Here is a 72,089-nt window from a genome sequence, read left to right as displayed (position 1 = left end):
CGATGGTACACCGTCCTTTCCTCCTTGCTTTGCGCAGCGCCGTCCCTTGCAGCCACCCCTCTCACACCCCCTCATTTGCCTCTTTTCAGATAAGGCTATTTTCCTCTATCTCCCTCTTGCTAGAAGGCAGTGTCCTTAACTCTTCTCCCCCCCGTGTGAATAGACTTACAACAGCCCTCAGTCCTTCTCCCCTTTAGAAAAACGTTTTTGTCTTAAGAACATCTCACAATTCCCCCCCCATTCGCATAGACTTTAATAAGAGGTTTTTGCCTTAAGAAAGGGTTCATGCGCTATAGTCTTTTGCTCATACAGTGAGCAAACGATCTCATAATTGAGATCCGACTGAAGCGTTTCGACCGTATAGCAGCGAGCCCTACAAATCAACGTCCAAGATGGCCCCATCCCGGAAACATCAGAATATTGCCCCGAGAGGAGCGTGCAACAATGAGATTAGGGAAGATGCTCCCGATGCGGCTCCAACCCTCCCTTTTCAAGCTCCTCAAGGAAATGGTGGCCAGGTTAGCTTGGTTATATTTTAAATAAGAGTTTTTTTTTCTACATTAGTGCTAATAAATGTGTATCTTTTCCTTTTAAAAATAATGACATAAAATTGTATGAAGTTACGAATTGTGTGATGCTGTATTCAGTAAATTGCATTGAAATTGTTATCTTTAAAGAGTGCAAGTTTTTCCTGGCTTCAACGCTAACTCCATTCCGTGCTTGTGTAGCCGGGCGCGGTATCATTAGCAAAGCCCGGGAATGGCCCAAGGCATCCCTCATACCATTGGGAGAATAAGGTTCGCCGATTGAGGCGAGACGTTATGATGCTGCCTAATTCTAAGGGCCCAGGCTAGTGCGGTAAATAAGCCCACCCTAGTGTGCAGACATCCCTCTGAGGGGCAGGAGGTTCGAGCGATGGAGCCTGAGAGGGTGACCCAGCTTGAGTCCTCGCCACGCGGCCGATGAGATGAGGTGTATGGTCGCGTAGGGTTTTGCCCAGCATGTAGAGGCTGGAAGGCCAAGTTCTAGATCATCGGCGGGATAAAGGAAAAGAATAAGAGAGTCGGTTTGGCTTGTATGGAATTGATTCATGTATCAACTTTTTATATATATATCTTGTCTTTGGCATGATTGTATTGTGTAAAAAGGTTGTTTTAACAAACCTTGTAAAAAGGGCCGTAATTAAGGAACATGTTTATTTATGTCAAACATTGTGGTAGGATTAATTAGAAAACAAATTGACGCGTGATTAGGGTGGAAAGTGGGAGGATGGAATGCCCCGATGGCACCATCCTACGGACAGGTGGACCCGATTAGTCGGGTAGCTTTCTAACAGATTAAGTGAAAGCCCTATGCTAGATAATTAGGTTCTTGGGCAACTCTATTCTAGAAGACTAGGTCAGCGGTGGCTGTGCCGTGCATGGATGAGGAAAAAAACGTTGCCTCTAGAAATCAAGTCTAGTAGTTGCCCAATTTATGATAAATTACCCTATGGGTGATTTGACTTTTAGAAGATCACGCTTCCCCTGTGGGATAGGACTAGGTCTTACCTATGAATCGTATCCTTGAATCTCTACATGGTCAAGGTGTCGATAAATAGCTAGCCATTTTAATGAGTAGATTCTTCACCCTCTATGTGTGGTGTGCCATGTGCAATCCCATTGTAAGACTTAGCTATCTTTAATAAGGAGATTCATCACCTTCATGTGAGATGTGCCATTTGCATTAGTAACATAACATTCACATCACAACAACTACCTAGCTCTTTTAATAAATAGAGTCTCCACCCTTTATGTGTGAGTGCCATGTGGATTCTCATTGTGACAAGGTACATAATACATTCTAGAATCTAGATTCTTGTAATTTGTGATAATTGTCAAATACAAATGTACTTTATATGTATTAGAACTTAAAAATAATCTATACTTATAGGCATTTAGACCCAAGTTATATAATATATTAACGTATATATGCATGTATATTTCCAGATTCCCATAGAAGAGTAAATTTACTAATGATCCTTCTTTTGATACTTTAAAAAAATGCTTGCCCTTCCATGTTAAAGGCTATTCTTCACTTTAGAGATTCTTTTGAAGGTCATTTGTCAAGTGTTCCTTCTTTTGAAGGGTTAAAAACCCCTTGGAAGGGTACTATGATGCCCAAATTATAGCACTAAGGGGGAGGAGGGCAAAGGGAAAGAAATAAAGGAGATGTCTCACATATAAATTTTAAGGAAGAAGTGATAGAATCTCGGGGGGTTCACCTCTAAGAAATTTTACGTATCACATGCATTCAAGGGGTATTTAAAAAACCCCTTACACTTAACATACTTTTATGACTAAAATGACCCCTTTTTCTTCATAAACTTACGGATTTGTTTTCAAAATTGGTTTTAAAAACCCCTCTTGTAAATGTAATTCTGTAACTTTTTTTAATTGATATACCCCTCCTCATGAACTCATGTGCTACACATATATTTTTAGCTGAACCCCTCGAGGTTAGAAGACAAAAAATTATGAATACCTATGTTCCTTTAAAAATTTCCAAAGGGCTTCAAGAAAATTATTAGCAATAAAGAAGGTGCAAGGGATGACATTGATGGATCACCATTTTTACTTAATTTCTTAGCTCTAACTTCTTATGATCCATTATAGATGTTTTTTAGACTAGCCACTTTCTATTTTCTTCTACTAGTACTGGGGATTCTCGTGACCATCATTACTCAAGAATGGAGGAAAGCACATATTATGCCTTTTATGTAATAGAGGATATTATACATTTGGTAATAAACGTATCATTGTCTGGATAATTTGTTTGCAACATGTTTATATTTAGTGGGGAGTCTTTTATGTGATTATGAATAAATGAGAGCTAATATTTTATAAATTTCAAATGGTTTCTTGGACCTTTGGGTGTCTATTCATGTAGGGAAGTAATTTTATGGCCATGTACGCATATATTTATTTACCCCTTGACATCAACAATAATATTATAATTCACAAACAGGTGGAAGAGGCCACTCTCAAGGCATGGGGAGGTAGAGAGGTCGAGGTGGATGGCAAAGAAGTCATAATGATCTCTCTCTTCATATCTTTGCTTAATGTTAGATATGTTGCCTATGCCCTATCTACCTTCCCTAAAAAAATGAAGTTCTATTATTTGTGTGTGTAACCTTTAGAGCTCACTAGAGCTCTCTCTCTCTCTCTCCATAACTCCTAACTTGTTAATGTTTGTTGACTTATTTCTATAATGATAGGATGGATGCATCACATCACCAATCATAGCATCAAGGTGGTTTTTCTTAATAAAAACGACAACAAAAGTTAGCAATAGTGGCGCTTATTTGCGGTGTTATGCTATTATAAGTGCCACTATAAGTGACACTGGGCATCGTTTATATATAAGCGCTACTATAAGCAACACCCAGCAATGCTTATAGTAGTGGCGCTAGATAAATAACTTTTCAAACTCGCGTGGTGTCACCGACACATTTCTTTTCCTCCCCAAAATATTTCCTCCACTCCTTTCTTGGAAGGACTGCACTGGCTTTATCTACTCCATCAATCTACCTGTATCCCATGCATTTGTACTTCCTTCTCCTTCCTCTTCCTCTTCCACTTTCTCTTTTCCTTTCTCCTTATTCATCACTACATGGCTATGGTGTGACTTAATGAAGGTATTCTTCTTTTATGCTTAACCCTAATGATTAATAGAGTACATAATGAGATTAGGATTAAATTTTAAAGTACTAACCTTATTTTAGCTTCTTCTCCTTCTCCCCTTTATGAGCATGCTTAATATGTGTTGGTCTTTTCTATATGTCTCTTAGTTTTTGTAGGTAGAGTTCATTAGATGTGTTACTAATCAATATTTTTAATTTGATATTTTGTAGGTCTTGCACTAATCCTCTCCTTCGGCTTGACAATAAAGAGGTAAGCCCTCTTTTTTTGTATTTATTAATGCAATCTCTATGTTTATTTCACCCTTGGGTAGTGGGTTTAGGTTTATCTTAGTGCATAAAGCTTAATGCATAGAGCTTAAAGCATTAATAGAGCTATATGCATAAGGCTTAATGCATACTTTCAGCTTATGCCTAATCTAGGATTTGAGACTTACCAATTGTTTCTCTTGTATGCTTGCTTCTCTTGTATGCTCTTTTGAATGCTTAACTAGTTATATTAATAGTTTTTTTATAAATAGAAACTTTGCTTATCTTAATGCTTTTTTGTGACTAGGTTTAGGGTTTCTTCTCCAAATAAGATCAATCACGTACAAGCCCTTCTCACAAGCATAAGAGATAAGCCTCTTCACCTTGCTCTCTTGTATGCTTGTTTGCTTTCTTGAATGCTTAACTAGTTGTATTAATAGTTTTTTATAGATAAAAAATTTTTCTTATCTTAATGCTTTTTGTGGCTAAGTTTAGGGTTTTGTCTCCCAAAGACAATCAAGCGCGTACAAGCCCTTATCTCACAAGCATAAGAGGTAAGCCTCTTGACCTTGATCTTTGTTATTTTTGTACCTTTTGGTGTCGGGGATTAATTTTCTTGCATATGTTTTGCCTCTTGGCCTTATGCATTCATGAGACCTTATGCATGAAGTCTATGCATGAGGCTTATGCCTGAGCCTTATGTATGATGCTCTATACATAAAGACTCTATGCATGAGGCTTATGTATGAGCCTTATGTATTAAGCTCTATGCATACAGGCTCTATGCAGCATGAGGCTTATGCATGAGCTCTATGCATGAGGCTTCATGCATGAGACTCCATACATGAGCTCTATGCATAAAGCTTAATATATAAGTCTCTATGCATGAGACTCTATGCATGATACTTATGCATTAAGCTCTATGCATGAGCTCTATGCATGAGGCTTCATGGATAAGACTCTATGCATGAGCTCTATACACGAAGCTTAATTCATACAGCTCTATGCATAAGGCTTCAACATTTGAGATGCTATGCATGAGCCTTATATATTAATCTCTATGCATGAGCTCTATGCATTAGAGTCTATGCATAAAGCTTAGTGCATAAGTATTTATGAATAAGGCTCTATGTATAAAGCTTTATGCATACAGCTTATGCATAAAACTTCATACATAAGCTTTATGCATGACCTTATGCATTGCTAAAAACTTTGCCTTTTGTGGCTAGTTTTAGGGTTTCTTCTCCAAGAAGATTAACCACGTACAAGCCTTTTCACAAGCATAAGAGGTAAGCCTCTTGACCTTGATCTTTGTTATTTTTGCACCTTTGGGTTTCAGGGATTATTTTTCTTGCATATGTTTTGCCTCTAGGCCTTATGCATGCATGAGGCTTATGCATGTATAAGCCTTATGCATGCATGAGCTACTGCTTCAAAGTGTTCAAACATTGATTTGAAGCGCTGTCACAAACCTTAGAAGTAGTTACAACCTACTTTAAAGTGTCTTTCGTAGTACAACACCCTTGATGCACAATAAAAGTCTAAGAAAGCTATGAAGCATTGCTTTTAGCAACTTAAGGCTAGTTTCAAGCATTTCTAGAGAGCTTTCATACATTTCTCTTTCCACTCTAAGCACTCTCCGAATGCTTAGAGTGGAAAGAGAGTGCTTAGAGTGGAAAGAGAAATGTATGAAAGCTCTCTAGAATGCTTTAAGCACTCTCCGAATGCTTTAAAGCAATGTTGTATGTTTTACAAAACTTTAAATCAATGTCACAAAGCTTTTAAGGCTATTACAGGGCTTTATAGCATTATTTATGTGCTTGCAAAGGCTTTAAAGCATTGAGACATGTGTTGATGAAATTTTGGAGGCTTTAAAGCTATATGTTTCTCCTCTGAATGGATATGGAAATAGATTTAAATCATAGAGACATAGATTTAAAGCTTTATGTAAAATTTTGGGAAGACACCTTGAAAGCCCTTTACATAGCTTTAGTCCTTTGACATAGATGTCTAAGGTTGTAGGGAATAACTTTAAAACATTCTGACACCGCTCATTAGCAATGAATTGGTTACACCAAACTTTAACACTAGTTCTGTAATTGGACACTAAAGTGTCCTGAGGACACTAAAGTGTCCTGAAAGTTAGCATTTCTCTTGAATTTTTGTGCGCAATCTATTAAGAGTTTTGAAATGCTTAACGTCCACAGATGTTCCTCAAGACCCAAAAAAAAATTAAGATTTTTTAAATTGCACTTTTCTTAGCTTTTACAAGGCAATATTTTAATTTTCTTAGACACATGCTGATAAAACGCATGATTTTTGCTGTTTTCAAAATAGTAGTAATTTGTACATAACTTTTAGAAGGGACATAGTTTGATCATGAAACTTGGCTTGATGGAAAGCCCATGATGTAAACTAAATCTTGAAATCATCAAACGATAATTATTGGATAAATTTTTGACTCGCTAATATTGAAATGATGTTTTTTATACAGGTGGAGCATGAATTTTTCTCCTTCCATATGCAAGCTAATAATGTAAAACTTGAGATGCACCCATGTTATATAGGGTAAATACTTCTTTGTTTTGAATTTTCCAAAACTTTAGAGCCACTTTTTGGGCCTCTTCTTATACATGGCCTTTTGCGCAACCTGTTTTTAATACGTAAAATGTCTAATTATGAGCCTAATTTTGATTTTCATCAAAGGGAAAAGTTGTGTAAGTGCATTATTTGTTGTAACTATAGGTGTAGACTACTTGTGCAAGCATAGTTATGATTAGTTTTTGAAAAAAGATGATCAAATTTTGTATTTTTGTTTTTTACAGTTTTTTTAGAACTAGGCGATAAGAACCTACTTAAGTGGAGGCTAAGTTAGTGTATTACACATCAAATTATGGCTTATTTATCTCATCTCAAGCATGAAAACCAATAATCCACATTCTCATTGATAGGGCTACAAATTTTTTTAGTGGCGTGATTGAGTTTTGATAATACGCGTTACTTTTGCTGATTTTATACAACTTTTTTGGAAAAAATTCTAGGAAAGGAAAATGATTTTTTTGGTGAACTTCTACCTCCTTGGACTGATGTATGCTATCAAAATATCTTGGGAAAAATGCTATTGATATCATTGGATTTTTTTTGAGAGAGAATGATGCTTGCATATTTGGAAAAATCCTGAAAAATCCTGAAAAATGTTCATTTTCAAGACATATGCTACTTTGTTGCTTATGTACTTCCAAATAAAAAGGCATTTTATATGTTTAGCATTTTTTACATAAGCATAGGGTTATGTTCTACATGCCCAATGAAGCATTTTGGTTTTTAAAGCCTACATTAGGATCTCTAGTCAAACTTAGATGTACATGTTTTTAAAACATACAAGTGTCTGGAATCATTAGGAAGTGAATGGGGTCTTCTTGGGCCCTTTAATTTGCCCAAGCCTAATCAAGGTGATTAAGGAATAGCCAAATGGGGGGTGGCCATGTGGACTGAAATGTTGGGTTTATAAGAGAGGTGTAAGAGTGGTCAAAGGGTGCACTTTTTCTCCCAAAAAGGGGGGGAAGCAATTTTACAATTTTCGGACCTCCATAACTTCTACATACAAGCTCCGATTTGAGCGGAGATTATAGATCCGTGATCTACGCATCAAGAGCTCTCCATAGATATGTTACATGATATGGTTTTGTCCGCTAGATTTTAAATTCCATTTTCCCTCCAAAATTCAAATTCGAATAAAGTAGCCGTTTTGAAGCTTCTAATTAGAAAACGTTTCTTCTTAAGAGAAAAGGTTTGACTCCTTAAACTGCCAAATAAAAGGGCCCAAGAAGCCTTCCATTGAGGTCCTAATGCTTACACAAATTACTTTGAAGCACTTATTATCAGCATGCTTTCAAGCACTCTATGAGCACATCATCAACAATCAAATAGGTCTAATATGCACTTTTTAAAGTTAGTGACTTAGCTAGACTTGCATCTATCTCACGGAGTTCACCTAAAAAAACTTTAGTGTATCACATGCGATCAAAGGAGGGGTATTTTAATTCAAATTTTGGAAAAAAAAATTAACAGGATTACAATAACAGGAGGGGCATTTTATTTTAACTTCAAAAAAAAATCGCTAGTTCATAAGTAAAGAGGGGTGGTTTTATTGGGGGAAAATTTTTAGTTAAGGGGTTTTTTAATTGCCCCTTGAACGCACGTGATACATATGATTTTTTAGAAGTGCACCCCCCGAGCATCTATTTAGATTCCTCCCTACACTGCCTTGGATCAGTTAAATAATAATTTAAAGAAGCACTTTAAAGTACTGTAGTAGAGATACAAAGCATTGTATCATACCTTTTAAGCACTATACTAGAGCATTTAGGCACTGTGTCAAAGATTTTAAGCACTGTACCAAAACTGTAAAGCATTACACATCATAGCTTTAAAGAGTATTGAAATTTAAAAACTTTCCATTGATCTTATGTATAGAAAAAACAAAGATACAAAAAAATATTAACTGTTAAAAGTTCCATCTCTTCAATATTAAAAGCATAAGTGTCAGCAACCCATTGGAATATATACATAAGCATCAACATAAGTATCAACATGGTTGAATGTATATTTACCTAAGTATAAGGATGTTGGATCTTATATAATTTACTCGAATCTATACATAAGTATCCGAATAATTATCGATGTGTAGTAATCTATACCTAAGTATCAGCATGTTTAGACCTATACATGAGTATCAACTATAGTAATAGCATGTTTTGACACAAAGCATCAATGCCTTCCATATTATTCCCTTGGCCTACTACCCCCTCTCACCCATGCACTCCTCCCCCTTCTTTATGCCATCAAATGCTCCTACTATCTATCTCTGCATCATTTCCTCATAGGAGCATACAATGTGCCCTTGGTCAAACTTATCCATTATGAATCTCAACTTTGCTTGTGATTCTTCATCCTCCTCTATAGTAAGCACGTCCCTACTAGCATAATACAACCAATCATCATTTAGAAACTAATCCCAAAGACACTCGCTTACTCACCTCACCAAGGAACTTTTCTAACCAGCTTTTACACATTGATCTAAATTTTGACAGCATTCTATAAGTCCCACTCTTGTTGAGCCAAAACTTGTATGGACTGTCATCCAACAATATGGTTGTTGCCTCATTGCATATTGGGAAAACTCTTCATAAGTCCTTTAAAGTCTTAAAGAACACTAGCTTATTTCCGTCAAAATCAAAGTCCGTACTCCTGCACATCTCTTGGCCACAAAAACCTAAAATCAGCAACTCCTCTTATTATGAGATATAACCGGCATGAGAACACCACTGTATATTTTCAAGCATTGTACAGCTCCATATATATACATCAAGGAAAGCTGTAGCCCATGTCAAAAACGTTTTTGCATCCTTTTGCACAAAGTGTGTGCATGACATCTAGTATTTCCCTACGATGTTTTGTCTAGCTAGGAAGTTCTTTGTTGCTTCTGCAATTATGGGTGTATATGAGTATACCATCAATATTTAGAGTCAAGGCTCTACGCTCAACATGCTTTGGGAGTAGAATAGAGTCAGTCATGTACCAAGGGAGTGATAATCCCATTCTAAACCAACGCAACCCTGAAAATGTGTATGCTGCATCCAAATGGATAGTAGGACCAGATGCCAACACTCTATTAAGCCTAGCTCTACACTCCTATACAAGTTTCACTATAAGAGAAGTTGTAACTTGATTTCTCCTTTTTCAACTACCTACTCATTGGTTTCATGCAAATGCCCTTGACATAAGGGACTAGACTTGTGCATTTCACATTAAACCAATGTACTGCTACACAAGAAATAGAGAATCACAGTTAATCATCACTGAGAAGAAAGAATGTGACAAACTACTCAAGCCTACAAGGTTAAACAAAAGTGCATGAAAGATAATTGTGGACAATGCAAAACTGAAGATTGCACTGGCAAAACATCTCATTAGATAGGATTGTAGTTACAACACATAGAAGTAGCATAATACAAAAAGAACAAAAGAGTAACATGGAAAACAGGCTTTTAGGCTTTGGCATACTAGGTTCACAAATATAGAATTATAGTTTCTTTCAAGCACGAGGCCTCTTGTCCTTGAGATGCACTGAAGCACTATGAGAGCCAGACTTACTCTCCTTTGGTTTGGGACTTGTTTTCTGCACCCTGTTTTTTGGCCTTCCACTTATTTCCCACCTCCATGAGGCCTTTTCTCTTCCCTACACCAACAAATAAAAAATGAGTTTTAGACTAGATTATTAGCCAAGCTATAACTAAACACACAAACACCAAAGTGAACATCAAGAAAAATAGGAACCTATGTCCAAGAGCTAAGGTACAACTTCATAGCTACACTCCAAAACAAACTATCAAAGCCTAGTATGAAACTTCTATATATTGATTCTGAGCAGCTTATCAGAGCTTTAGAGTAGCATAAAAGAGCTTGAAAGTAGTATTATAGAGGTTTAAAGTAGTACACCAAAGCTTTAGACAACCACTTCTAAGTAACATGTCACAACTTTAAAGCTATACAATAAGGCTTTATAGCACTACTCTAAAATTTAAAGTAGTGCAATAGAGCTCCAAAGGACATACATGTAGAGTTATACCAAAACCAAGATGATCCAAGTTAAATAGATTAAAAAAATCATACCTTTAGAGATTCCAATAGACCTATGCAATTCACAAAAAGTGATCTCTGAGGACTTTGTAGTTGCGTTCACACAACAGGAAGCGTAGTCTCCATTGCGTGCTTGCAAACTTTATATCAACTTTGTTTGCAAGGTTGTCCAAGGACTTGCCAAACGTGGTGTCCTCATTGTTACTTTTGAGAACATAAAAACCAGATCCATTCTCAATCAGAAATAAGGTCATCCAAGATTGTCATACCCTTTTGCTACTATAGCCACATCTTAGTGGCGGCTACAGTTTCATCAACAACATCTAGAGTAACTACTTCTATGTCATTTTCAACGTGCAAAGAATAATATGTGCCCTTCATACTCTCTTCTTACACCTCTATCTTCTCTGTTGCCACTAAGGGATCCCCCTCACATTGTTTTCACTTCCTTTGCCACTCCAAGTCTAAGTCCTTCAAGACATAAGGCAATGGTTCTTGGTTTGCAATAGTACTAGACGACGCTAAGAAAAATTCAAGGAAAATTTGAGAGAAGAGTAGCACAAAAGCTAAACCTCAACAAATGTAGAAATGCAAAATGCCTTTGACAAGAATGAAAGGAGTCATGTGCCTTCTTTCCATAGATTCAAAAAAGTATCAAGTTGGACAGTGGCATCTTGCAAATCAATGCATTTGCCTTCAGTTCTTGAGACTTGTAAAGAAAGTATTTAAATACCTATATAGCTATTTTTTTTAATAAAGATACAATTCTTAGCAAAACAAGATACGTACTAGCTTACAAGTCAATGGTTGATGGGGTCTCTTCCAACTGTGTTAGTTTATTCCCGTGCCTCCCTACTACAAATGATCACACATTAGTACAACATCTAATTTGGCACATGATTAAATGCTTACAAGTTTAGCAAGTTGATAGTTCTTTAAAATCTATAGCTCATATCCTACTTGCAGCTTTGAAGCTTAAAGTCTTCTTTAAGCCCATTGTAATTTTAAATTGCTTTAACGCTTTGATAACAACTTTTTGGTTTTCATCTATATATACACTGCAAGCATAAATTTTGATGGCAATGCATAAATTTTGATGGCAATGCTTTAAAGCAATATGATCTGCTTTGAAGTAGTGGCTCATGCTATAGAGCACAACCAACTACTTGTAGGCAGTGATCCGTTACTTGCCTTTGATTCTATTTACAAGTGTTGTACCAAGGTGCTAGATGTCCTTACATAAGTAAATGTTGTATCATTGAATAAAGAGAAAGGGCCAAGAAGAAAAGCACACCTTTTTCAGCAGTTAAGGGCCAAATCCCTCACAGACACCATTTGCTTTGCAGTATCAGGAATAACTTGATTGTATCCCATGAAGGACACACTTATCATTATCAACTAACAGCTTACAGAAATAAAGGGCATGGTACATGTGTCTACAAGGACGCATGAAGATTTAAACTCATGTGGTATACTTACATATTTTTAGGTGAACCCCCCAAGCATCTATGTCCTTATGTATGTGCCCAACCATTAAAAATACCAATTGGACAACCTTGAAAACACCCTTTGCAAAAAGAAGAGACAAATATGCAAACAAGTACCGATTTTTATTTTCACCTGCACAGTTATCTAGATGTAGGAAGTTCTTTGGCAACTTATGGAATGATGAAGCCCCACTAGAACTCTCATTTGCAGATGGTTTATATACTAGAATGGGTATTGGTGTGGTTGGTGCTCTTGATACTATGGGACCTGCATTGGAAGTAGAACAACTTGCTTGAGCTGCTTCAAAAGGTGGTGTGGGATACCTAGTTGTGGAAGTGGCATGCACATTATCACACTTGACACTTGTTTAATAATAGGCACTTTACCATTGCTAATATTATGGTAGTCTAAAGCATTCCCTTGAGTTTAAAGTAAAGAAAATGCAATGGAGACAATTGTGAGATTGAGGTCAGACGGCCATAAACCATTTAATGTAAAGTGCTCAAAATTACCCTCCCCATGCCCATGAGTGATCATACCAATCAATGCCACCTAGAGTTGCCATGTCAAATTTATATCCTTTGGTACCGTTTGTAATGTAGGAGTGGTTGTCTTCTTTTGATCCATCTTGTCGTGGATGATGCACAAATATTTGTTTGGTTGTGTTTCTGAAAATCCATGCCATCCGTAGTACAAGCTTCTACAACTTTGTTGTTGATGCATGTGAATGTTCCTTTTCTCCCTAATCCTTGCTCTTTCTTGTAGACTTGGCTTGGCTCCCATTCTAGCCTTGAGTGAACTACACAAGCTGCACTTAGAGAACTCACTTGTCTTTTTCAAGGCCATGTGTGGGAACTCTTTATTCCAAATTCTCCCAAACGAAGACTTTGATAGCTTTTTGTCATATCCCAGTTGATCAATCTCATCTAATATGTCCACTTACTTATATGTTTTTGGCCCATCTTCAACTGAGTCTCCCTTGAACCACCAGCATAGTTCTACTCTTATTAGGCATCTGCTCTGAGTTCATGTCCACAAAGTCAAACTAGTTCTCTAGCCATACTACTATGCTCTAGGCTTCTTCTCATTAATCCTATGTTTCCATGGACATTTTTACGCACACTAGCCTCAAAATGTTCTCTATAATGATAGAGGGATGTCTTTGGGATGCCATGCACTTCATACCATGCTCGACAATAGACAATCATCCCATTTAGCTTAAATTCATATTTAATCTTCTGAGTTTTTGAGTCTTGATGCCAAGATATAGAGAGCACATTATATACAAAGTTTGTATGGGTTTCTTGAGACTTCCCCCAAAAACTCATGGCGTATGCTTAGTACCATGTCATGGTCCTCCTCAAGTTGTCAACATTTGCTCTAACAACAATCAATAGTGGAAATCCTTTGCAGTGATTCAACTAACACATAAAAACTACACGTTGGTGGTGCTCTCTCCTTTGGAACTATATTTATGAAAGTGTTTAGTGGTATATTGTCCATCAACCTGTATGGCCTCAATGGCTACATAGCATTGTAATGGGATATTGTCTAGCATTCTATTCCATTTAATGTGCCACTTAACTAAGCTGATGCTATCCACATCATGTATAGTTCTACTTGATGTACTCTCATGTCCCCTTTCAATAGCCACACCCACACAATCCTCACCAAGTTGCTCAAAGCTGACACAATTTTTTCGAAACACATACAAGATCAACCCCTTATACATCATCCGAGTCTTTCTCTCATCGCTTAAAAGGACCTTTGTGTTTTTCCAAGATTCTCAAATTTTTATGAAAGATGTTATTGGTATTGCATCTACAATTGGATGTTTCGTAAGATCCATTTTTTATCTTCACTTTCAAACAGGCCCTCCAAAACTCACAAAGTCACGAAAAGTACTTAACAACATCTTAGGCCATAGGATAGTACTCTAGATTGCACCTTAGCTCACTTGTATCCATTGTAGGATAGTGAAGATGTTCACACATTTCTCCACAAACACAGACACGTTTCCCTGTCCAATCTCTGTACCACTACAAAAACAAGTTGGATCTACTCTAGAAATGCAACAAATACCAACACATTAATTTTCTAGCATTATATAGACCTTGACTCCAGGTTGAACATCCATCCCTACCATTTTAATTTAATATTTTCATAAACATAATCATAAAACATTCTCTATATGTCCATGCGTAATATATCAAGATTATGCATGGTATAATAGCCCTATGGACAACCTTGCAAGCACAATGTGTTTTAGAATAACCACACAGTCATTCTACCATGCACAATATGATTGAAACAATGTGGTTGGCCTTAGGGCCCCAACCTAAAGCACATTATGGATGTTAGAATGGTCCTAGGGCCATTCTAAAGCACATCATGGATGTTAGAATGGCCCTAGGGCCATTCTCTACCCTCTCGTGCTAGTCTACATGTGCATGTATAAAATATCAAGATTGAATGGACACAGGGTTATTCCTACAAGCACAATATAGCAACAATGGCCCTAGGGACATTCTATAGCACATTGTGCTTACAATAATGGCCCTGATACCATTCTACCATTCACAATGTTGATGTTTTATGCATGCACATATAGAGATTAGTCCTAAGACTATTCTAAAATTCACCATCAGTTGACACAAGAGACTAGAGAATGGTCCTTGAGCCAAACCTTGCAAGCATAATGTGTTTTAGAATGGCCACACAATCATTCTACCATGCACAATGTGATTGAAACAGTGGCCTTAGGGCTAATATGAAGCACATTATAGATGGTAAAATGGTCCTAGGGCCATTCTAAAGCACATCATGGATGGTAGAATGGCCGTATGTCTATTCTCTAACCTCTCTACCAACTTGTGTATATTAGAATGGATTTAGGGCCGTTCTCTACATGTGCATGTAAAAAATATCAAGATTTAATGGACACAGGGTTATTCTTGCAAGCACAATATGGTAAGAATGGACCTAGGGCCATTCTATAGTACATTGTGCTTACAAGAATGGCCCTAACACCATTCTACCATTCACAATGCTGATGTTTTATGCATGCGCATGTAGAGATTGGCCCTAAGATCGTTTTAAAATTCACCATCAGTTGACACAAGAGACTAGAGAATGCCCTTAGGACATTATTGGAAGCACAATGTGCTTTAGAATGACCCTAAGGCCACTGTACCATGCACAATGTGCTTGAAATAATGGACCTAGGGCCATTCTAAAGAACATGGATGGTAGAATGACCTTAGGGCCAATCTCTTAAGTACATTGTGTATGGTAGAATGGCCCTTGAGCCATCTTAAAGCACATTGTTCTTGCAAGAATGGCCCTAAGACCATTCTAAAATCACCACTTGTTTGGTACAAGAGGGTAGAGAACATTCACTTTTAATAAGTTATATAAAAAGAGTTCTAGCCTCTCATAATTTATCAGATCAAGAATTTGGGCTTCCTCTCGTGTCTCTTTTATCATTCATATCAAAGCAAGGTGCATCGATGAAGAGTGTCTAGCAAAGAGTCATCTCATCAACGGGAAGGTTTTTGATAAAATTTTGGTGGTTTGGGCACTCAAATGGCCTGTAGGAAGGCGAGGCACATGAGGAGATAGTGTGTAAGAAGATCCAGATGGCTAATCTACACTAGCAACAAATACCAAATGTAGGTTAACTATAGGCAAGGCCGCACAACAATTGTGTTACGCATGCAACACAAACTTATCCGTAGATTAGATGCAGTCAATCAGCATGCAGAATAAATTATAAATTCTTATTTCATGAAGGGCCTCAACAAGAAAATCAAATGCTTTGTAGCCAGAGTGGACCTATCTACCATTACCATGGAACAGCCTGGTAGACTCAGCTCTCTCAGAGCAGAGCGGGTATTAGTAGGTTCGATCAAAAGTAAGAAGAAATCTAAAAATACAAAGAAGTTCAAACAGTCCTCATCCGAATCTTCGAACGAGCAGAATGATTCCGATGATTGCTACCTCAAGTTATGCCATGAAGTGACTTGGGGTAGCACCACATTCTGCTACACCCCCTAGCCATGTGAGTCCATTGTTTTGCTTAATTTCCCTTACTCAAGTATGTTTTCTTGTATTTTTCTTAAAACTGATCACTTTCCTTTTTCAAGATTCCAAGATAGATGAGCTTTGTGTGATAGGTTACTCAAGTTTCTTTGGAGTTACAGGAGCATGACCACAAGAATTGGAAAAGCAAAGATAGTTGGTCCATGAGATGGATATGGAGAGAGAGATCACATACTATCACATAAAGCACTATATGAGATAATGGGAAAGGCTTGGCAAAGATGCAATGTGCCACCGTGTTATGCCTAGCATCGCGATATATCCCCTATAGCCACACGTAGTGCTTGGGATAAAGAAAATACGAGAAAGAGGGAGAGTTTGAGTTCCTTACAATAGAAAACATACGTGCACAAGAGAGAAATGGATGGTTGAATTTTCTTCTATCTTCTTCTCTTCTCTATGTATAACAACTAAAAGATAAGAGTACATATTGTAAGGGAAAGTAATCTCCTTAATAACATACAATGGTCGGTCCATAGTGTAAACTCGACTATATGAGCTAGTACTATAACTATGCCACAACTCTAGTACTCCAAAGTGGCTGTCACACACCACTAGTGTCATATCGACCATAACATAATCTCACCAACCATGCGAGTGGCATAATTACAAAAGCTATCACCCAGGAAGGTCATCAATGTCCATAGCACTAGTTAGTCATCAACTCCACACACTGTACTCCAAGTGTACTCCAAGTAAGTTCCTAAACCTATGGAGATTCAATGTGCCCAATACCTTCGTTAAGATGTCAGCCACCTGATCCTCTATGCTAATATATACCAAATATACATCACCTACTAGAACCTTCTCCCTCACAAAATGATAATGTACCTCAATGTGCTTCGTTCTAGTATGGTATACTATGTTACTGGCTATGCATGTTGTCACGCAATAAATGACAACTACCCTATACACACGCTCACCCATATCACTAAGTAGCTTTTGAAATCAAGCTACCTCACAAGGTGCCATAGCAGCACCCCTGAACTTTGTCTTTGTGCTGCTCGACAAAGCAATTGTTGGCAATTTTTACTACTCCAACTCATAGCAACACTCCCAAACGAATTGGTAGACCTTCTTTCTGTGACACTACTAGCCCAATCAACATCTTTGTACCTATGTAGCTATATCTATGTACCAACCTCATAGAAAATTCCATATTAAACTGTGGGCTTTATGTACCTAAGAATCTGTCTAGCTATATCCAAGTGTGTCTTCCTAGGGGCCTACATAAGCTGACTCATTAGCCCAACAATACATCTCAAGTCTGGCCTAGTAATGGTCATGTAGATCAAGCTACCCACTATGCATCTATACATAGTGGGGTTCTCTAAAAGCTCACTTGTATCTGCAGAAAGCTTTGAGTTCTGCTTCAATGGCACTGAAATAGGCTTACGGCCTATTATACCATACTTGGACAACATATCCAAGCCATATTGCCTCTGTAATAATAAAATGCCATGAGGTGATCTCACCACCTCTATGCCCAAGAAATACAATAACTAACCCAAATCCTTCATCTCAAAAATCTATTTCAAAAGCCTCTTGGCATCATGTATGTCAGGATCACTATCACTAGTGATAATCAAGTCATCCACATGAATGACTAATAGTCTAATCCCTCTATCTGTTTTTTTTTGCATAGTAAAAAATCTGCATTGGATATCTAAAATCTAATAGTAACAAGATACTCCTCGATCTTGTCATACAGGGCTTTGCGTAACCTACATACAAAATTTAGGTGTACATAACTCTCATAACCTAGTGGCTGCATCATGTATACTTCTACAAATCACCATGCAAGAAGACATTCTTTACATCCATCTTATAAAGACCAACCCTTTGCTTAGAACCATAGCAATGACATCTCATGGTTGCCATTCATGCAACCGGGTTGAATGTCTCCTCATAGTCAATGCCATAGGTCTAGGCATAGCCCTTATAGTCAATGCCATAGGTCTAGGCATAGCCCTTCGTAACCAACGTTACCTTATACCTACCCACTTAAACATCTACATTATGCTTGAACTTATATATCCACTTACATCCAATTGCCAATCTAAAATCTAATAGTAACAAGATACTCCTCGATCTTGTCATACAGGGCTTTGCGTAACCTGCATACAAAATTTGGGTGTAGATAACTCTCATAACCTAGTGGCTCTATCATGTATACTTCTTCTACAAATCACCATGCAAGAAGACATTCTTTACATCCATATGACCAACCCTTTGCTTAGAATCATAGCAATGACATCTCTCACGGTTGCCATTCATGCAACCGGGTTGAATGTCTCCTCATAGTCAATGCCATAGGTCTAGACATATCCCTTAGTAACCAATGTTATCTTATACCTACCCACTTAAACATCTACATTATGCTTGACCTTATATATCCACTTACATCCAATTGCCTTCTTTTCCTTAGGCAAAGGCACTAAGTCCCATGTTGCATTTCTATCCAATGCTGCCATCTCGTCATTCATGGCATCTTTCCATTTTTTATTTCCAAGTGCCTACTCAAAACAAGTTGGTTCCAAGTCCTGTATTTCTTTAACCATGTAAGCATAATGATGGGCTATATATCCATCATATCTCAACCTATCAACAAGGTACCTAACCCTTGTAGACTTGCGTACACCTTGATCACTACCAGTTGTTCTCAAAACAACCTTGTTTCTTCTTACACTAGGAATAACCACAGATGAAATATCAAGCTCCTCATCAAGGCATTACTCAGAGCCACTAGAGTTACCATCCACATATAAGTAACCTACTGATAGATCAAGCATAAAGGGTTGATCTATATTTTCCTTTCCTTTGTGTGCTACATGTGTACCTACATCTATCCTCAACTTGATTGACCATGGAATAACATTGGATCCACTACTAGAGGATTCTCCTGATCCACTAAGCACCTATGATTGCTGCTCCAAATGTTGTATAGCGTCAGTACTTCTTACATCTACATCTTCTATTGCCTTCACTTTTGGTGCATACCGACTACTCATCTCATCAAAGATAACATCTTTTCTTACTTGTATCTCATGAGTGGTAGGGTTATAATATCTATAACCTTTTTGCTTCAAAGCATAACAAATGAAGATGCATTTCTCTACCTTTGGATCCAACTTCATTCTCACTTCATCGGGAATATGCACATACGTAATACACCCAAACACTTTCAAGTGAGACACATCCGGTTTTATTTTTATAAACTTCTATTCAAGCATCATACTATGAATAGCTACAGTGGGGTCCTCTTCATAATGTACACAGTTGTTAGTACTGCTTTTGCCTAAAAATAATGTGGCATATTCTTTTCAGACGTTAAGGTATGTACCACTTCTCCAATGTGCCTATTTTTGCTTTCTACAACACCATTATGTATCGGAGTATACCTGCATGTAAATTGTCTCCTAATTCCTTGCTTTCTCAAGAAATCATTGAACTCATTAGAGATATACTCTCCCCCACCATCTAATCCCGAGAATTTTATTTGTATGCCTTTTTTCTTCTCAACCAAGACTTTGAATCTCTAAAAGTGAGCAAACACCTCACTTTTCTCCTTCATGAAATAAATACACTTTCCTACTGTGATCATCAATGAATGTAACATAATATATGCAACCTACAATTGTTGTAGTCTTGGTTGGTTCCCATACACATACTTTATGCATACCATCAACCTTAAACTTTGGCAAACCTATAATAATATTTTGGGCCTGCATAGACTTCAGCTGTGCTGTATATTCACATGACCAATGTGTTTATGCCATATGTTAATGACACATGTTCCATATGCAAACGTGGTTTCCTTTACCTCAGGAATGTTCACATCCAAAGTAAACATCTTGCAATTTCTGTTACCCTTTGCAACCAAGCGTTGCAACCAAGCGACACTAATTTTTGAAGTCTTCCACAAAACATCCTTGAGGATTAAACCTCACTTTATAGAACCAAGTTCTTTGTAATATTTGGAACATGAAGTACATATGCCAAATACTTCATTTTGCCATCCTGCATAGATAATGGCACTTTACAAACATGCACAATGGGATACACAATATCATCACTTGTTTCAACATAACTTGGGTTTTCCATTTTTTTCATGTCTCTAAACCATTCACCATGATTGGTCATGTGGTTAGAGATGCTAAAATACACATACCATATATCTTTAGATCCTAACACATCTCCTATTGTGGAGCTGAGCATGTGCTGCATCACAAATAATTGCTCACTTTTGTCATCCGCCACCCTGTTTACTAGATGATGTATAGCTGCCTTGCTGGTAACTTTCCACTTTTAATCTCATTCTACTTTTTAAAACAGTCCTTCACCATGTGCCTTGGTTTTCTATAATAATAGCACTCTATGCTATTTGTACTTCAATTTTTTTGCCAGCCACCTTGTCCCCTCTGGATATCCCCCTACCTCTAAACTAGCCTCTTCCACCTATGTATGATTGTTACTGTTACTACAAATCATTGGATTGTTGTCCTCCATAATTCTGGTTTCCATGTTAGCCACCACCTTGGCCTTTACCACCACAACCTCTACTTGAATTGGAGTAGAAGGCATATTCTGATGTGTTTCTACTTTGTGAAGAATAGTCCTCACCAAGAGACTTTTCTTCTATGATTAGCATACACACTAAGTTCTGAAAGTTGGGAACATTCCCCCTAATTGCAATGGAGGTCTTGATTGGCTTGTAGTCTTTTCCAAGCTCATTTGAATTATAAACACTCACTAAATCATCATCTTCCACTAATCCACTAATAGACCCAAGGAATTTAACAATTACCTTTATCTTTAAAGCATACGCATTGATAGACATACTTTTCTTCTCCACAATATACAACTCTTGTTTAAGCTATAGTTTCCTTGTCTTTGTGTTAGTCTGGGATATTTATACCAAGTCCTGCCATGCAATTGCTGTAGTGTTGGCATCCTATATGTGTCCTATCATTGTGTCTATGACACTAATTGAAATCCAATACATGGATTTTCTTGCACCCTAGTTCCAATCCTTGAATGCCTTTATATCTATTGGAGTGGCATTCTCTTCAGACAACTCTAGAAGCTCCTCATTGTCTCCTTCGGCATAGTCCCAAATGTTGGAATTAGGGTTACAGGAAACCACATAAAGCTTGGAGAAAAAGAAGTAAGAATGCACACAACACAGAGTGTATTAGATTGTGTCAATGTATAAAGATAAGTTAGCCCTAGAATGATGAGCGTATATACAAACCGGGGGAAAAACCTCCTAAAGGAGGGAAAAAGTGTCCCTGCACTCCTAAGTGTGTTCACACACATCACTGCCTATATATATGGCAACAAATCCCCCTTGGGAGTGATGGTGTGAACAAGAGCTAGCACTCATGTATAGGGAAGTGCCATGCCCGAAGTAGATCAATCCAGAAAGGGGAGCAAGCCCAAAGCTTTGCGGAAAGCTTCAAACTTCTCACATGAGGGGGAAGAGCCTTTGTGAAAAGATCGGCGAGGTTGTCCTGTGTTGGCACATATGCCAAGCCGATCTCTCCTGCTGAGAGTCTCTCCCTGACATAGTGATAATGCACCTTAATGTGCTTTGTGCGAGCATGAAAAACTGGGTTTCTCGCAACTGCCAATGCGCTCTGACTATCAGTGTAGATAGAGGTGGCCGACTCCTGTCCAACACCCAAGTCAGCCATAAGCCGTCTAAGCCACACACACTCAACGTAGCTGTGAAAGCTGCCCTGTACTCAGCTTCACATCTAGAAGTGGCCACAGTAGGTTGCTTCTTGCTCAACGAAGATATGCATGAGCTACTGAGCATGAAACAAAAACCACTTGTGGACACTCTTGTGTCATAGCAACCAACCCAATCTGAGTTCGAAAAAGCATGTAAATTTGGCGACAACGATCCCCCCTTGGGATAAAACAACCCAAGATGTATGGTGCCACTCAAGTAGCGAAAGATGCGTTTAACTACCTTCCAATGCTGAGATCCTGGGCTATGCATAAACCTGCTCACCTATGGGACTACAAACAGAATGTCTGGCCTCGTAATGCATACATAAATGAGGCAACCAACAACTATCTGATAGAGTGTGACATCAAAGTGATCTCCAGCATCATGAAGACTCAACTTCAAACTCGTCTCCATTGGAGTAGCAATAGGCTTGCAGTCTTCAAGGCCAAATCTCCGCAATAATGTCTCAATATACATTGTCTGACACAAAGCAATACCTCCAACACACTGCTAAAATTGTATCCCCAAATAATGATGCAAATGCCCCAAATTTGACATCTCAAAAGAGGCATTCAAATCAGCCTTAAAATCAGCAATATGACTCTCATTTGGTCCTTTGAGCAGCATGTCATCGACATAGAGAGCAATGATCAGATGTACATCATCCACACGTTTAACATACAAAGTGCTTTCTAATGGACTATTCTGAAAACCATGTGCAGTCAAATATGCATGTATCTTTTCATACCAAGATCGTGGAGCTTGCTTTAAACCATACAAAGCCTTTTCCAACCTGCACACTTTGTTTTCTTGCTCTCTTTGAACAGAACCACGAGGCTGCGATACATACACCTCCTCATGCAAATCTCCATCCATCAAGAACGCAGTCTTTATGTCCAATTGATGTACATTCCAACCATTATGAGCTACCAAAGTACAAATGCTATGAATGGTAGTCATACGACAAGTGAGAGCAAAGGTCTCATCAAAATCAATGCCCTTTTCTTGAGCATAACCCTTTGCAACAAGTCTAGCCTTATAGCGATCAACATTGCCATCTGGCTTTTGTTTTAACTTAAAAACCCACTTACATCTAATGACCTTTTTACCAATAGGCAAATCACACAAAGACCATGTACCCTTCTTCATTATAGCATCATATTCACTTTGCATTGTAGCCAACCAATTTTCTGATTTTTGTGCCTCATCAAATGAAAGAGGTTCTTCCTCTTCACACATACTAGACACAGCCAAAGTATAACAATTTGATGCATAAGAGGCATGTTGAAAACCTGAACGAGTACAACTAGAAATAGGTGCATCAATTTTACTATCACACAAGGTTTGCACCAGCCATTTAGGCATACCTCTAGCCTGCTCATTTTCAGCCCTATCCTCATAAATTACATCCTGTAAATCTACATCAGAAATAGGCTGATCTATGATGTCATTTGAAATCTGCATAGGCTGAATATTTACCTCATTAGGACTTACATTTGAATTACCACCTGTAAATAGAGGCAACAACGTGTCAAATACATCCCGTGAGCTCACACCTGTCTCTTTGGTACATGATAACAAAGGCTGCACAGCATCTTCCATAAAAACAATATCTCGACTAATCAATATACGCTTTGACTGCGGATGATACAATCTGTAACCCTTGCTCTTAGCACTGTAACCAACAAAAATGCATTTGACAACCTTATCATCCAATTTTCTACGTTGTTGCATAGGCACTAAAGCATAGGCCAAGCAACCAAAGACACGCAAGTGACCAATAAAAGGCTTCCTGCCATGCCAAGCTTCGTATGGAGTAACAGACTACAAGGCCTTAGTGGGACACCTGTTGAGTACATATGTAGCACACATGACAGCCTCAAGCCAAAACGCATGTGGCAAAGCTTAGCTCTCTTGACCATACATCGTGCCATCTCCATAAGTGACCTGTTTTTCCTCTCAGTAACACCATTTTGCTGAGGGGTATACTGCACTGTACATTGGTGTTTTATCCCACGTCTAGCCAGAAATGCATCAAACTCTTTAGACATGTACTCTCCCCCTCAATCACGGTACAATTGGATACATATTCAACCATAAGCAAAAACTGTTTGAAGCACAAAAACACTTCGGACTTTGCCTTCAGTGGATATACCCATGCATGCCTTGAGTAATCATCAATGAAAGTCACGAAGTATAGGTGTTTACCAAATGACGGAGTTAACATAGGCCCACATACATCACTATGTACAAGTTGCAATTTGCGAGTGGCCCGCACAAAACCATCCTTTGGAAATGCAAAACGCTGCATTTTGCCCAAAATATAGCCTTCACAAACATGTTTTAATGGTGCCTCAAGAGGGGGCAATGAAGCAACCATATCAAATTTCTGCAAATGGAGCAAACTAGCAAAGTTCAGATGACCAAAACGAGCATGCCATAGTTTTGCATCTGAAACTGCCTTTTCATCAGAAACTGCATTTGCTGAATCTTCCACACACATGTCATAAGAATTGAGCCCATACAGCCCACGAAACAAGGTGCCATATGCAATAATCGTATCACCAGAAGAACAATACATCTGTCATCCACAAATTTGACTACAAGTCCAAGTCTAGCAAGGGCAGAGACAGACAATAGATTCTTCTTTATCCCTGGCGCATACAAAGCATCTGAAAGTGTGAAAGCACTGCCATTTACAGCAGCAAGCATAATTTTACCAATGCCCTTCACTGGGTAAGAAGCATTATTGGCACATGTGATAGTATTTCCATTAGGGACAGCCTCAAGAGACAAGTGAACATATCACGATGCGAGGTAATGTGCTTTGTAGCACCACTGTCAAAATACCATACATCAGAGTCAACAGAAACTGCCAAACATGCAGCATGTTTAGATGGGTCATACTGGCAATACATGCTAAACGCCCATTCTGTATCGTGCACAACATTTGCAGAAGCATCCGCTATTCTGGTTGCATTTGACTCTTTCTTCTTTGTCTCTTTAGCCTTTAGCTTAGGGCAATTCTTAATGACATGATCAGTTGCCTTACAATAGTTGCACCTAATTTTTTTCTTGCCTTTATCAAGAGCCTTCTCATACCTATTGTTATTAAGAGACTAAGGTTATGTAGAAGGGGAAGAGAAGGGTGTGAGTGTGAAGGGACTTAAGGTCCACTAGCTCATCTATTTAAAGGTGGAGCTCGGAGGCATTTTGTATTGAGCAAGGCCTATTTGTATTCATAAACAACTCAATAAGCAAGATAGTTTTCTTGTATTTTGTGAGTTTCTCTCCTCCACACACTTGATCTAGCATGAGCACCATGAATTCTAACATGGTATCAGAGCTTTGGTTAAGTAGGTCACATTTGTGGTGTAGAATAGTTTATTTTCCTTATCCTTTCACTTGTGGAGCTGAACCCCCTAGCAATGGAGGAGCTCTAGCAGCTCGTGGAGGCAACAACTCTCCGAGCTTTCTTCAAGGGAAGTGTAGAGGACATCTGGGCGCATGCGGTCGTACCGTTCATCAGCTGAATCAAGCGTTCTCCATCGCGGCATTGCCGCCTGTGCAGGTCGGCGCACCTTCTCTACAGCGTAGCTATCTGTACAACAATTCACCACCTACAGCTGACTATAGGCTGCATTGCCTTAGGGCTTTTGAAGCCCACACTCTTAAGAGCCTACAGCTTTATTCTTAGCCCTAATGGCTTCTACATGCTCTCACAATCAGAGAAAAACTAGGCGCCTACTGGTTCTCCTCTCCATGAAAGCTTGCTCAAGCTTGTTAATAGTGATTCTCTTTCACTAATCTCCTCTTCTTTGCTCTAATCACCCAAGTGATATTGTGAGGGCTTTTTGTTGATCTTACTCTTGATTATTTTGAAGCGGTGGCCAACCACATGAGGCATTCATAAGTCTCATTCATCATGTCATCAAGCTTCCTCATCATCTTCAAGTTTTCAAAGCTCTTCAAAGTGTGATTATGAGCACTAATAGTGTTGATTAACACTAATGAGACTTTTAATCCAACAAAGGGGAGTTATTCCAAAGTGTTTTTAAACACTAAGAGTGTTATTAAACACCAATGGTGAATCTAATCACCACTATAAGTGTCATTAGACGCTAGAAATATGCTCTTAAGCATTAATCATGTTTTTTAAACATTAATGGTGATCTTAATAACCAAACAAAGTGTTCTTTAACACTAATGAAGCTAATCCCCATCAAAATTAGTAATTGGGCACAAACCCTAAGTGCTAAACCATAAAAATTACTATTTTAATCTCTTATTTATGCAACATCCTTGACTTGATTAGGATTGTTGCACTCTTATAAGCCTTTCTCTTTCTAATTAAGCCTAAATATCATAAATTTTTGATTTTTCTTCTTCATATATCAGCCCATTACTCTCTAATAACCTCCTTCAATACCCAATGTCAAAGGATAACACTCAAATTAAGAAGTTCTCGGGAGAGGTCTTCCACACTTGGCAAGTCCTTGTCAAGTACAAGATGATGTCCAAAGGTTTTTGGCCATTCATCTCTGGCACTAAGGTTATTGATCGAACAAAGGCTGAAGATATTGAAGATGATGAGAGGGCACAAGCCATCATCATGCTTCATCTTCATGAGGCTCTCATTCACCATGTGGATCAGCTTCCGACTGCAAAGGAGAAATGGGATGAGCTTGATAAGCTCTATAGAGCTTGTGGTAAGAATTCCAAGATCTCACTTAAATTTGAATTTTTCAACTTGGAACTCAAAGAGGGAGATGGCATTGGAGCCTTCATCTCTCACTTGAAGGGCCTTATGGCTCAACTTGCATCAATGAATGCGATAATGGATGAAGATGATGCAGTGACTGTTTTGCTAAAAGCAGTCAAGAAGGTGTACCCCACCTTAGTCACCACCCTGAAGAACATACCTAATCCCACCCTCGAAGGAGTCATTCAATCTTGTCTTGATGAAGAAAAGAGACCAAAGGGAGGAGCTGAATCTTCAAATGCAACCACTTCATCAAATATCGAACAAACTTTGTCACATCAAGTGGTCAAAGTAAGATGTGCCCATTGCAAAAAGGTGGATCATTTGGCAAATAATTATTGGATTAAATATCCCAACAAAATGAAATATAACAAGTGCAAACAAACGGGACATATCACATCTAAATGTCCTAACAAAGAGTCAGAGGCTAACTTTGTATCAGCCTCTAACTCCGCTGAGAAATTATTTTAAATCTCAATGTAATCACACCTATATTCCAAACCTTGTACGCCTAATGTTATAAAGGCATCCTATGTCCAATACCACCTATTTCATTCTTTCCTAGTTGGTATTGAGGGGGGGTATTAAGAGACTAAGGTTATGTAGAAGGGGAAGAGAAGGGTGTGAGTGTGAGTGTGAAAGGACTTAAGGCCCACTAGCTCATCTATTTAAAGGTGGAGCTAGGAGGCATTTTGTATTGAGCAAGGCCTAGTTGTATTCATAAACAACTTTATAAGCAAGATAGTTTTCTTGTATTTTGTGAGTTCCTCTCCTCCACACACGATCTAGCATGAGCACCACGAATTCTAACAATTGGGAGAAGAAGTTGCAGACCTACTAATAGGAGAAGAAATAGTGGAAGGGGCTGCCTTACCACTTCTTCTCTACTAGGGGCAGCAACAAATGCCTGATCACCTGCACCCTGCCTAGCCTTGTTTTGCCTGGACTGCGCTTCTTACAAGATCTTGTTGACTAAAATATCATACTTGACAACATCAGGTCTGTCCTTAGTAACAAGTCTCCACGTGCAAGAAAAAGTCTGATATGACTCAGGTAAAGCATCAAGAACACTCTGCAGCACAAGAGAATGATCAGGAATAATCTCACCTACAGAAATCAACTGTTCCTTGAGATCTTTAATCTCAGCAAGAAAAACATTCATGTCATCATCTTCCTGCATAATCTTCGATTCCATCTCTTTACACAGGTATATATACATATATATATACATACATACATAGATACATACATACATATATATATCTATGTATGTATGTATGTATGTATGTATACATGTGCGTATGTGTGTGTGTGTGTGTGTGTGTACACACATATGTATATATATATCTAATTTTTTTAATACATTACAACTTGGAAATGAACTAGATTTACTCAAAACATGGGAGAATTAACTCAATCCCTCAAAACCTAATTGGCTGTGTTAATCAACCTTAATATACCTTTCTATCCTTGTATTACTCACTCTAATCACAACAAATTACATTGGGTATATATAGATCTTAGAGCTTGATTAGTGATAGGTGAGATCCTTGATTAGTGATAGACATGATAATGGCTATTTACAGCTATAATATTTCCATGCCTATGATGCTAGTGCTAATGAGACTTTGTAGAATGATAGTTTATATCATTGGCTACAACTTTCTAGTTTTGACTATCTTTAAATTCGACACCATTTGAGAGATACTAGCTATTCAAAAGTGGGTGTTGGTATAGTTTACAGCTTGCTAAAATGTAGGAGTTTCCTTCCTATGATTTTGGTGAGCAATCAATTAGCCGTAGGTTTAGGTGTGGTGATTCTATCACATTACTAAGTGAGTAAAGATGAAGTAGAAGAGATGTGGTAAGAGTTGAACCTTAATCTAAGCTCCTATCATGTGTTAAAGGCTATGCAAAAAAGTTATGAAAATGTCTAGTGTAAGTGCCTAATTTGAACACAAACATATGCAACACATAAATAAAGTATTCCAAACAAATGATAAATTTTTTAATAAATATAGTATATTCACATCCAAAGCAATGTAAGTCATGCAAGCTCAACAAGACATCACAACTCTCTAGTCGAAACTCTGAGCAAGGCAAATTCCTCCAAGTAGAACATATTTTGGTGAGGTATTCTCAAGATTCTTCCCTTCTTGGGATCGATTCCAAGTCTCCATTCCATAGGCCAATCCAAAGTTCCTTACAAAGGTGGACATTCTAACCTCTTCATATGAAAACAAGAGTCATTCTAAGGCCATTGTCCTATTTCTTCTATTCGAGACCTTAACTTTAACTTAAGGACCTTTTGTTTACTCCTTTTAAGGATTTTCCTTCTCAAAGGTCCTTAATTTATTCTAATCTTGATTTCTCAAGTTCTGTTTGAATTAAACACATCAATCCCTACTTCTCATATTATGATCCTCAATCACCATAAAAATTCATTTAATGTGGGCTTTTTAAGGTACTCAAGATTTTACTTACCCTACACAAATAGTCTCAATCTGTGATTTAAGGGTTAATTAGGACTTTTATGCTTTCTTTGGAAGAGATTAACTTAATCTAATCCTATTTGATATAACTTAAATTTTTGGAGTCACATCTAGGGTTTTAACCTAATCTTATCCTTAATTCTATTTGCTTAGAAGGTCACTTCTTTCTCTCTCTCTAGAATCTCCTCTTCTCTCTCTATAATTATCCTTCTAAATATTTGTCTCTAGACTTCTTTAGTTAAACTTGCACCAATTCTCAAAAAGAATTCTAAATACCAATCCTATCAATTTTTAATTGAACTAAGGTAATTCTCCTCCTCCTTAATGCTATTTTCTCTCTCCACAACAACCCTAATCTTATTTTCTCTCTCTAGGCTTAGGGCCAACGTAATTGACTTTATTATTTTTAATTACATGTTTTTAAAGGTATATCTTGAAATTTTGTTTCTTAAAACAATAATGTTGTGACTTTAAAGGTTCTGTAACCCTTGTTCTCAGCACTGTAACCAACAAAAATGCATTTGACAGCCTTATCATCCAATTTTTTGCGTTGTTGCACAGGCACTAAAGCATAGGCCAAGCAACCAAAGACACGCAAGTGACCAATAGAAGGCTTCCTACCATGCCAAGCTTCATATGGAGTAATAGGTTGCAAGGCCTTAGTGGGACACCTGTTGAGTACATATGCAGCACACATGACAGCCTCAAGCCAAAACGCATGTGGCAAAGCTTGGCTCTTGACCATACATCGTGCCATCTCCATAAGTGACCTGTTTTTCCTCTCAGCAACACCATTTTGCTGAGGGGTATATGGCACTGTACATTGGTGTTTAATCCCACAATTAGCCAAAAATGCATCAAACTCTTTAGACAAGTACTCCCCCCCTTGATCAGAACGAAGGGTGCCCACAGTACAATTGGATACATTTTCAACCATAAGAAAAAACTGTTTGAAGCACAAAAACACTTCTGACTTTGCCTTCACTGGATATACCCATGCATGCCTTGAGTAATCATCAATGAAAGTCACGAAGTACAAGTGTTTACCAAATGACGGAGTTTGCATAGGCCCACATACATCACTATATACAAGTTGCAATTTGCGAGTGGCCCGCACAGAACCATCCTTTGGAAACGCAAAACGCTGCATTTTGCCCAAAATATAGCCTTCACAAACATGTTTCAATGGTGCCTCAAGAGGGGGCAATGAAGCAACCATATCAAATTTCTGCAAACGCAGCAAACTAGCAAAGTTCAGATGACCAAAACGAGCATGCCATAGTTTTGCATCTGAAACTGCCTTTTCATCAAAAATTGCATTTGCTGAATCTTCCACACACTTGTCACAAGAATTGATCCTATACAGCCCACGAAACAAGGTGCCAGATGCAATAATCGTATCACCAGAAGTCAAATCATGAACAGTACATCTGTCATCCACAAATTTGACTACAAGTCCAAGTCTAGCAAGCGCAGAGACAGACAATAGATTCTTCTTTATCCCTGGCACATACAAAGCATCTGAAAGTGTGAAAGCGCTGCCATTTGCAGCAGTAAGCATAATTTTACCAACGCCCTTCATTGGGTATGAAGCATTATTGGCACATGTGACAGTATTCCCATTAGAGACAGCCTCAAGACAAGTGAACATATCACGATGCAAGGTAATGTGCTTTGTAGCACCACTGTCAAAATACCATACATTAGAGTCAACAGAAACTGCCAAACATGTAGTACAGATGGGTCATACTGGCAATACACGCTAAACGCTCATTCTGTATCCTGCACAACATTTACGAAATCTGCATTTGTAGAAGCATCCGCTATTGTGGCTGCATTTGACTCTTGCTTGCCTCTTTAGCCTTTAGCTTAGGGCAATTCTTAATGACATGATCATTTGCCTTACAATAGTTGCACCTGATCTTTTTCTTGCCTTTATCAAGAGCCTTCTCAGACTTATTGTTGCTACCTGTGGAAGGAGAAGAAGTTGCAGACCTACTAATAGGAAAAGAAACAGTGGAAGGGACTGCCTTACCACTTCTTCTGTGCTGCTGGACAGCAATAAATGCTGTCCAGCAGCATTTATTGTTGCTACCTGTGGAAGGAGAAGAAGTTGCAGACCTACTAATAGGAAAAGAAACAGTGGAAGGGACTGCCTTACCACTTCTTCTCTGCTGCTGGACAGCAATAAATGCTTAATCAACTGCACGCTGCCTGGCCTTGTTTTGCCTGGATTGCGCTTCTTGCAAGAGCTTGTTGACTAAAGTATCATACTTGACAGCATCAGGTCTGTCCTCAGTAAGAAGTCTCCACGTGGAAGCAAAAGCCTGATATGTCTCAGGTAAAGCATCAAGAACAGTCTGCACAAGAGAATGATCAGGAATAATCTCACCTGCAGAAATCAACTGTTCTTTGAGATCTTTAATCTCAGCAAGAAAAACATTCATGTCATCATCTTCCTGCATAATCTTCAATTCTAGCTCTTTACGCAGGTAAGAGATTTTTGCCTCGTTACGACCTGCATACAAACCAGCTAGAATATCCCAAGCCTGTTTTGCTGTTTTAGCTGAACGAATATGTGGGGTGATGTTACGTTTGACAGAAAGTGCAATCAAGGCATGAGCCTGCGCATCTTTACCATCCCAACGAGCTTGTTCAGCAGTGGGTAAAACAGTAATAACAGTAGAGCTGCTAGAACCTGCAGATCCTATATCCACAGAACCTGGACGTATATCCATACCCTGCACAATGTTCCACACTCCTTTTGCAACCAAAACATGCTGCATCATGTATGCCCAAAGTGGGTAGTTGCTGTGTCTTCATCCAATTTGTCATCAGCAGATAACATGCGAAACATCATTGTTGTTATCAGCAATGGCCACTGACTGAAACTGATGCAAAAGCTACCGTGCTATGTAGCAAGGTCCACAAGAGCTTACGTATGCTTGTTTTACAGAAAACTACACTGTTGAAATTTCTGCACAAAATGACGAAAACACCTGTGCAGAACTTGAAATGCAAAAAACGGAGTCTGAAACGACCTCAGATGCGATTTCTGGAGAACGCAAAGCCCAACAGGCTTATTTGCAGAGTATAGAGACCTGCAAGCGCTCGTGAAAGCTCACCTCAATCGGAGAACGTGAGTCGGAGGGTGCTAGCGGCGTAGCCCTGGGAGCCGATGCCTGCTCTAATACCAATTGTTGGAATTAGGGTTGCAGGAAAGCACACAAAGCTTGGAGAAGAAGAAGCAAGAATGCACACAACACACAATGTATTAGATTGTGTCAATGTATAAAAGATAAGTTAGCCCTAGAATGATGGGCGTATATACAAGCCGGGGAAAAAACCTCCTAAAGAGGGAAAAAGTGCCCCGGCGGTCCTAAGTGTGTTCACACACATCACTGCCTATATATATGGCAACAGCTACTTTAGTTATAAAATGGATTGATATGAAGATATTTATAGAAAAAATGGCCGTTGATGAAAATATGTCTTTTTATGAATGATTGGGGGAGAAAACAAAACACTGCCTAACCCTACTTTATCTTGAAAAATAAAGCAAAGAAGGTGGTAGAGTGAAGTAGGTAAGATTGATGATTACTTCCTCATAAGCAAAGAAGGTGGTAGAGTGAAGTAGGTAAGATTGATGATTACTTCCTCATAAGCAGTTCTTGATTGGAATTCTTCTAAAGGGCCTCCCAGCTTGATTTTTTATGTCATCATGCCTGTTTTTTGATAATTTAATTGTTAAATACACCCACAAATTTTCATAGGCGATACAAAACTTTGATACATTGTAAGCACATTCCATCCTTTTGAAGCCCCATCAAAAATCAGTGTTGGCGATGTGACTAGACCAAAAAAGTCAAGTGTCATCATTGTTGGTGGTGCCAAAAAAATCAAGGGCCGCTCTAATTTGCAAATATCCTATCACTAACATTGACAAAAGACTAGACCAAAAAAGTCAAGTGTCATCATTGTTGGTGGTGCCAAAAAAATCAAGGGCCGCTCTAATTTGCAAATGACATCCTATCACTAACATTGACAAAAAACACTACTCGTGGCACATCAGTGAAGCCATCATTCACAAGAAAGCAATTGTAGTATTAAATGTAATATTAAGAAAATATGAAAGTCGAGACATCACTTTATGGAAAAGTGCCATGCATTAGGTAGGACCAAAAATTCAAAAGCCATCAACATCATTGGTGACCCTTGATGGTAAAGGTACCTACCTTGCATGCCAAGGTAATGGGTTTCAGTACTTAAAGGCACCTTATAGGAATTGCATTTTGAAGTGGAAGGAAGGGTTGCAAATTTCAGCCTCGAGGGCTAGGACCACTTGTGCACTAAATTTCAACCTCGAGGGCTAGGACAATTTGTGCACTAAATAGAGAGGATATGGGGGTCATCATTTCATTGACTTTTTCAAGCATTAAAATGAAACCTTAGAAAAACACTCTTATTCTTGAAAATCTCACAGAGTATATTTAATGGAAATGCATAAAACATTTTGGTGCCATATATTAAGTGTGTTTTATCATGCTGAAAAGAAGGGTCGACATGTATGTGTCTATGCAAGAGAGAACGCATAGGCCAAGGGAATAGGAGAAGAAAGCATAAGGCAAGGGAATGGTAATGGGTTTCACAAGGGCCTTCAATTTTGTTTTATCAAGCTGAAAAGAAGGGTCGACGTGTGTGTGTCTGTGCCACAAGGAGTAAGATAGAACACATAGGTCAAGGGAATAAGAGAGAAAGGATAGGCCAAGGGAATGGTAATGGGTTTCACAAGGGCCAAGGTAATGGAAAATTCAGGCCTAGAATTTGAAGGCCACCCCTTTATTATTTTTTTGAAGGGCTTTTCTTTATGAACAGATTGGAAAGGCATATAACTAAAATTTCCAAAACCCTTCCTTTCTTTTGAAGGGTAATTGTGTTTTCGCCCTTCTTGTGAAGGTTTTGACCCCCTTGGAAGGGTACTCCAACCTTCAAATTCTAGCCCTACATTGGTAATGGGTAGGATAGCCCAAGGTAATGGTAATGGGTTTCACATTGAAGGCCAAGGTAGTCTTCAATTTTGAAGTGGAAGGCATAGCATAGGCCAAGGTAATGGTAATGGGTTTCACTTTGAAGGCCAAGGGAGTCTTCAATTTTGAAGTGATGGTGGTGTGTTGAGAGAGAGAGAGAGAGAGAGAGAGGTATTAACGTCGGTAGGAACGAGGGCATATACGACCAACGATGGGACTGGAACTAGGGTGGAGAGAGAGAGAGAGAGAGAGGGGTATTAACGTCGGTAGAACGAGGACATATACAACCAACGATGGGACTTGAACTAGGGTGGATAAAGAGAGAGAGAGAGAGAGAGAGAGAAAAGAAGGGCCTGCGTGTATATGTCTCTGAGAGAAGACGAGAGAGAGAGAGAAAAGAAGGGTGTGTCTCTGCGTGTCTCTGCGAGAGAAGAGGAGAGAGAAAGAGAGAGAGCAAGCACGTTATTGTTACTTGGAACCCTTGAGGATGAGACCCAAGCGCGTCTCCTGGGGCCGCAAATTGTTCCGCTTTGTGTTCTTCTGCGTGTCAATAGACATTACCCAATCAGCTTGCCCGAAATGACCACCGTCACAGCCTTTACCTGGCGGGTATCGTCGTTACCGGCTGCTTAGCCTCTGTTCTTCTCTTCTTTCTCAGGTTCGCCCACCGCCTCAAGGTGAAAGAACATGTGCAGCGTGCTGCAGAGATGGACACCGAAGTTGATGCAGAGTTTCTCAAAACCCTCGCAGGCCTCCCTTTCAGGTTCTCTTTCAAGGAGCTAGACATGGCCACAAATGGCTTTAGCAAGAAGCTTGGCAGAGGTGGCTTCGGATCTGTCTATGAAGGTGTCCTCCTTGATGGCTCCAAGGTTGCTGTCAAGAGGCTGGAGAATGAAGACCGCGGCCAGAAGGAGTTTTGTGCAGAGGTGGCCACCATATCTATAATCAGACATGTCAACCTCGTCTGCTTGAAGGGGTTCTGTGCTGATGGTGTTGAGAGATTGCTGGTGTACGAGTTGATGCCCAAAGGATCTCTGGAAAGATGGATCTTCAATAGCACAGAGGAGAGGGTACTTTGTTCATCCTCTTCTCTTTCAGCTCCTGCTGCTTTTGTGGTTTTGAACTGGGAAACCCGATGGCGCATCGTGCTGGACACTGCCCGTGGTCTTGCCTACCTGCATGAAGAATGTGAAGAGACCATCTTGCGTCTGGATGTGAAGCCGCAGAACATCCTGCTCGACGACCTGTTTCGAGCAAAGGTGTCCGATTTTGGGCTCTCCCGTACCATGGACAGGGCTCAGAGCAGGCTGCTGACTACCATGAAGGGCACACCTGGCTATCTAGCCCCAGAGTGGCTGTCAGAAGCAGGCATTTGCAGAGTATAGAGACCTGCAAGCGCTCGTGAAAGCTCACCTCAATCGGAGAACGTGAGTCGGAGGGTGCTAGCGGCGTAGCCCTGGGAGCCGATGCCTGCTCTAATACCAATTGTTGGAATTAGGGTTGCAGGAAAGCACACAAAGCTTGGAGAAGAAGAAGCAAGAATGCACACAACACACAATGTATTAGATTGTGTCAATGTACAAAAGATAAGTTAGCCCTAGAATGATGGGCGTATATACAAGCCAGGGAAAAAACCTCCTAAAGAGGGAAAAAGTGCCCCGGCGGTCCTAAGTGTGTTCACACACATCACTGCCTATATATATGGCAACAGCTACTTTAGTTATAAAATGGATTGATATGAAGATATTTATAGAAAAAATGGCCGTTGATGAAAATATGTCTTTTTATGAATGATTGGGGGAGAAAACAAAACACTGCCTAACCCTACTTTATCTTGAAAAATAAAGCAAAGAAGGTGGTAGAGTGAAGTAGGTAAGATTGATGATTACTTCCTCATAAGCAAAGAAGGTGGTAGAGTGAAGTAGGTAAGATTGATGATTACTTCCTCATAAGCAGTTCTTGATTGGAATTCTTCTAAAGGGCCTCCCAGCTTGATTTTTTATGTCATCATGCCTGTTTTTTGATAATTTAATTGTTAAATACACCCACAAATTTTCATAGGCGATACAAAACTTTGATACATTGTAAGCACATTCCATCCTTTTGAAGCCCCATCAAAAATCAGTGTTGGCGATGTGACTAGACCAAAAAAGTCAAGTGTCATCATTGTTGGTGGTGCCAAAAAAATCAAGGGCCGCTCTAATTTGCAAATATCCTATCACTAACATTGACAAAAGACTAGACCAAAAAAGTCAAGTGTCATCATTGTTGGTGGTGCCAAAAAAATCAAGGGCCGCTCTAATTTGCAAATGACATCCTATCACTAACATTGACAAAAAACACTACTCGTGGCACATCAGTGAAGCCATCATTCACAAGAAAGCAATTGTAGTATTAAATGTAATATTAAGAAAATATGAAAGTCGAGACATCACTTTATGGAAAAGTGCCATGCATTAGGTAGGACCAAAAATTCAAAAGCCATCAACATCATTGGTGACCCTTGATGGTAAAGGTACCTACCTTGCATGCCAAGGTAATGGGTTTCAGTACTTAAAGGCACCTTATAGGAATTGCATTTTGAAGTGGAAGGAAGGGTTGCAAATTTCAGCCTCGAGGGCTAGGACCACTTGTGCACTAAATTTCAACCTCGAGGGCTAGGACAATTTGTGCACTAAATAGAGAGGATATGGGGGTCATCATTTCATTGACTTTTTCAAGCATTAAAATGAAACCTTAGAAAAACACTCTTATTCTTGAAAATCTCACAGAGTATATTTAATGGAAATGCATAAAACATTTTGGTGCCATATATTAAGTGTGTTTTATCATGCTGAAAAGAAGGGTCGACATGTATGTGTCTGTGCAAGAGAGAACGCATAGGCCAAGGGAATAGGAGAAGAAAGCATAAGGCAAGGGAATGGTAATGGGTTTCACAAGGGCCTTCAATTTTGTTTTATCAAGCTGAAAAGAAGGGTCGACGTGTGTGTGTCTGTGCCACAAGGAGTAAGATAGAACACATAGATCAAGGGAATAAGAGAGAAAGGATAGGCCAAGGGAATGGTAATGGGTTTCACAAGGGCCAAGGTAATGGAAAATTCAGGCCTAGAATTTGAAGGCCGCCCCTTTATTATTTTTTTGAAGGGCTTTTCTTTATGAACAGATTGGAAAGGCATATAACTAAAATTTCCAAAACCCTTCCTTTCTTTTGAAGGGTAATTGTGTTTTCGCCCTTCTTGTGAAGGTTTTGACCCCCTTGGAAGGGTACTCCAACCTTCAAATTCTAGCCCTACATTGGTAATGGGTAGGATAGCCCAAGGTAATGGTAATGGGTTTCACATTGAAGGCCAAGGTAGTCTTCAATTTTGAAGTGGAAGGCATAGCATAGGCCAAGGTAATGGTAATGGGTTTCACTTTGAAGGCCAAGGGAGTCTTCAATTTTGAAGTGATGGTGGTGTGTTGAGAGAGAGAGAGAGAGAGAGAGAGGTATTAACGTCGGTAGGAACGAGGGCATATACGACCAACGATGGGACTGGAACTAGGGTGGAGAGAGAGAGAGAGAGAGAGAGGGGTATTAACGTCGGTAGAACGAGGACATATACAACCAACGATGGGACTTGAACTAGGGTGGATAAAGAGAGAGAGAGAGAGAGAGAGAGAAAAGAAGGGCCTGCGTGTATATGTCTCTGAGAGAAGACGAGAGAGAGAGAGAAAAGAAGGGTGTGTCTCTGCGTGTCTCTGCGAGAGAAGAGGAGAGAGAAAGAGAGAGAGCAAGCACGTTATTGTTACTTGGAACCCTTGAGGATGAGACCCAAGCGCGTCTCCTGGGGCCGCAAATTGTTCCGCTTTGTGTTCTTCTGCGTGTCAATAGACATTACCCAATCAGCTTGCCCGAAATGACCACCGTCACAGCCTTTACCTGGCGGGTATCGTCGTTACCGGCTGCTTAGCCTCTGTTCTTCTCTTCTTTCTCAGGTTCGCCCACCGCCTCAAGGTGAAAGAACATGTGCAGCGTGCTGCAGAGATGGACACCGAAGTTGATGCAGAGTTTCTCAAAACCCTCGCAGGCCTCCCTTTCAGGTTCTCTTTCAAGGAGCTAGACATGGCCACAAATGGCTTTAGCAAGAAGCTTGGCAGAGGTGGCTTCGGATCTGTCTATGAAGGTGTCCTCCTTGATGGCTCCAAGGTTGCTGTCAAGAGGCTGGAGAATGAAGACCGCGGCCAGAAGGAGTTTTGTGCAGAGGTGGCCACCATATCTATAATCAGACATGTCAACCTCGTCTGCTTGAAGGGGTTCTGTGCTGATGGTGTTGAGAGATTGCTGGTGTACGAGTTGATGCCCAAAGGATCTCTGGAAAGATGGATCTTCAATAGCACAGAGGAGAGGGTACTTTGTTCATCCTCTTCTCTTTCAGCTCCTGCTGCTTTTGTGGTTTTGAACTGGGAAACCCGATGGCGCATCGTGCTGGACACTTCCCGTGGTCTTGCCTACCTGCATGAAGAATGTGAAGAGACCATCTTGCGTCTGGATGTGAAGCCGCAGAACATCCTGCTCGACGACCTGTTTCGAGCAAAGGTGTCCGATTTTGGGCTCTCCCGTACCATGGACAGGGCTCAGAGCAGGCTGCTGACTACCATGAAGGGCACACCTGGCTATCTAGCCCCAGAGTGGCTGTCAGAAGCAGGCATTTGCAGAGTATAGAGACCTGCAAGCGCTCGTGAAAGCTCACCTCAATCGGAGAACGTGAGTCGGAGGGTGCTAGCGGCGTAGCCCTGGGAGCCGATGCCTGCTCTAATACCAATTGTTGGAATTAGGGTTGCAGGAAAGCACACAAATCTTGGAGAAGAAGAAGCAAGAATGCACACAACACACAATGTATTAGATTGTGTCAATGTACAAAAGATAAGTTAGCCCTAGAATGATGGGCGTATATACAAGCCGGGGAAAAAACCTCCTAAAGAGGGAAAAAGTGCCCCGGCGGTCCTAAGTGTGTTCACACACATCACTGCCTATATATATGGCAACAGCTACTTTAGTTATAAAATGGATTGATATGAAGATATTTATAGAAAAAATGGCCGTTGATGAAAATATGTCTTTTTATGAATGATTGGGGGAGAAAACAAAACACTGCCTAACCCTACTTTATCTTGAAAAATAAAGCAAAGAAGGTGGTAGAGTGAAGTAGGTAAGATTGATGATTACTTCCTCATAAGCAAAGAAGGTGGTAGAGTGAAGTAGGTAAGATTGATGATTACTTCCTCATAAGCAGTTCTTGATTGGAATTCTTCTAAATGGCCTCCCAGCTTGATTTTTTATGTCATCATGCCTGTTTTTTGATAATTTAATTGTTAAATACACCCACAAATTTTCATAGGCGATACAAAACTTTGATACATTGTAAGCACATTCCATCCTTTTGAAGCCCCATCAAAAATCAGTGTTGGCGATGTGACTAGACCAAAAAAGTCAAGTGTCATCATTGTTGGTGGTGCCAAAAAAATCAAGGGCCGCTCTAATTTGCAAATATCCTATCACTAACATTGACAAAAGACTAGACCAAAAAAGTCAAGTGTCATCATTGTTGGTGGTGCCAAAAAAATCAAGGGCCGCTCTAATTTGCAAATGACATCCTATCACTAACATTGACAAAAAACACTACTCGTGGCACATCAGTGAAGCCATCATTCACAAGAAAGCAATTGTAGTATTAAATGTAATATTAAGAAAATATGAAAGTCGAGACATCACTTTATGGAAAAGTGCCATGCATTAGGTAGGACCAAAAATTCAAAAGCCATCAACATCATTGGTGACCCTTGATGGTAAAGGTACCTACCTTGCATGCCAAGGTAATGGGTTTCAGTACTTAAAGGCACCTTATAGGAATTGCATTTTGAAGTGGAAGGAAGGGTTGCAAATTTCAGCCTCGAGGGCTAGGACCACTTGTGCACTAAATTTCAACCTCGAGGGCTAGGACAATTTGTGCACTAAATAGAGAGGATATGGGGGTCATCATTTCATTGACTTTTTCAAGCATTAAAATGAAACCTTAGAAAAACACTCTTATCCTTGAAAATCTCACAGAGTATATTTAATGGAAATTTATAAAACATTTTGGTGCCATATATTAAGTGTGTTTTATCATGCTGAAAAGAAGGGTCGACATGTATGTGTCTGTGCAAGAGAGAACGCATAGGCCAAGGGAATAGGAGAAGAAAGCATAAGGCAAGGGAATGGTAATGGGTTTCACAAGGGCCTTCAATTTTGTTTTATCAAGCTGAAAAGAAGGGTCGACGTGTGTGTGTCTGTGCCACAAGGAGTAAGATAGAACACATAGGTCAAGGGAATAAGAGAGAAAGGATAGGCCAAGGGAATGGTAATGGGTTTCACAAGGGCCAAGGTAATGGAAAATTCAGGCCTAGAATTTGAAGGCCGCCCCTTTATTATTTTTTTGAAGGGCTTTTCTTTATGAACAGATTGGAAAGGCATATAACTAAAATTTCCAAAACCCTTCCTTTCTTTTGAAGGGTAATTGTGTTTTCGCCCTTCTTGTGAAGGTTTTGACCCCCTTGGAAGGGTACTCCAACCTTCAAATTCTAGCCCTACATTGGTAATGGGTAGGATAGCCCAAGGTAATGGTAATGGGTTTCACATTGAAGGCCAAGGTAGTCTTCAATTTTGAAGTGGAAGGCATAGCATAGGCCAAGGTAATGGTAATGGGTTTCACTTTGAAGGCCAAGGGAGTCTTCAATTTTGAAGTGATGGTGGTGTGTTGAGAGAGAGAGAGAGAGAGAGAGAGGTATTAACGTCGGTAGGAACGAGGGCATATACGACCAACGATGGGACTGGAACTAGGGTGGAGAGAGAGAGAGAGAGAGAGGGGTATTAACGTCGGTAGAAGGAGGACATATACAACCAACGATGGGACTTGAACTAGGGTGGATAAAGAGAGAGAGAGAGAGAGAGAGAGAAAAGAAGGGCCTGCGTGTATATGTCTCTGAGAGAAGACGAGAGAGAGAGAGAAAAGAAGGGTGTGTCTCTGCGTGTCTCTGCGAGAGAAGAGGAGAGAGAAAGAGAGAGAGCAAGCACGTTATTGTTACTTGGAACCCTTGAGGATGAGACCCAAGCGCGTCTCCTGGGGCGGAACAGCCCACCGCCGACGACATTTGGCAATGGGTGGTCCTCACATGTCTCAGCACTAATAGTGTGGCTACCAATGCAATGATCCATCATTATGCAATACCTAGTCCTACGAGAGTGAAGAAGAAGAGAAGGAAAGAGAGAATCACCTCAGCTATGAGATGGTCAACCTCTAAGCATAAACGCAGCCACATGCTATCACATAGATTTAAGAGAGTAGAGAAAACACTAAAGCACAAATGGAAAGATGAAAAACATGTTGAGAAGAATTATATACTTCATAATCCTTTTCTCACTTGGGTGCTCGGGAGTAAGTGACCCAAGGGCACTTTAAGGATTTTACACTTCATTAGCCTTATAAGTTTGGTTCCTTGGGATATAATATTAAAGTACATGTAAGAAAAGCTCAAATGCTTGTACACCACATCAAAGATGCATTTGATAATGTAATGATGGTGCTCTTTATGGTTGAAATGAAGAGGCTTATCAAGTAAAGTATTTTTGCCAACCGACATTGGTTACCATTCCTTAGGTGAATGATTTCTCATGGATTAATCTACAAGTGGGTGGGCCTTGATATAAATCAATGAGTACAGTATGTCTCCCTGATTCTTAAACACCTTTTTTTAAAATGAATTTGAGGTTTTTTTTTTTTTTTTTTTGCTTTTGTATAATTTGAGAGTCATGAGCATTTCACTTTTAACATTGCTCTAGGTATACAACACAGTTGGACTTTGCAGCTTTTGCATTGAGGATCTACTCTTGCACAACATTTATTTAGTCTTCTCTTAATTCTCCTACATGAGTAGGAGCTTTTGAGGGTGGCATTGAGAGCCAAGGTAGGGGGTTCTCCTTTTGAAGCCCATCAAAAATCATCATTGGTGATGTTGATTAGACCAAAAAAGTCACATGTCATCAATGTTGGTGGCCTTAACTAGGCCAAAAAACTCAAGGGCCACTCTAATTTGCAAATGATATCCTATCATTAACATTGACAAAAAGTCTACTCATGGCACAAGAGTGGAGCCATCATTCACAAAACAAAGCACATGCAATATGAAATGTAATATTAAGAAAATATGAAAGTTAAGACATCACTTTTTGGAATAGTGTCATGCATCAGGATCGAAAATTCAAGAGCCATCAACATCATTGGTGATCCTTGAAGATCAAGGTACCTTGTACGCCAAGATAATGGGTTTCAGACTTTCAGTAGTAGTTAGTTCAAGGTACATTGTAGGCCTTCAATTGTGAAGTGGAAGGAAGGGTTGCAAATTTCAGCCTTGAGGGCTAGGACCACTTGTGCACTAAATAAGTGTATTTTATCAAGTTGGACCATGGTGCCACTCTCTTCTATAATTAGACATGCACTTTGAAGGTGACCAATGTTTTGCAAGTTATCCCTTGCGCCCTTGGTATCTCTTTTACCAATTAGATGGTCCTAAATTTTTGTTTGTCACATTTTTTAAGATGTGCATGGGGTCTAAGAGATGATTAACCTTTAACTCACACCAATTTAGGAGTCAAAAGAAGATTGAGTGTCTTAGCATCCCATCAGCTGTGGTGGATTTGGGGTGCTTCTCTGTACCTCAAACTTGTTGTTGAGATTTCAAGCTCAACTAGTGCATTGATGACCCTCCTGGGTGATAGCTTCCACACTTATGCCACTAGCGGTTAGTGAGATTATGGTTGATACGCCGAGTGGATGACAGACTATGTATGATGGCCACTTTGAAGTAATAGAGTTATATCATAGTTATAACGTCAACTCATATAGTCGGGTTCACTCAACCATTGTATGTTATTGTAGGAGAGTACTTTCCCTTTATGTATTTCACATGCGTTTCGATCTCCATTCGGTCATTGCAAAGTATTTTTTACAATTTCAGGAACTTCTAATAGAGAACTGTCTCCGGTCAAAATGTAGTTATTGTAGTGCAGCAGTATATTTTGAAAGTGCAGACAGTGCTTGCACATGTATTATTGATATTGCATATATGTACATGTACTTTGGTCAAATCTAGTGACATACAAGTTGTGCTAAAGTACTAATGCAACAGTCTTCACAGAAGATGCTACTGTGCTACAAGTTGCATACAAAAATTATATGTTTACATGTTCCTGATTGTTGCAGGCTAATATGTCTGACAGATTCAATTAAATTGTTAGTGAACAGCTCGACAAAAACAACTTTCATGCTTGAAAGTTTAGAATGATCAATTTTTTGATGGGTAAAAGATTTTGGGACTATGTCCAAGGAGACAATGAGGAGCTTCCAAAGTTGTTTCAAGAGAATGCCACTCCAACTGATATAAAAGCATTTAACGATTGGATGGAGGGCGCAAGAAAGTCATGTATTAGCTTTCGATCAATGTCACAAACACAATGATAGGACACATACATGATTCCAACACTCTAGCAATTGCATGGCAGAACCTGGTATGCAGATGTTTCAAACCACTACAAAGACAAGGAAACTGCAGTTAAAATAAGAGTTGCATATTGTGGAAAAGAGAATGCCACTCCAACAGATATATTTAACGATTGGATGCAGGGTGCAAGAAAGTCATGTATTAGCTTTTGATCAATGTCACAAACACAATGATAGGACACATACATGATTCCAACACTCTATTAGTTGCATGGCAGAACCTTGTATGCAGATGTTTCAAACCACTACAAAGACGAGGAAACTGCAGCTAAAATAAGAGTTGCATATTGTGGAAAAGAGAAGCATGTCTATCAACGAGTATGCTTTAAAGATGGAGGGTATTATTGAATGCTTTGGGTCTATCAATGTATTCGTGGAAGATGATGATTTGGTGTGCCTATTTGAATGGATTTGGTAAAGAGTACAAGGTATTCAAGACCTCCATTGTTGCAGTCAAAGAGAATGTTTCCAACTACTGGGACTTGGTGTCTATGTTGATAATAGAAGAAAAGTCTCTAGGTGAGGACTCTTCTTCACAAAGTAAGAATACATCAAATAGACCTTCTACTCTAATTCAAGTAGAGGTAGAGGTAGAGGTCGTGGTCGATACTAAGGTGGTGGCCAACAAGGATATCAAAATTCTGGACAACAACAGTCCAATGATTTACAGAGCGGCAGTAATCATATACAGGTGGAAGAGGCCAGCAGGGGGAACCAAAGAGACCGAGGTGGTTGGCAAAGAAATCAGAGTGCAAATAGCGCCCACCTCCAATCCAAGGTTTTGTTATAGCTTTGAATGTATTGACAAGTATTGTCATTTTAGAGTTATCAAACAACATGCAATCATAAAAGGTGAATCACGCAACATATTCAAAGTACTAAAATTATTATGAAACAACCAAGGCTTCCTCACCCTACAACCATGTGGTTTGCAACCAAGGTAAACAATTTTTACAAGCATTGATTCATCTTAAGAATCTATCAACACATGTGAGAGCCATGAGCCAAGGCTTCCTCACCCTACAACCATGTGGTTTGCAACCAAAGTAAACAATTTTTACAAGCATTGATTCACCTTGACAATCTATCAACACATGTGAGAGCCATGAACCAAAGAAAAACCAAATGGAATTCAAATTATGTATGCGATGATAAAAATGACCTCAAGGAAACATGGGACTAGACAAATAAAGAGAGTAAAAGTTTTCATTCGATTGATTGTTACCACACTATCTAACCCTCCTCACACTCATCATCCACATAAAAGCACGATGCCGGACGATGTGTTCGTGACATTCTTTTGGTAGTTCTTGTCAGCAACCATTGTTTGAGCTATAGCCTCCGCATATGACGGCAACATACTATAGTGACACCAAATAATCCGCATATGAGGGCAACATACGATAGTTCTTGTCAGCAACCATTGTTTGAGCTATAGCCTCCGCATATGAGGGCAACATACTATAGTGACACCAAATAATCCGCATATGAGGGCAACACACTATAGTGACACCAAATCATCCACATATGAGGGCAACATACGAGCTAAAGCATCCTCATTGGCAAACAAGTCATCATTAATGTGATCCATAAGCGGCTCAACAACACTGGCTATGCGCTTTCTTTTTGACTTACCTGCCAACCCACAAACAAATTTAGGAAAAGCAAAAAACATACTTCACATCAAGGTGTCACAAATTTCTTAATGAACCGTGTGCTAGAAAAGGGGGATCATCTGATGCATCCTTTTTCATCATAGAATGCATATTAAAGTTCTTCTCTCATACCAAGCCCTGACATCTTGTGGACATGTATGCATAAAAATTGGATAGGGAGTAGTCATACCTCATTGGAGATGACAATTATATCAAATGGTAATCTTGGGGTAGCATACCCAATAAATGAATCAAATGGCACAAACTAAATTAAGATGCAGCATCCATGGGAAAATCAAACTGAATTAAGATGCAACATCCATGGGAAAATCCACAACCACCAATACCAAGTGGAGGCCATCAGGTGAAAATTTTGAAATGGGACTGCAAAAAATTTCTAGCAAGAATGACTCATGACAAAAATTAACAAAATTAAAAACAAACAAGTACTAAAGCCATAGGAGTCAACCAAACAAGTAGTAAAGCCATAGGAGTTGGGTAGAGAAGGGTTTGGCGAGTGTAATGGAATGATGCAAGATACTAGGAGGGTTTTAAGTACAAGGGTTGTTACAAAATAGAAGTGGACAAGGGCTGCTATAGAATGAGCTAATTAATGCTCTTGTGGACATGTAGAGCATGCTCTTGTAGTGGACAAGATGAACTCGTGTGAATACCAAGCTAATTCAAGGCATATTGAAGCTCTTCAATATCAAAACAACACAACCACCCCATTGGAAAAAGGTGTTATAGCTCTTAAACATCATTGAGCTCAAGTATGATCACACATGGCCATGGCTATGAGCTTGTTGGCCATGGCCATGGAGTGAAAAAAAAGCTGGGAAGCAGCCCACATCGACCCGGGCTGCTATGGCGCCCAACTTCCAAGTAAACGTGGATCCACATCAAGCTTGTCTTGGGTCGAGCAAAAGTCCAAGCTCTTATGTTCTCCATTCATGGGTACCTTTGCCATAGTGTTCTGTGTCGCCCTCTTCTTGTCTTCTTGGTCCTAGACCCCTTCCACCTCAGTATCATTAGTAACAACCCCAACTTCATAGCCAAACATGTGGAGCAACCCGCTCTCTCGTCGCTCAACTTTCCTCGAGATGGCTAAAGCAAGCTCGCAAATGGTCTATAGACGGCTTCATGGGCACTCAGAGCTTGGCTATTGACTCACACGGGAAAGGCCTCTATACAAGCATCGCTGATGGGTGCATCATGAGGTGGGATGGGCTACAAGGTGGTGGATGGCAGGAGTTTGCCTACACCTTAGCAAACACGTGTGGAGATGGCATTTAATCGGTGGTGGGATGCAACTGTGCAGGTGCAACTCTTGGAAAGGAGGCGCGATCTGAGCATCGAAATTTGGAGGCCATTCTGCCGACCTTAATTCTGACCTGGGCGGCTATGGTCTTGCTTCCAACGAGATGCTTCTATCGCTCTTCATTTGCAGGTCAAGAAGGGTGGTGTCGTGGTGGCGTTGATAGAATGCCGGAATCGAGCCTGCGTCGTTGATAGAAGAGCGTAATGTCCACTGCATCGTAATAGATGCCGATTTTCTTATTAGGACTCCTAATAGTATGATGATTATTGCCAAAATTATTGAGCAGACCCATCATGCAAGATAGCAGCAGCAGCAGCGGCTGTCTGCGTCGACGGCGATCAGCGGAGCTGGCGTCTTGTAGATGAAGTCCTTCCGCATGTACGCTTGATCAACAGCATTAATAAGGCTTTTCTCCACCGTGAAGTTTAGCCTTTCTGGGAACCAACCCGCGTCGACTGCACAGGCAGCTTCCCATTACAAACAGTGCCAGGCTGGCCTACTAGCTAGCTGCACACCACACGCTTGCCTGCTTGTGTAAGCCGACTGCCATAGCTTACCCAATAAACACCCCGCGAATGGCTGCGTCCAACACTACATGCTTGCCTACTTGTGTCGCTTGGGATTACAGCAATGAGGACACTTGGTGTGAAGAAGGCTATGAAAGCTATGAATGCAAAGCTACGAAGATTTGGAAGAGATAAAAACCCTGTGCAAAGGTTGACTTATGATGGTTATGTGGCATATCACTATGCTTACATGGCTTAGTTGTGCAGGTTGTAGAACCCACATGTTTTGATGAGGCTATTGGAAATGTGTGAGGAGATGGATGCATTGTATGGAAATAAGACTTGGGATTTGGTGCCATTGCTTGAAGGCAAGAAAGCTATTGGCTATAAGTGGATATATAAAGTGAAACATAACAATGATAGTAGCATAAGCAGGTACAAGGCTAGATTGGTAGCCAAAGGATATGCGTAGACACATGGGATTGATTATGAGGACACATTTGCCCCAGTTGCAAAGATGGCAACTGTGAGAGTTGTGATTGTGGTGGCTGCAGCAGCTAAAGGCTGGTTTTTACATTAGATGGATGTAAAAAATGCATTCTTGCATGGTGACTTGCAAGAAGAGGTGTATATGGATCAGCCACCAAGTTTTGAGGATACAGGTAACGCAGAGTATGTATGTAAGCTTCATAAGGCCTTGTATGGCTGAAGCAAGCTCCACGAGCATGGCATGATAAGATTACTGAGTATCTTGTCACTATTGGTTTTCATATGGGCAGATACAGATCACTCTTTGTATGTACAAAGTGATAAGGGTATTGTGATCATCACCATTTATGTAGATGATCTTATTGAGGATGACAACTTGGAAGAGATTGAGCATACGAACAAAAGAAAGTTTAAGATGAAGAATTTGGGAGATCTGCACTACTTTTTGGGAATTGAGGTCATTCGCACACCTGAGGGTATTTGGTTGTTTGTCACAGAGACAATATGTATTGGACATGTTGTCTAAGTATGGGATGGCTGATTGTAAGTGAATCTCGGTGCCATTAGATCAAAATGGCAAGCTTAGTGTGGATGCAGGTTATGTGTTGGAGGATCCCACTATGTACAAGAAGATTGTGGTTTGTTCTATGTCATGATCAGCAGGCCAATTTGAGCTACATTGTTGGCTTAGAGACCCAGTTTATGCAGGTTCCCCACAAACCACATCTTGACAGTGTGTGATGTACACTTTAGTACTTGAGGGTCACTGTTGATTATGCATTGTTTTATGTAGCAGGTGTACCATTGGAGCTATATGGGTACACATATGCAGATTGGGCAGGTAGCATCTCAGATATGAGATCTACCAGTGGATTTATGTTTTCATTTGGAGTGCTACTGTGACATGGAACAACAAGAAGCAGCCCACAGTTGCCTCGTCGAGTACAGAGGTGCTGCAGTGGTAGCATGTGAGGTAGCTTGGTTACACAAGCTACTTTGTTGATTTGGGGTTGCATGTGGAGAGAAAGGTTATCATATATTGTGACAATCTTAGCAGTATACAGTTGGGTGTTCACATTATGGACTGCTTGTATATACTCTATTATGTGTGTTAGTCACTTTATCTTGTTTGTAGACCTCTTTTGTTGTGTGAAAAGAAGAAGAAGAATTTTTTGGCCTCTCACCTTGCGTGTTCTCTTCTAGGGTTTGTTTGAGTGTGTGTGCTTGAAATAGCTCAAGCTCTCTGCCACTCTACATCTTTTCAAGAGATACTGGAGGAGTTGCTGCATAGACCATCGAGGGTGGGTTTCAATAGGCTTAGGGTGTTTGTGAGGTTGGCATTGGTGGGAGGTACTGCTAATAAAATTTGGGAGAGTTTTTGCTTGATATTTGATTTGCATAGACAGGGGGTTGTATGTTAGTGTTGCTCGGGGATGAGGGGTATTGGTATACGCTACCACAACTACTTGAGCTCCCTGCTGAGATGATGTTACCTGGGGCGGTTGAGGGGTTGGTACATAAGTAGCCATGGGGGAGGGAAGTGTAAGTAGGTGGGGCCACTGGTGACAGTGTTAATATATAAGCTTGGGATTGGGGGGTAGCTTTTCTTGCCGATTGATGGTTCAAAAATGGTATTGGGTTTGGTTGGTGGCTAGGGACCCGGGCAAAAGTCGAAGCACTACTAGTTGGGGTCACCATGTAGTCTTCGACGAGGGGATTAAGTGGGGTGGCCCCTTTCTTAAGTTGTTATTGCATAAATTGAAGTCCCTTGAGGTTACAGGGTTTCTTGGGGTGGAAAGGTCTCTCTCATCTTCATTGCCATTTGAGTAGGGAGTGCGTGAAGCACTCACTGTTGTAGCATGTACTTTCCAGGATCTTGGGGTAGCCAAGCAACCAAAAATTTAGCTCTTGTGATAATTTGGGCCACTTACTCCTGAACCAATCTCTACCTCTCATCACAAGTGGTGAGATATCATGTGGCACATGCTTGGGATGTGAAGGGGGAAGAAATTGATGATGTTTGTCATTGTGGACAGGTAGCTAGGTCCTCCACACTCCACCAAGAGAGACTCCCACTATTACCTCTAACCTTCGTGACCACACTCTGACCGCCATCACCACCGGTGCCCTTCGACATCTCCTACCCATCGGGTCCTCCCACTACCAGATGCACTTACGATGTGTATGACCAACTCCAAAGGTACTCATGAGTGGTACACCCCTTTGTTCAACAACAGAGAGGTCTTCATCGAGTACTATACACCTTTTCCGAGGGATGGGCATGGCCACCTCTTTGGCCAAGTATACTCATGGATGGAACAGTCCCCTCCCTTTCCCAAGGTAGGGCGAGATCCTCTTTTATCACTATTTACCTTTTCCCGATGAGTGTGACACCGAAAGTGGAAGATCTTCCCTCTACACAGCATGATGAATGGTTGGAACTTCGAGGAGGAGGACACCTAAGAAGGAGTCGGGGTTGTAAGAAGAGGGGGGAGGAGAAAAGCGGATCACTCCTCAAGTGTATTATTTTCTCTGCATTTTTGGTATATAGTATTACGATCGTGTGGTATTTTCTATCTCTGACGGTGTGGTGTGAGTGAGAGGTCTATGGGTGTGGTGTAGTGTGAGTGAGTGGTATGTGGGGATACTGGTGCTAGGAGGTGGTTGGAGAGCACTATAGACGGCGTGAAGCATAGGTCTTACATGTGTAGCCAGTGAGGTCAACCAAGCCTTGACAGGTATACTGAGGATCCACGCTTCCTTTCCTTAAGCCATAGTGATTGTGTAGCTAGTCTGTGAGTTCCCTAGTGAGGACCGGCGGAGTCATCCATAGATAAGACAAAATTTGATGATAATGGTGGGACTCTCCTAGAGGTCAAGGATATTCTCAAAAGTTTTTCTTTTCTTTTTTTAGTGATTTTTTATCATGGTGAGAGGAGTGTACTTATCCCTTCGTTCTCCTCTTCCAACTAGTAGGGTTCTTCCTCATTTCCTTACTCTTCCCTCAGCATCTTCCTCTTCTAACCCTATGGCATCTCTCTCCATCACGGCCGAAGCCATTGACTACTGCCTCTAGCTACATGCAAGTTAAGCTCAACTCCACAGAGTGCACTCCAAGTAAGCTCCTAAACTTGCGGAGCTTCTGATTTGCATGTTAGCCACCTGATCTTGTGTGCTGACATATACTAGATCTACATCACCTGCCTAAAATCTTCTCCCTCACAAAGTGATAATGCACCTCAATGTGCGTCATTCTACCATGCTACATATTCTGTTGACGGAGTGTACCTATATGTAAATTGTCTCTTGATTCCCTAGTTTCTCAAAAAACCATTGAACTCATCAGAGAAATACTCTCCCCCACCATCTGATCTCAGGCGCTTTATCTGCAAGCCTTTTTCCTTCTCGGCCAAGACTTTAAATCTCTGAAAGTGAGAAAACACGTCACTTTTCTCCTTCATAAAGTAAACCCACACTTTCTTAGTGTGGTCATTAATGAATGTAACATAATACAGGTCTCGGGGGTTCACTATATGTAAACTCTCTATATCATGTGCGTTCAAGGCCTAATTAAAAAAACCCTTTTCTATAAAATTTTTATGAATAAAACATACCCTTTTTCTATTCAATCTGTAAATGCGCCCTTCAAATGGTACCCTTCTGTATGTAAAAAATGTGTAAAAAAGGCCTTCTACTCACGTGCTACGCTTACATATTTATGAGTGACCCCCCGTGCATAATACTTGCAACCTGCAATTGTTCCAGTCTTGGTCGGTCCCTATGCATGTGAATGTATAACATCTAATGGCCTTGCAGTGACATGCTTTTCATGTGGGAAAGCATGTTTGTCCTGCTTACCAAGTTGGTATGCATCACATACTTTATGCATACCATCAACCTTAAACTTTGGCAAACCTGCAATAATATTTTGGGCGGCGTGCATATAGACTTCAGTCATTGTATATTCACATGACTAATGCACTTGTGCCATATGTCAATATCTGTATAATGACACCTGTTCCATGCACAAACATGGCTTCCTTTACCTCAGACATGTTCACATCCAAAGTAAACACCATGTCATTTCTATTACCCTTTGTAACCAAGTGACACTGATTTTTGAAGTCTTTCACAAAACATCCTTGAGAACTAAACCTCACTTGCAGATCTTGCTCAACCATCTGTCCAACAGAGACCAGGTTCTTTGTAATATTTGGAACATGAGTACATCTGCTAAGTACTTCATGTTGCCATCTTGCATAGATAATGGCACTTTACCAACGAGGATGAACACACTCTGAGCGACTGAAATCGAGTAGGAAACATCTCCGAGCGAGTGCAAAAACTCTAGTAATTGGATTTTCCAATGATAATATCAAAACATACATTTTGCATGTTAAGATAAAGAAGCTAGCGGAGCACAACTTTCTCGATATGAAAGCATAAAAAAAATCATCTTTTTGGCTTCATTGTCACCCTTGACATATGCAAGCTATAAATATATCATAGGTATAAGACACAGATGGGAAGCAGGTCACCAATGGAACACTACACCATCAAACAAACAAACCTAGATCCAACACTATAATAGAACTCTCATGTATCTTCATATTCCTCCCAAGTCTTCATAGAAGAATTTTTTAAGAGCTCCAAAGTAGTTAGAGAGTCATTGTTGCAAAATAAAAAATTCGCTTTTGTTGGTCACCACAAAACAAGGCTCATTTGTCCTTAATACACTCTTTGCATAAGTAGTCTATGATAGTTTTAAATGACCAGACAATAGACAAATCACCCAAACTCAAAACTTACTTTTGTCTAACACCACAAAACAAGACTCGTTTGTCTTAATTATCCTTTTCTATAGGGGATTATGATATCCCATCCAGCATCATGACATATTGTCAAGGCATAGTGTAAGACATGCATCCTGATAGGGCCTAAAATAATTCCACCTTAGATAGAGCAGCTTGATGCATAAAGGAATGAGTCTATGCAGCCAAGTTAAGCACTTACAAGAACATAAAGTAAATGTGTTTACAAGTAACATAAGAAAGGTGTTTGCTCTCCCACTTTTGAAAGTCCTCACAGGTGTAATGAGGGAGCTCCAAAATCGTGACCAAATAGTTCACACCCTTGGCGCACGATCCCTCTATGGTAACATAAAATACATGTGATTCTTTGCATAACATAGGTCTCAAAGGCAAAGACACCCTCACTACAACACTTGGTCACACAAGCATCAAAGTCTCTATCAAGCATTAAAGCAAGGATTATTTTGTAGACCAAAAGTCATGTCTCTAACACCCACCCCAATGATAAAGCAACAATAAACAGCAATGATTGCCACCTCTAATTAAGAGTTTAAACCAACCCCACAGAAATCAGAAGATCCCCTGAGCACCATGCTTCAAGAGGAAATTGCAAGCCCATGTGGATAATCATAATTAAGTTTATGATTATGGTTAAAATTATGATTAAAATTCATAGTTTAGATTTAAGCTCAAAAATATATCTTCTGTCATATTACAATGTTTTATTCTTTTAGGAAAATTAAATATTATCAGTAATAGCAGCGAAGCTATGGCAAATGTTTTTGAAAAAAATGCATATCTTATTTTTATGCATAATGCTAAAAGAGGACTTCCTACCATATTATAGGATTGGACATCCTATGCAAAGAGAATGATTTTTATTATATTCATGGGAAATAAATTTTTAGTATTTATGCATAAATATTTAATTAAAAGAAAAGAAAAATTTTTGGTAAATTTATTTTTATACAAAAAGAGAGATCCAAGTAATTAAGTGGTAAAAGAGGAATTGTTGGCATAATTGAAATAATGGATATTTTATTTAATTTAAAAAAAAGAGAAATTTTTGATAAATTTAATTTATATATAAGAATTTTTTAAAATGATAAAAGAGGAATTTCCATTACATTTGGAATTCAATCATTTAAATGCCAAAGGAGAAATTTTAAGAATATTCAAAAAAAAGAATATTTATATTTAATTAAAAGAACAAATTTTATGGTATTTTAAGTAGAGAAAGGTTTAAATTAAATTTTGGAGACAAAAGAGGAATTTTCACCATAATTCTACCCTTGGGAAAGCTTAATCTAGAAGGATAATCATAATTAAGTTTATGATTATGGTTAAAATTATGATTAAAATTCATAGTTTAGATTTAAGCTCAAAAATATATCTTCTGTCATATTATTTTCATTACAATGTTTTATTCTTTTAGGAAAATTTAATATTATCAATAATAGCAGCGAAGCTATGGCAAATGTTTTTGAAAAAAATACATATCTTATTTTTATGCATAATGCTAAAAGAGGACTTCCTACCATATTCTAGGATTGGACATCCTATGCAAAGAGAATGATTTTTCTCATATTCATGGGAAATAAATTTTTAGTATTTATGCATAAATATTTAATTGAAAGAAAAGAAAATTTTTTGGTAAATTTATTTTTATACAAAAAGAGAGATCCAAGTAATTAAGTGGTAAAAGAGGAATTGTTGGCATAATTGATATAATGGATATTTTATTTAATTTAAAAAAAGAGAAATTTTTGATAAATTTAATTTATGTATAAGAATTTTTTAAAATGATAAAAGAGGAATTTTCATTACATTTGGAATTCAATCATTTAAATGCAAAAGGAGAAATTTTAAGAATATTCAAAAAAAAAATATTTATATTTAATTAAAAGAACAAATTTTATGGTATTTTAAGTAGAGAAAGGTTTAAATTAAATTTTGGAGACAAAAGAGGAATTTTCACCATAATTCCACCTAGAAAATTAGGGTTGATAATTAAATTGGTAGAAAGAATATTCTTAGATATTTTAGGTGGATAAATCACCAAATTGATATTTATCCAAAATTAGCTTAATGGAAGAAGAGTATTTTTATAAAAATCCGATATCCTCATATAGAACCATTTCTTAATCTATTATGGTTAGGAAGGAATGAAATTCATAAAGCTCGAATTTTCCTTACAGTTAGAAGTTCAGTAGATTTTTATTTGAAAAAAATACTTAGGAATCAAAGTTAGAAGTAAACCAAATAATTTTGGTTAGACCACGACTGTGAGAGGGGCGGCCAGGTGTGTAAGTGGTATGCTTACCTTAAATTTTGCTTGAAGCGCCGGCTAGGGGGCCTGGGAACTCTTTTCCTCAATACCCAGGTAAAACATAACCAAATGTTTATAAAAGAATCCAACCAATACAGTGGTTGGGCAGTTAGCTAACCCATGGACTGGTAGGCTGGATCGAGAGATTCCTGCGATATAAATAGTTACGATTAAGTTACATTAGTTAGATTAAGTCCTAGGAAGACCCTTGTTCCGTGGGAGGAAATCTGCGAGCTGTGCCTCGCTAAGCGGTGATTCTATGGACCAAGTGCAAGTCTCTTCTTTGATCTGACCATGTGACTTTCAAGTTTGGTCGGATCAGTTTGGATACTTAAGACTTTGACTCGTTAGATCAATTCTCCCGTTAGATGATTTCCCTGGTGGAATCGCCCATGCCTTCCGGGCGAGAGAAGTTTTTTCGGGTTCGGTTTCGGAGGAACCGCCAGGCTAGTCTCTTGTCTCGATATCCATGGGCAAGGCCCATGGATATCGAGACAAGGCCTTGAGTGTGGATTCCTGTCCCACGCAAGAGGCTGACGCCATTTCCGTCGCCAGCGCCCTCCCAGAGGGGCATCGCGGAGGGAGCGGGGGTCTCACAGCTGGTATCAGAGCTTTGTTGAAAGCTAATAAGGAAAAATGAATTCTTATCACAAATTTATAATAAAAACTCAGAAAGAGCATTTACGTATTGTATTTTGATTCCTTAAGCTTCATTAATGAAGATTTTTAATCAAAGAATTTGTTTTTATAGATGAAAGTTCCACACTTATCCGGTATTCTCGATCTCACCCAATCACAAGATATGACTGCCTTTGCCTTCGAGCATATCGTCTCTTCCGCTTACGACTCAAACGAGCCGAGCCAGACTCACAAGCCATTTCGAGGATTTATATTTCCCAGATCCAACGAAGAGACGGTAGCACAAGTGGCACACAAGGGAATATGTCCATGCCTCCTTTGCAATCAGCGCATGATGCTGAGGGAGAATATCTCGTTGGCCATGGTCCTGTTAAAGTTAAAAGTGATTCATGGTGTTATTTTGTATCACCCACGCCTCGAGATTTCTAACTTTCATGCCATTTCTATAGACTTCTTAGATGTTTTATCCCAAGTAGTAAGATAGTAGCTCCTTTGGAAGTAAGGGAACATTTGTATCGGGGCATGTCTATAGCCTAGTATCGCCGTCATGCATTTCCCAAGGAGGTTTTGACTTTATGGAGCTGAGATGCTCTATGTACATATTACAACCTTTATATGAATAAAGAAATGTTTTGTGAAAAATTCCCTGTTATATAGGTGATTGTTTATTATTTGACAAATTGAAGAAGCAAGATCTGTTACTCGGAAAAATGTCATAGATCTCCAATAAGATCGTTTACCTTGTTTAAGCAATTATTTTTCAAACCTCTTAAGTCTTAGGATCTCGTTGACGAAATCAAAATAAAAATTTAACAATGTATCATTTTTGGTAGAATCATGAGGCGAGCGAACCGTGGCCGATAGCTAGATCCTCTCACTGATGAGAAAGAGCTTGACCCTGACGTTCGCAAGGCTGTTCACAGAACTCAGCCAGGACCCTTCAAGGGTGAAGGGGAGAACTTGGGCAAGGCTGTGGAGAAATGGGTCGAGGCCATGGAGGAATATTTTGATGTCACGAGATACAATGAGAGGAGAAAAATGGCTCTCGCCAAGTTGAAGATTGTGGAAACAGCCAGGGTGGCATGGAGAAACCATTGTGACACCAACCATCTAGATAGGAATACCTAGTCCTGGAATGATCTCAAAGCTTATCTAAGGAAGAGATTTTGTCCCCCCAGATTTTTAGAAACTAAGATGAATGAATTCTTAGAGCTAAACCAGGGGAGCAAAACTATTGAAGAATATCACCACGCATTTTCTTTTCTCTTCAAGTACTCACCATCGCTAGACGAAGAGCAACTCAGCCAGGTTCATTTGAGGAATGAACAAACCTTTAGACACTTTGGTCAAGAATGCCAAGCCAGCCTCCATGGCTAAAATGCTATAAGAATGGCGAAGGACTTCGCCAAAGACTTCATCATTAACGTCCCAGCCAGCTCCCTCATCCTTCAAACAAGAGATTCCAGACACCATGAAGTTCTTCCAACCTTCTGCCTCCAAAGAGACACCAAGGTCCCAATCAAAATCTGGAGACAGGAAGTTTCAGGAATGAAGAAAGACCTTTTCCTCGAAGCTCTTTCTCAGGAACTCCGGCTCTTTCAAGAATGCAGAGGGAAGAGATTCGAAGTGAGAACAGGTGCTTCGGCGGGATGTCAGGGGTTTGGGCACCAGCTTAATGATTGCACATCTCCTTCTGTGGGCCAAGGAAGCCAGGGTCCCAAAGTTCAGAGACAAACTCCTTCGTATCAGTCCAGGGCAACCCCAGAAGAGTGCAAACTCAACCTGCAGCCTCCATGCAAAGCAGTCTCCAAACTCCCTCCCAGAATTGGAGTAACCAAAGAGAGAGAGTTCCACCTCAAACTTCAGCAGCTAGAGCCGTCACTATAGCTGAGGAAGTGGAGGAAGAAAAAGGACAAATCTATGCCACAATTCAGCATCAGGGGAAGAATCATCAATTTTCAGTCCTCCACACTCCAGCAGAGTTCCAAGGTAAGCAATTCAAGCTTTTGATTGATTCATGTAGTACTCATTCTTTTATTTCCTCATGATGTCCGCGTAAGTTAGTCCTAAATCAAAAATCAGGGAAACCTATGCAAGTGAAATTGGCCAGTGGAAAGATTCTTTTCACACACCTTGAGACAGACCTTATTCAGTTTAGTCTAGATGGGAATGTAACAGATTGCCAGTTCAGAGTCCTACCCTTGGGAATCTATGATGGAATCCTTATAAATGAATTGGCTCCATAAGAATCAGGCTGACATTCATTGTCACAATGGAACCATCTCTTTCCTTGACCTTCACGGGAATAAAGTTCAAGGAACTGGAATTTCCGGATCCCCGGTGCTGCAATTAGTCAAGGCCTCTAAATTGTTAAAAGGGCTCAGAAAGAGGCAAGCTGTTTATGTCATTAAGATGAATCCGGTAGATATAAAATGCAAGGCTAAAGAACCAGAGTGGTTAAGTGAGTATGCAGATGTGTTCCCAAAAGAGCTGACTGAGATACCTCCATCTCGCGAAGTAGATCATGAGATCAAATTAACCCCTAGAGCTCAACCCCAGTAGCCCAGTGTGCATACAAAATGCCAGTCCCTAAAGCCATAGAACTTAAGGAGCAGTCAAGACAACTGTTAGAGCAGGGATTCGCTAGACCCAGTGTCTCACCTTCGGGTGCACCCGTTCTCTTCAAAAGAAAGATGGAATGTTATGACTGTATATTGACTACGGGAGATTGAATCAATTAACAATTAAAAATAAGTATCCTTTTCCTAGGATTGATGAACTTCTGGATCAGTTAAGTGGGACCCAAATGTTCACAAAGATAGATCTCAAATCCGGGTATTACCAGATCAGAATCAAGGAACACGACATCCCGAAGAAGATAGCATTCAATAGTCATGCCGTTTGGATTGACTAATGCCCCGAGGATGTTTAATCATCTTATGTAGGATATTCTCAGAGAATACTTGGATGATTTTGTTCTTGTCTTCTTTGATGATATCTTGGTATACTCAAAGAATGCTGCAGATCATAAAGATCATGTGTGCAAGGTCCTGGAGATCCTAAGAAAGCACCAACTCTTTTGCAAAAAAGAGCAAGTGTTCTTTTTCTGTTGACCAGGTGGAATATTTGGGATTCATAGTGTTTAAGATGGGATTTCTCCTGATCCCGCAAAGATCCAAGCAATCATAGATTAGCCAAAAGGCTAAGACGATAAAGGAAGTCAGAGGATTCCTAGGATTAACCGGATGGTATAGGAACTTTATACCCAGGTATGCTCAAATAGCATCCCCTTTAACTAACCTTCTCAAGAAGAGTACTCTATTTCAGTGGTCTGCTATGTGTCAGAGTGCCTTCTTGATAAGTTGAAGACAGCCTTAGTAACCAACCATGTCCTTAAATTGCTAGATTTTACCAAACCTTTTGTTACTTATGCCAGTGGGTTTGCCTTAGGTGGTGCTCTTATGCAAGAAGGTCATGTAGTGGCCTATGAATCCTGAAAACTCAGAACACATGAGAGAAATTATGTCAACCATGACTTGGAGTTACTCTCAGTAGTTTATGCTCTGAAAAGGCATGGAGACATCATCTTTTGGGACAGAGGTTCACCTTGATGACAGATCATCAAAGTCTGAAGTGGATCTTATTCCAAAGGAGATGGATGCAGACCCTGTAGGAATTTGATTTTGAAATTAAGTATCGGCCAGAGAAAGAAAATGTGGGGGCAAATGCGCTCAATAGTAGAAAAGCCTCTTTGTTTGCAATTACAGTGGTGTCAAATCCATTAATCAGTGAAGTAAGGGAGAGAATCATGCAGGACAAATTATTTGCCCCTATTACTACCCTTCTAATGCAGGAAAGCAAGACTCCTCAGGAAATGAGTCGAGTTCTTGGGTACAAATTGGAGGAAGGATGCATGTATTATAATAATCGGCTATGCATTCCCAATGATGAGGGAATAAAGGGAAGGATTCTGAGAGAAGCCTATGATAGCCTGATAGCTGGACATCTAGGGTTTATAAAAACCTATATGTCTATGAAGAAAAGCTTCTTCTGGCCAGGACTCAAAAAGGATGTACTTGATCATGTGCGGCAATGCTTAATGTGTCAGAGAGTCAAGACAGAGAGAGTCAAGATGCAGGAAAACTACAGCCTCTAGACATTCCACAGATGAAGTGGGAATGTATCAGTATGGACTTGATCATGTGCGGCAATGCTTAATGTGTCAGAGAGTCAAGACAGAGAGAGTCAAGATGCAGGAAAACTACAGCCTCTAGACATTCCACAGATGAAGTGGGAACGTATCAAAACTCAAGTCTAAAACCGATTCAAAAGAGAGTGTCGGAAGTGCAAAGACAACGGTTGAACAAAAAAATCCGATGCAAGATGGCAAAGGAGAGCTCAAAACCGCATGGTCTTCAATGAGTGAAGACTCAAGTGGACAAGAACAAGGTCTAAATGTTCCTCCCAATTTCACACAGTACACTCTTCAAGATCGGAAGATTGTTCTTCAACAGCCCATGCGACAAAAACCAAGCATGCCAGGGATTTCATACGATGGTCCAGAAGATGCAAAAAAGATTGATATCGCTAAGCCAGGAGAAGAGCCTCGCTATGTGTGGATTGCCACAGACTTGTCCTTAGATGAGGAGAAGTTATTAATACAAACAATAAAGGAGTATCGCGATGTTTTTGCTTGGAGTTATAAAGACCTCAAAGGAGTTGATCCAAGCATATGTCAGCATACAATTCCATTGCGAGAGGATGCAAAACCCTCCAAGCAACGTCCTTATACTTACAATGAAAATTTTGCACGGAAGATAAAGGAAGAAATAGACAAGCCCTTAGAGGCAGAATTTATCTATGAGATTGAACACACTGAATGGGTCTCCCCTATTGTAGTGGTGCCCAAGAAAAATGGAAAACTTCGAGTATGTGTAAACCTCAAGAAGGTAAATGCAGCTACTGTGCGTGATCATTACCCACTTCCAATCACGGATCATGTTCTGGAACGAGTTGCAGGGAAAAAGGCATATAGTTTCTTGGATGGATTCTCCGGTTACAATCAAGTGTCAATTGATCCAAAGGATCAACACAAGACAGCCTTTGCTACTGAAGATGGCATCTTTGCCTATCGTGTTATGCCATTTGGTCTAACAAATGCACCAGCAACCTTTCAGCGGTTAATGAATCATGTATTCAAGGAGTACCTTAGGCAATTTCTTGAGATCTTCATAGATGATTTATGTGTTCACTCACAAGAGCGTGATGATCATATAGAACACCTCAGACTTGTGTTTCAAAAGTGTCAACTTTATCGTATATGCTTGAATCCTGACAAGTGCAAATTCATGGTAAGACAAGGGAAAATTTTGGGCCATATTGTTTCTCGCAATGGGATTTCAACAGATCTCGATAAAATTGATGTCATTGTCTCATTACCTCGGCCTATCAACCCTAAAGGGGTACAAACATTCATGGGACATTGTGGCTATTACCGTAGATTCATCTACATGTACGCTGTCCTAGCCAGACCATTATATGCTCTTCTTGTAAAGTTTAATTGGACTGATGAGTGTGAGGAATCCTTTGAAAAGTTGAAGCAAGCATTAGTGACTGCACCCATTTTACGGGCACCAGATTGGAACCAAATCTTTCATGTCCATATTGATGCTTCAAACTTTGCAATTGGATGTATTTTGGCTCAGTCGGGAGAACATAATAAGGATTTCCCAATCTCATATGCTAGTCGACAGTTGAACAATGCTGAGAAGAATTACACCACAACAGAAAGAGAATGATTGTCCATGATATATGCAGTGAAAAAGTTTCGCCATTACCTTTTGGCAAACAAATTCATATTTTTTGTGGACCATCAAGCATTGCTATATTTGGTGAATAAACCTTGTGCAACTGGAAGGATTGTAAGATGGTTTATCATCCTTCTTGAGTTTGATTTTGAAGTGGCAGTTCGAAAAGGAACAACTCATCTTAGGGCAGATCACTTGTCTTGAATCACCTCTGGCGAAGCTCCTGTGGGTGTGGATGATGATATGTTAGATTCAACACTTTTCCTTGTAGAGACAGCTCCTAGATGGTCTGAATCCATTTTAGAAATTTTGACAAGTGGGCAGATACAACTAGCGGGTCCTAATGTGGACCTATGGTGACCGTTCAAGTTAATCTCAAGAAGATTATATCGTCAGGGTAATGATGGAGTGTTGCGGCTTATACCTAACCTTGACCAATATGAGGAAATCTTGGAATGGGCACATGCAGGTATCGATGGAATCCATGCATCAGCTACTACTTGTGTGCGACGTATATCTCAGGATGGACAATGGTGGCCTACCATGCATGCAAATGCTGAAACATTTGTTCGTAACTGTGCTTTATGTAAAATTTCCAATTCATAATATCACATTATTCCAAATTTCAACTACACCAAGTTGGAGTAAGTATATTGTGGACTATCTTCAGCATGGTCATATGGATCAAAAAATTCCTAAACATCGAAAGCATGCTATTAAAATTGAAGCGGCAAACTATATGCTGATAGAGGGCCAACTCTACAAGAGGGGCAAGGATGGAAACTTACGCATGTGTGTATGTGAAGCTGACTATCTAAAAATCTTAACTCATGCACATGCAGGTGTTGGGGGTGGATACTTTTCGGGCAATACCACAGCTAAGTTGATTAGGTGGTCTGGGCTTTGGTGGCCAACCTTACAAATGGATGCCGAAGAATATGTAAAACGTTGTGACGATTGTCAAAGGACCAAACCTCCCATCACAAAGGACAATATGCCATTGCGGCCTATGTTAAGCACACGTACTTTTGCAAAATGGGGTATTGATTTTGTCGGTCCCATTAAACCTCCAGCTCGTCACACGCATGCAGAATATATTATAGTCGCAACCGACTATTTGACCAAATGGGTAGAGGCAAAGGTAACAGTAAAAAATGATGCCAGAACCACAGCCAAGTTCTTGTATGAGTACGTGTTTACATGCTATGGCTTACCTATTGAGATCGTTAGTGATCAAGGTGTACACTTTGTAAATGAAGTCATAGAATTTTTGCTTCAAGAATATATGGTAATTCAGAAGCGTTCTGCACCCTATCATCCCCAGACCAATGGACAAGCTGAGAGTACTAACAAGATTCTCTGCACAGCACTCACAAAGATTGTTGAGGGACATAGGACTGATTGGGAGCAAAAGTTGCACTCAGTTCTTTGGGCATATAGGACAGCCTATAAAACATCTGTGGGCACAACCCCATTTGAACTTGCTTTCGGATTAGACACAATTCTTCCCATTGAATTTCTTGTACCTACTCTACGAGTAGCTAAACAATTGGATTGGACTGGTCATGAGCTTTCACAACGCGTTGACGAATTGGAAAAGCTTGATGAGACCCGCTTATTGGGCGGTAATGGGGATGTATGCCGAGAAGAGGAGACAGAAGCAATGGTATGATAGAAATGTAACAACTGGCCGATTCAAAAAAGGAGACCTTGTGCTCTTGTACACACTTAAGAAGCATAAGAGAAAGCTCAAGAAACGTGGCCTAGGACCGTTTGTGATTAATGAGCTTACTCCAAGTGGTGCAGTGCGTTTAGAGACACTAGAAGGTGAGCAAATGCCTAACTTCATTAATGGAAGTCGTCTCAAGAAATACAATGAACCGTTAACTGAAGCCATGCTTCAACAGATGCATGCTGCACAAACACGGAAAGAAGCACTTGACCTACTTAAATGTCAGGCTCAAGAGGAGGCTAAAGCTAGAGTTGCAAAAGCCAAGGAGCGTCCAAAGCTTCTATGTTGGCCATACAGTTGGTTACTGATGAACCATATGTCGATCCATTCAATATTCAAGTGTGCCTCCATCTTCATGAGACTACCTACTTTGTCTCTGCCTTAATTGACTCTGGTGCAGATTATAATGTTCTCTCGTTTGACACCTGGATAGCCTTGGGTCAACCACCACTTGTGCAAATTCATGTGGACCTACGAAGCTTCTCAGGAGAAGATAACCCTATAGAGGGAAAATGTGTCATTATGATGACCATTCAGGATCACCAGATGTCAGTGCCCTTTTATGTGGCACGTAAGTCCAAGGCAGTAGTAGAGGTTGTTCTCGGTAGATCGTGGTTAAGTGCTACCAATTGCTCATTAGATTGGAAGAATAGACAATACAAGTTGCAAATTGATTCTGATTGCATCTTGGGATCTGCTACTCCATGAGCTTTATCGTGTCAAAGGGGTAATGTTTCTACCTTACACAACCCACTCTCAAAATATGCTCTTGAAGCTCCAAAACAAATGATGTGGATAATTGATGAGTACTCAAGTGAGGGCCATGGCTGGCATGTTCCAACTACACTAGTTGCTGCTCAAGGAAGGCCAGGCAAGAAGGAATTATCAATGTGGCTACCAAAAGATGCGTACAAAATTGTACCATCTAGTCCAATTGCTAAGCCTCTTAAGAAGCACATCATTTCCAAGCCTAAACCTCGGATTGTTACTCGATGGGTCCCAAAACATGTTCTTAAAGCACAAGGCTATTATGAGGGTGCAACAGCAATTTGGCTTCCAAAATGCCATGCTTTGCTAGGGGTAAAAGAGTGTTTCAGAAAGATTCCAAAAGCCACCCTTGATTTTCCATATCAGTGGGTGCAAAAGAAATCAACACAAACTCTTCAAGAAAGGAAAGGTGGCTGTGATAGCACCTACAAATCTACTTGTGTTGATCTTCCTAAAACATGTATTGAAACACCGGTTGTCCCAATTTCTCCTTGTTACACCATTCCACCATCAACTTGTGTACCTAAGATAAGTCCAAATGAGTCTCATTTGAGCATAGATTCTAGCATTTCAATGCCTAAATCCTCTTATCTTGCTCAAATTCCAAGACAATTGCTAGAATCCCCACCTAAGAAGGACATACCAAAAACTAAAGATAAGGCATTAACACTACAATTGAAGCTCTTTGGTAGATCAATGTTTGAATAATGTAGTTCCTTATGCCTTTAGAAGATGTGTTCTTTTTGAGATAATCTTGTTTTTGATTGGAATTGTAATGATGGATATGAGTGTTCTAAATTTCATTGTTCTACGTCCAGATAACTCCTGATGGATATTTGGCGAGATACATGTCCACCATGCATTGACCCTGATAGTACTCGACCTGATCATCGCGGGGGTTATAGTGCTCCTCCGTTTCAAACACATTCTAGGTACTTTTATGCTCCCTTAGGTGAAAATTGCTGTGGGCATCACTTTGTCACGTTATTCTATCAACAGCATCACCCATTTCCACATTGTCAAGAGTGTGCACGGCTCGTATTAGGAGAAGCTTCACATATTTGTTGGATATGCCGCTCTTACTTTAGACGATATGGCACGGGCTTAATGAAGCAAATTGTGGGAATTACACCCCAACGCCATAATCTTCTTAATGTGAGAATACCAGAGAGAGGACCAAATCAACGTAGATTACCTGAGGAGGTTCAAGCACAACAATGGTGGAGGGATACAAGCTTAAATGACTTGCAACCACCGATCTTGCAAGCCCTCCTTCCCCAAGCCTCAACATGTCAATATTGGATCAATATGAGTACCTATATTGCGCAGTTCCAAAATCGAAATTGTCTCCTTAACCTTCCCATAAAACCAATGCCATATTTTAGTGAGGAAGCACTCCTTCCTCTACCACCTTCTCCAGAGGCCGATTTTTGTGAGGGGTTGTCTCTGCATCCTGAGGAAATTGATACCATCTTTCCAGCAGACGAGGACACGGATCCACCACCAACGCAAGGGTAAGCTCAGTGACTCCACAATAAGATCGACAAGCCAGGGCACTTTTCTCCCATTGGGTTTTTCCCCTCGGCTATATTCGGTGATTGGCACCAATGGCAAATTTTATTCTTTTCTTTTCTTTTCTTGTTTGTTAATAAAAATTTTGCAGAGATCTCCGCTAAAAAAAGAGCATCCATTAGGAAAAAACGGAGCTCATTTTGGGGCCCTGTAAGAAATTCACTATTTTTCGATTTATTTCTCTCCTAAAAGATCTCAAAAATAATAAAATATGGAAACGTGGCTCAGAACTGTCAGTAAGGACCACTGAACTGTCAGTTCAGAAAAGAATAAGATAATCTTTTGTCTAACTAACACGATTTTGTATTAAATATCTCCTTAATTTTTTTTGTTTCTCGAAGATTTCGCATCTCTTTTGACGACGTGTGCAGGCCTCTCATAAAGAATCCATCACTGAACTTAATGATTGTATGGATACCACCACACTTCCACAATTCATGTTACAAAAACACTATGAGATTGATGCCAACTTTGCAACCTCAGAAGCACAAAAATGGCCGATACTAGTGAGTTACAATCTCAGAAGAAGCGATTATATCATCTTCACATCGACTTAGAAGAACAATATGCTCCAGCACAAAAAAGACGAAAGGATACGGTGCTAAATGCTCAACAACGGGAAAATATGAGAAGAGAAGGGCTCCAACATATTGACTTATGGTGTGATGGAAGTATATATCCAAAATGTCTAGTAAAAAACTCTACACCTCCATTTGTCAATCCAACCACACTATTGAGGTTTGCGGGCGATGGACAAAATGGACTTCTTGGTTATATTTCAGCACAGTCTGCATTTGCAGAAACATATAAAACAATGTACCTACAAGAAAAGGGAGCCAGGATTCAAGAGATAGCTATTCGTGCAAAATTGGAGCAGCAGTTTTGCAGAATGAAATTGAGGAGCATTCACAGAGTAAAAAAGAGTTAACAAGATCAAGAAGGAAGAGAACCATGCTTGGAGACAGACAACGAAGCAGGAAGATTAAAAACATTGCAAATTTGAAGGCTGGGACTGGTGGATGCAAGCGAAGAATTCAGGAAGCAAGGTTAGTTTGCAATTTTTTATTTTTTAAACTCAAAAATGCTCTCAAATGACTATATCTATTTTGTCCATTAATGCAAAACAGGATTGGAAGTGTTGAATAATATAGGCATATTGTGTTGTTACTATATTGTTACTATAGGAAATTATTGGAGCCTGCAAAAGAAAATATGGATCCCAACCTTCTTCCAGTTAAACAAATGAAAGGATTGCTTTCTTGTGGTGTAGCAAAAGGTTTGATTGAAGAAAAAAAATACAAAACAATCAAACGCAATGTTGTAGAGGACTTTATATCCAATAATCAAGTTGATGGTACTACCATCCAAGAGGCTCTTGATGTTAGTGGAGTTAGCAGGAAGGGATATAGTTTGATTTTCCATGCGATATCCTCAACTTTGAGAGATCAAAGGATTAAACGAGTTTTACTGCCAAATCCAGCAATAGTGTGGAAGATAAGAGGTCATTTGAATGAAAGTATAGATGAGTTTATTGGACTATCAGCTCTCAAACTATACACATAGCTCGAGTTGAAGCTATCTTCTCTCATCTGCAATGAGATATGATGATTTAGAACACTTTGTACCAATATCAAATTTTTTGAAGCTAAATGAAAATTATTTTTTCTTACAAGCTCTGGCTGTCCTATCTCAAAATAGCTTGAAAGTATATATTTGGCACTAATCAGCACTCTCCAGCCCCTTAGCTACTTGAATCATCTTGTTGTGGTGTCTGGATAGTTGGAAAGATATGTTAGAAACTGTTAATGTCTGAACAAAATAAAATTATTCAATAAGTTCAAAGGCATAGCATGAAATAGACATCAGTAGAGGGAACAACTTTCTACCTCTAAATCTATTCGCTCTATTGAATCCAAAAGATTGACATTAGGAGGACACTGATCCAATGCATCTAGAAGTCTTCTAATACAGCTGCAATACATATAATTCAGTTAGTGTGCATTAAATCCAAATAATGAAGTTTAAAGTTAAAAATAGCACACAAACCACTTACAATTTAACCTCTCTGTGTGTGTTTCTAAGAGAGTTGAATAAAAAGCATTGCTTCTACTGGATGTCAATAGAAGCAAAGCTCCAGTGGTCACTGCATAAGGAAAAAAGCATTAAGAAATCAAAGGCTACAAGAGTACTCAATCTTGAAGGAAAATCCCAAAAGAAGCAGCCACACACATACTTGTTATGGTATGGAAGTAGCAAAATATCAACATGATCAAAATCACAGTGTCTGAACCAATTGGAAATATCCATGGGAGTTTCCTTTGGATCTCTTAACTTGAAGGAAATTGCAAGATCAATAATATAAACTGTATGCTGTACAGCATGGTTCAGCCAGCTTCTCATCATGCTACATTGGACAAAACAATAATTAAGGTAAGGTATAAGGGAGGAGGTACAATAAGGATTGTTTTGCAAACAAATGTAAAATAAAAGACACTTACTAGAGCATGGCAAGAATGATAGTATCTGAGCAATACTCATTCTTATGAGCCAATGCTGCCAAGCATGCTTTTGTCAAGTCAAAATTATTCTCTGAAAAATCATCTTCAATATGGACAACTATGTTAGGGCCCAGCTCCTGCAACCTTCTCTGTATCTGTAGCTCCATCTATACAGTCTCCACATCTATAGCAGATTTGGATTCTTCTATTTGCTGCTTCAGTGACTCCTCATAAGCAGCTTTCCCTCTGCTGGTGCTCATTGAGTGGGTCACTTCAACAACCTTCACCTTGTCTGCCTTCAATTTCCTTGTAGGTGGAATTAATAATATGTCTCTCATTTTAATGTCCTGCCATTCCACAGGATGGACCAGCTTGTCATACCTCCACCTCACTCGGGACAATGTGTTGAAGTCCTTGGCCATCAGAGTTACCCTGTGAGCATGGGCTGCTACAAGTATTGCATCTTCAAAGTACTTCTCCAAGTAATCCTCTGCCATTTCCTGTAAGGAAAGAATGGCAGTCCTGTTCCACCTGAAACCAAGGTGCCAGCTATCACAAATTTCTCTCACTACCCTCTGGAAAGGTGCCTTGGGGATTGCAAAGCCTATAGCTTTTTGTTGTTTCCTGATCTCCTTTAGCACACCTGTAGAATGTTTGAACCTCTTGGACTTTTGCTGCAGCATGCTCATTGGCTTTCCCTTCCTGCCATGTGCAACTCTTCCTTTTGGAGGCACACTAGATTCCTTGACATCAGCCCCAGCTGCTGCTGCTGCTGCAAGCCCTGGCCCCTTGCCAGACCTCCTTGCAGTTGCCTTGGTTCTTGCCATCACTCTGAAAAGGTCCATACAAAGCAATAGAAAAAGATTAGAACCATGGAGAACATGGAATGATAAAAGAAGGTGATGACAAATTGGATAAAGCAAAATTGAACAATTTGTAACAAAACGCGATTATGATGATTTGAAATTTCTAACAGCGCATAATCGCGTTTTTCTGCAAATACCTGAAACAACATGCTATTGCATCCCTACAATGAATTCTCTGTCTTTTCAACTATAAACAATATGTATTGAGTTTATGCAAGAACTATGCAGCCTTGAATAGCCTAGAAAGTTACAAAATCACAATGAAATGGGTGGATGAAGAAGCATTTTCAAATTTGCAACAAAATGTGATTTGGGCTGTTTGAGATTTCTAAAGCCCTCTCACTGTGCCTCTTAATGAGGAAAAAAGTGTTGGTCTCTATGATCCAAGTACAAGACTTTTCCTTGATCTAACTATGATACTTACGGGTTCCGTCAGATCAGTTCAGTTAGTTAAGGCTCTTGACTACGTTAGAGTAAAATTATCCTGGAGGAATCACCCGTGCTTTCCCGGTGAGGGAAGTTTTATCGGGTTCGGTTTTGGAAGAACCGAGGGATTAGTCTCTTGTTCGGATATCCGTGGGCGGGGCCTCGAGTGAGAGACCCTGTCCCGGGCAAGAAGTGCTACTTCTGCAGGGGCTTCTAGCACCCCAGAATTCGTTGCGCGGTGCGGACAGGGATCTTTCAGCTAGTATGAGAGCGAATTGGCTAAAGTGAATCAACCGAGAAGCAAAAAATGTTAAAACTTTATGAAGTAACAATAAAAAGTTAGAAATGTAATGAAATTCATACAAATTGATATTCAAACTGAAATTCATAATTTAGTAATTGGGTCTTGAGCCCAAGTTGGTGAGTCTTTTGCTGCAAATTCTAGAGACAGCATACTGCAGCATGCCTTTAGTCATTTCAGTGTGTATGCAGCTTGGTGCAACATGGATTGAGCCTATGGACATCAAGAAGTGATCAAGCTCTCATTCAACAGGCCCAAATAAAAAGTCTTCCTGCTTCTACATGCAGTGGAGAAAATCTAAAAACTGCATATAATATTTATCATAATATCTAACCTACATCACATCAATCAGTTCCTTACCCTAATATACTATTAAACAAGAAGAAAAGGAAAAAGATTTTCTTACTAACCTGGAAGCTATCTGCAAGTGTGCTGTGCTGATGATGAGTATCCTGTGCTGGGGATGAACCTCTAATGCTGGTCTGGATGCTGATGGTGTAGAGTAGGGAGGTAGAGATGCAAGAGAACTGAGTTAGGAGAGTAGATTATTACAAAATACAAATAAAGGAGTTATTAAATACCACACGTGTGAAATATAGTCGTTTTTTAACACGTGTGGGTCCCACCAGATCTTTTGGACTTTGAAATTTGTGGGTCACTTTTTGCCTTGGAAATTGTGCCAATCATGATTTCATAATTAGATCCATTAACACTTTTCCCTCCCCGTCTTCCATCCCTGCCAGCACCCTCCCATCATCCATTTCTTTCCCACTTTGATCACTTTCTACCCAACACACTCCATCCACTCTGCAACCTGTCTGAAGACTACTACCATTACCAGATCTCCAGGTTACCAGTGCTACAGCTCAAGTTTGGCAGAGAGCAGGAGAATCTCCAGGGCTACTCCAACAGTATGGAAGAGGAAAAGAAAGGTCAGAGATCTATACCCTTTCCAATGTTTTTTTTATATATTTCTTCCATCTGTAGAATTCTTGAATCTCAGTGCCTAGAAATCTAGCAGATCACCCTACGATTTGATTAGAGATGGATATGAATAGGATTTAGAATTTTGCAACAAAATGCGATTATAGTGGTTTACATTTTCCAAATGCTCCAAATCGCGTTTTCCTGCAAATTCTGATATTTGTTTTAGTTTTTATTTTTTCCTCCTTCTTTTAATCTCTTTTGCCCTGGGGAATTTCTCTTGGTATCATTTACTGTCCTGAACATTGTGAGATATCCCTAGCATTTGATTGGAGATGGATGTCAATAGAAATTTAGAATTTGCAACAAAATGCGAGGAGAGCACTTGACATTTTTCAAATGGATCTGCATCGCGTTTTGTTGCAAATTCTTGTGTCCCTTTTGGTTTTTACTGTTTCCTCATTGTTTTGCTTTCTATGTCCATGGGGATGTCTTTCTTGATGATGAGAAAGGTTTTTGCTTTGGAACAGTTGATTCTCAGGCCCCTCCTTTCAAGAGGAAGCTGGACTTTTCTGCTGCTATACTCAGACCATAGCAATCACCAGGTGATTCATGTGTGCTTATGAAGAGAGTTGTTTGGTGATATCCTATATATTATCTGATTGCATATGTGAGCATATAGAATTCATGTTATATAAATTTTGGTTCAGGCAAAAGCAAGAGACTAGAGCAAAAAGGTGAGTCTTCCCTTTCAAAACAAAGGGAACCAGAAGAGGACAAATCTCCAGATTTGCTCCTATTTGACTTTCTTCACAAGTGCAAGGCTCAGAGGAACTTCCACATATACCACAGTATTTTCAACAGGGAGTTCACTATGAGCTCTCTTTTGGACCATCACAGAGATTTCCTTTCAGACCATTGGGATACCTTCAAACAACTGACAGAGGCAGGAAGTATTGTGGAAGGTGAAAAGATTTTTGTGCATTTAAATCATATTGTCTCCATTGACAGGCTGAGGTACCATGTGAATAGAAGGTTTGACAGCCTGGCTGAGGAATATAAATTCACCTGTAACTTGCACACCAGAAAGTGTAGAGTGCTTGAGGAAAACATGGCATTCCTTATGTACATTGTCTTCCAACAGCAATCTCTAGAAGAGCAAGGGCAGGAGACTGAAGAAGAAGATATATCTGTAGCGGAGGTAAAAGAGGATATTCCTATGGCAACAGATATGGCAGAGCAGGAAGAAGATATCAACCTCGAGGATGAGGGGCTGCAAGTGGCTGCTCTTGACCTTGTTCAACTGAGGATTGAAACTCTTAGGACAGCACAGCCAGTTCAAGATTTTGATGTTCAGAGCAGCAACTATGCAGTGCCCATGCTTCCATGTGTCTTGATTGGTGGTAAAGATTATGTTTTCCTCCATGATATAGAGTGTATGTTCAATTTGAGGGAGGACTATGCCATTTCCCTTATTGCCCAGGCTTCAAGGCTTGACAAGGAGGTTGGCATAGAGGATGACCATTCACTGCTAGCTTTGGAAACAACTTTTGATCCTGCAGAGGCCCTTACTATTTGTTTCAAAGAGGCTGAAAGTTTCCAAGAGCCAGATGAAGCTGCCTTCCAGCTCACCCAGGAAGCTATGAATCTCTCAGCACTTCATAAGGAAAAACTTAAAGAAGAGGCTGGACTG

The 72,089-nt window shown here is 39.7% G+C and overlaps 2 pseudogenes; both read left to right on the top strand.

Annotated features, from left to right (window-relative positions):
• The first annotated feature begins 33,928 nt into the window (after positions 1-33,928).
• On the top strand, positions 33,929-35,562 carry LOC147623189 (G-type lectin S-receptor-like serine/threonine-protein kinase SD2-5 pseudogene; annotated as a pseudogene).
• A 1,681-nt stretch (positions 35,563-37,243) lies between these two features.
• On the top strand, positions 37,244-38,879 carry LOC147623188 (G-type lectin S-receptor-like serine/threonine-protein kinase SD2-5 pseudogene; annotated as a pseudogene).
• Positions 38,880-72,089: the final 33,210 nt, after the last annotated feature.

Source organism: Cibotium barometz, chromosome 27 (assembly GCF_041138505.1).
Source record: "Cibotium barometz isolate CiBa-2024 chromosome 27, ASM4113850v1, whole genome shotgun sequence".
NCBI lineage: Eukaryota > Viridiplantae > Streptophyta > Polypodiopsida > Cyatheales > Cibotiaceae > Cibotium > Cibotium barometz.
Note: the sequence above shows the minus strand (reverse complement) of the source record. Positions and strands in the feature narration are given on the sequence as shown.